The sequence below is a fragment of the Amblyomma mixtum genome, chromosome 2, assembly GCF_055824585.1.
Source record: "Amblyomma mixtum isolate Tamu chromosome 2, ASM5582458v1, whole genome shotgun sequence".
Classification (NCBI taxonomy): domain Eukaryota; kingdom Metazoa; phylum Arthropoda; class Arachnida; order Ixodida; family Ixodidae; genus Amblyomma; species Amblyomma mixtum.
The window spans coordinates 306,727,628-306,798,980 of NC_143013.1; the positions used below are offsets into that span (position 1 = coordinate 306,727,628).

Here is a 71,353-nt window from a genome sequence, read left to right on the forward strand (position 1 = left end):
AAAACTACTCAGCAATTATCAATAAGCAATTTTGTTAATGGCATCGATGCTGTTTACAACCTCAAGCGGGAGTTCATTCCATTGAGTTATTGTGTGAGGAAAAAAATGAGCATTTAAAAGCATTGATTCCAGCGCTGTACGGTGTTAGTGATTCCGTGTGACGATGTCGTGTTAGTCGCGTTGTGATCAGCTTAAGAAATAAATCAGGGCTCATGGAGAGTTTGTTATTTTTGAGTAGGAGAAGAAATTTCAATCGCTGAATTTTTCTTCGTGTTTGCAATGTCTGTATGTTGTTTCGTACCATAAGAGTGGATGGAGAGTCAGTAGAACGATATTTATTAAAGATGAATCTAACAGACTTTCGCTGGATCATTTCCAGTGCCTCAATGTTATGTTTTGTGTAAGGGTCCCAGACGGTGCATGCGTACTCAAGTTTCGGTCTGATGATGGATGTTTAGGCTAGAAGCTTTGCACTAGAAGGGGCACCTTTTAATTTATGCCTAAGAAAGCAAAGTTTCCGAGAGGATGACGTACATATGTTGGTTGTATGTTTATTCCGGCTAAGTTTATTGGTTATAGTAACACCTAAGTATTTGTATTCGTTAACTTCCTCAAGCGGATGATTTGGAAGGGCATACGGAAATGATAGGCTACTTTGTTTATTGGTCACTTTCATAAAGACTGTTTTGTCATTGTTAAGCTCCATCTCCCATCGACTGCACCGTGAGAAAATGTTGTGAAGGTTAGAATTAAGGATGACTTAATTAAGGAAGGTAAGAACGACCCCTCTGAAATGGGATGGTGGCAGTTGCCACCACACTCGGCTTTTTTTTTCTTTATGTTAATACGATAGCATTTAGATTGTAGCCTTGCAAAAACCGCCCAGTTTTTCCATAACGAAATTCCCAGATTGGTCGAGAAGGTCGTGACGGATTATTTTATCCTTACACACTTCAATCTTAATCCACCAAATATTCATCACTGATCCACATTAATGCACTAGTTAATCCACACACACAAAAAAAAACAAATGAATCCCCACGAATGCACTTTAATCTAGTAGCTAATCCTCTCTAATCCACCTTAATCGACTTCTGGGGTTGCCTACTTCCAAAATTTGAGGGGTCCTGTGGAATATTTAGGGGTGGGCAAACATCCAAATGCTATCACATTTTGTTTAAGAATGTGGTTAAAAAGCATGCAAACTTTTTGTTCTTTAGGAATCCGTCAAACTTGGTGCCCGCTAGCACCACCTATGTTTGCAACACGGTTTTGGTCTAGCGGCGCCGTCGTCTACTACTATGTGCGGTTAGTTTATGGCGCTGCTTCGAATGGCAGTATTTTCGAGGGAATGTAGCACACGCAGCGTCATGTCGGTCTCCACGAAAAGCTTGCGCGATATTCGGGGGAAGCACCTTGCGGAAGAGAGTCTTTTTGGCTCTCCAACATTCATTTATCGCTGTGTTTCAAAAAGATAGCTTCCAAACAACATATAGCATATTTTGGCACGCTCTTTTCAAAGTACTCACCGACTGTTCACGAACAGCCGCCTCCATGGGTGGTCTGTGAAACGAGAAAGATATTTGCGAAAGTTTTGTTTACAAGTGTTTCTTAGGTCGAACTTCCGCCCCTAATGGGGAACGACTCCCACGTGCACTTATCGGGGTGTTTTAAAAATACATCGCTTTTGATATTGTATTTCTTACTTTCACGTTCAGTTGTACGATGTGCACTCGGCTTTTCTTCACGAAGGGACGGCATCATATGTGATATCAGAAAGCTACTTTGAAAACTTTTTGTTACATGCATTCCTATGATCCGGAGCCCCAGTGTTCGTCTCCAGTCGGACCAGCCGGCGACAGCAGCGCCACCTTATCTTGATTGCGTCACAGATCTGTGTTGCTCTGTACCAGAGGTCTACAAAGTCTTTCTATGCCAGAAGTGCGTCTCCCCACCGCACGGCATCGGTGCTGGCATTGAGGCACCTCGCAACGGGAAACACGAGCCGCTGGCGGTGTAATCGCGCGATGCGCACTGAAAGCGCGAGGAAGGGAAAGTCACTCACCTTGCCGGCGCGAAATCAGCCCGCCGCTTGAAGGGGGAATGCCCATTCTAAATCCGTCCGCGCGTTGACCGACCACTAGGTGTGACCGACTCTTACGCCACAAGGTCGACCTTCGACGTTCTTTAGTTCGCTCGCGTGCTGCGGGGAAACCCTGGCGCTGTATACGGCGACCTCGAAAGCGTTCTTTCGGTAGGGTGGCACCACCCGTTTGTTTGTTTTGTTTTGTTTTTCAATCAGGAGACGCCATCTTTAATTTCAGGCATTGCACCGACCCCTACAGTGAAGATAAAGGTTCTAAAATTTGACTAAGACTTCAATGCTTGGAAACCGTATTGGATGCTCGCATGTGTCGAAGACGCGAAAATGACGACTTCCGCAAAAATATTTTGCGTCATTCAAATGTATCTCCGTCATCCAAAATGTCAGAGACGTTACCACCCTACCAAAGGAAGTGCACGCAGGCGTCATATGCTATGTGACGTCAAAGAGCTCGCGTGTCTGGCTCTCTTCCGCCCTTCCGCGTAGAAGCAGCAGCAGCAGCAGAAGCCTGTTCTGCTCGCTGGCAGCAAACGCACCGCACCCCCTGCACGACAGCCGTTTCATTAGTTTCGTTTTTTCCGCGACGTCGTTGGCACCATGTGCGTTACCGCGAGGAACTCTATAGCCCCATATCAGACTGCGAGCCGAGCAGCGTTTTGCCTTGTAGAGCTCTCGATGAACGGACTTTCCCTCGATCATGCAAGCGTGGCCATATTTAGATATTGAGCGACGGATCACCGCGGAGTGGTCACACCCGCTTGACTGTTTTCTCGAAGACGTCAATGATAGGTCGCCTACTTCCTCGATGGGCTTTTCGTCGTGCGTCATGGCCGAGGGATGGTCTGACAACTTTAATCGCGAGTGGTTACGAAGAAACATCGTCAAGTCAGACAAAATGACGTAAAAGACTGAAAGGCTGGAAGGCCTCCGCCGTGCTCGTTTAATTAGCGCGAGCCTGCGGGTTGTCGACAGCATGATTACACGATGGCACGAATCTTACCTTTATCCGTGGCCCTTTTTTAGTCTGTTGTTGTTGTTGTTGCGAGTAAAGGAAGAATGAAAAGGAAAGTGCACGGACCTGTCGACTAGGTTCAGCTGAGCTCACAATCATTGCCGTGCACAGACAGAGTAGATCGAGTTGAAAGAGATGCGAGAGGAAAGATTTGAGACTTTCGAGCGCACTCCTGACGTGAATCGTCACACTTATGGAAGGGTGTGACGTCAACCAACCAATGCCAACCGAGAGAGAGATTTACTTACAGAAAAGGGCAGAGAGGTCGGCCTGGGGGATCATTATACTATTGTGGCCCATACTAAAGTGTGCTAGAAAGGGCAGCGCAACGCGCGCGAAAGGTGCTTAGCGCAGGGGTATTCGTTTGAGCCACTGGAGAACGAAGCGGTGGCGCTGCGATCGTCCGCTCTTGAACGCATTCCCGAGTAAAGTCACTGGAACTCTGCAGGATTTCATTTTTGCGGAATAAGAAGGGCTATGCTACAGCTATATCGTAGAAACCAGCTAGTTCGGACCATTTTCATGGCACTCGACAAATTTCCAGTTTTAAACTCAGCGTTGAAAGTAATAGTTAGAAAGTTTATTAATTAATACTGACTTATTACCGAATGAGGCGGAATGAGAAAATACTAGCCGCTACTTTACTCAGCTCTTAAAAACATTCACTTGATTTCAGTTCGAAAGAACGCATTTTTTTTTTAATCTTGATTCATTTTAGCTGGGACACCCTGCATGCAAGCACTTTATGATCTCGTCTAATCACAGTCACAGTTGAGATCCGAATTCTGCACAAAACGATGGAGCACCCGCGTTTCCAAGTGCTCTGTCCCCCGACAGTGGCCTGTTCTCTAGCAGGCCAAGGAAGCAAGTTATCATGCATACTCGACCGACAACAAGAAAAAAATGCCGGCATTTTTCTTAAAGCATAAACAATACTCTATTAACCACAATCGGTGAACTTAAATACCATGGCTTGACACTAACGCATAACTTCAGATAGGACTCGCACGTAAACGACATCACAGCAGCACGAAATTTACTTTTCCTTTGAAGACGTCCCCGAGTTGCCCCACCCGAAACCAAAATGCTAGCTTCCTTATGAGATCAACAGAAGAATATGCAGATGTTGTGTGGTTCCCGGCAACTAAACAAAACGTAAACAAACCATAAGGGATACAAAGGAAGACGATCAGATACATTTTCAACAAATATAAAATGTCTGACTCGTCAACTCACCTGCTTAAGAAAGCTGATATGCTGAGCCTGGAAAAACGTGCCGTATTAGCACGCCTGACATTTTTGTACCAACTCGTGCATCATAATTTTAATATGCAGGGACATTTTTTTTACATTTGCAGATTTTTATCTTAAAAACTGTGAGAGATACGTGGGCGCGGTTTGTTTAGCTAGACTATACAGCAAGGCGGACATACGCATCTCATATGGCTCAATAATTAGACGATTAGTTAATTTAAATACGGTAATAAACTTTTGTATTTTTGATTTTAAGGGACAAGCGTATAGTGCGAAATTGATGGCCGTCAACATTGAAGGTGAGCCCTGTTTTTAAGTTTTCTTAATCGACGGTATGGTTCTAAATATCTAAAGTCAAAAATACGCATTTGAAAGGTTGTTGAGTTGGCTTTCCCGCATTACCTAATTATAAAATGGCGTTGCTGCGCCCGTCATCGTTGCCGAAATCAGGTTAACTTCTTCTACATCATGAGGTGCACCAACTGCGCCTGTATTTGAAACATAAAAAGTGTGAGAGACGCCATTTTAAAAATATGCAATGTGGGAATGCCAAGTCAGTGAGCCTTGAAATGCGTATTTTTGCATTCGATATTTCGAACCACACAGAGCAATAGCAATGTAAAAATCACAGCTCAACTTTAATGCTGACAGCCACCAATTTCGCAATATAACTTTGCACCTAAAGCAAAAGTAAAAGGTTTATCAGGTAATTTTACTTATTTAATCGTTTATTTATTGATCCAGATGAGGTACATAATGTACATCGTGATGTACAGCCCCCGTCAAAAGTACACAGCCCAAAGGGTTTGCTTCTAAGCTATTTAGCGGGGCCCACTAGCATGCGTAACAGTCCAAAGCTTGGGAAAATTAAGGACGCATAGCCATTCCTCTTTCGAGAGATCACGGTCGCTGAGGATGCATAACGAGGCTGGCCGCAGGCCTCACAAGCAAACCCCCTTGGACTGTATACTTTTGACGGGGGGTGTACATTCCAGCTGAACAGACTACACCAACGTGTCTCTCACAGTTTTCATAGTATAAAAATTAACGCTATAGAAACATCAGCGTACATCGCCATTACAGATGCAACGCCCACACGCCATACCTATTTTCATTTTTTTTTTGCTCTAAATGATTTTTCGTGTCGTTCTGTTGCCTTGGACACTAATTTTTTTCCACTTGCAATTACGGAGTGGAACAGCTTGGAAGCATCAATTAGTCAGTTCTACACTGGATGAGTTTGTTGAACTAGTGGAGGATTTCTTGCTTGAATTTTAAATCCGCGAGTTTTCGCCGAAATACATTAATGACTCTGAAACTGCACCAAATCCTTCCTTCATTTTTTTTTCACAATTTATATATTTTTTTACTCAGATGTCTTTCCATTCCAACCTTTTCACGATATGTATCAACAGTTTCATAAAGTCATTATTAATGTTCTATTTTCTTATCAAACAACGCTTCATTGTGGGCATTAATGTAAATTGGAACGCTATATTTTGTTTGTTTGTTTTTTTGCTTATGCCTTACTTCATTTTTCCTTCGCTTCTAAGTGTCGTGAATGTGTCTCCCGGGTGTCCTAACCCTTTCGCGCAGTTAACTCTTGTTGTGTCCCCTTATTGCTTTTGTGTGTGTGCGCCCCCTCCTAACGACCACTCGCATTCCCCTCCTAACGACAGTTCGCATCCTCCTCCTAACGACCACTCAATCCTCCTCCTAACGACCACTCGCATCCCCTCCTAACGACCGCTTGCCCCTCGTCGCACGCTGTCGCCGGATGCCCCCCCCCACGGTGCGCCCCCGCACCCTCCTCCTGTTCTGGGAAGCCACTCCCTGCCGTGGACGCTTCTCCACTCCCTCCTTTCTTCGGGCGGCCAGTTCGGCTCCTGCCTCGGTCGACGCTGGTCGCACCCTCATCGGCTTTAAATAAACGAAGTCTTAAAGTACCGTGTGCGTCTTTCGCTGCATTCAACACAGCGACCGGACACGACAACTCTTTAATTCAGAAATTAACCAACTAGCCCGGCAAATCCTTTTGCAACAAAATACCGTCCGTGATGTTAAACATTCCTCCCAATATTCCCTGCCTCTAAAAATCCCACAGGAGGATTCACACTATTTATAAATAAATAAACAAATAAATTTATTAATGGCCGCACTTTTTTTTCGTGGTTTTGGCAGTGTACAGCAGTTAGAGGAAAGCGCCTTCAATTTTCCAGCTACATTCCGAGGAAACCACTTTATTGTACGTCCAGTCTTACTCCAAATCTGGCGCAAAAGTTTATTCGCTATTGCGATCGCCGTCGATCGGGCTAGGCTCCTCGCCACCCTCGTGAATGGAGTCAGCTTTGGTTACTTCGGTTATTTTCAAGTTCCTGTAGCTTTAAAATTTTTAGCCATTTCCGGGCGCACCTCACGCCACTGATAAAAAATTCACGAGCAGACGATCTGCACTGATGCCCGTATTAGCCGTTCAGTCAGCTTTATGGTTCGTGGTCGGCTGTTGTCGCACACTACGAATAGAGGCATCTGATTTGTCCTTGAAATTACAGACAGCTGCACAACGGTGCACGCTTTCGTTAGAAGGAGGGCTTCCATTAGCTGGAGGACCTTCTTTGACTGGCATTCGCCGCTGCTTTCTTGAGTTGTACCCGACTGCATATTTTAGACGACACAGAGGAATTTTTAAATGCCGAAACTATGAAACAGCTCATTCTTCGGTGTCGGCTGCTACATATTCAGAATCGGATTTTTTTGGGGGGTCATTTAGCTGACGATTATAGATTGATATGCAGAAGGAGGTCCCATAGTCGGCATCCGAAAGGGGACCTCCTGTACAGAATAACCTTGAGACGACTAAAACAAGGCGCTGCTTTTTAGGAATGAAAACTTTTACGATGAGAACAGCGCCAACTCTTGCTGCACACACGGCGATGTTTACTCGCTTTTTCGTCCATTCTCAGCGTAAGTAACCATACTTCTCGCAGCTTCCCATCTTTCGGATCGAAGTCGGAGCTTACACCGAGCTTTGTCGCGTACGTCTGTCAGTGAGGCATTATCTAACCATCATGGTAGCAGGATAAACAGCTTGCAGCTGTCACAGCGATGGCACATGGTCGAAATGTGAACGCAGGAATACGCAGGAATTATTTTCACGACCCTCTGCTTCCTTAGCGAGAGGAGTCACATGATTTTTACCTGCGGCGCGAGATCGACACTAGCGCCGTTCACACCAGCGGTGGAACTCGCGTACAACGCAGTTGCCCTTTGTGAATTTTTTTCAGTTTTTAGTGCGAAAGCACTACTTCACAAGTGAAGCTGAAAAACCCGAGGTATGTGTGAAGCCTCAACCTTTGGCGGAGGCCTTGGGCAGCTGCTCTCTCAACGCCCCCCCCCCCCCCCCCCTTTTCCGCCCACGGCTGCCGAGAGCGACTGACGATAACATCTTGCATGCGGTTGACTTTGAGGTGGTGTTGCCTCTAGTGCTTTCGCACGTCTTACTCGGTTTAACTGCGTTAAAACCCAACCATTTTTTTTTTGCTCTCAAGTGATGGGGAACGGCCCTTTGAACGTATGCGGTTTGTGTATAGCATAATAGCAGTAGTACAACGCAGCTTATTACCTATGCGGCAGTAAAAGCCCGGGACGCTGTTTCCCGCTCCAATCAGGTTGTCACGGAAAACAGCACGTGATTCGTGTGTCACCAAGTGACGTGTGCTCCTGGCTGGGGCTGTGTGTGCTCTTGCGCCTCTCAGTTTCGGCTTAATGGACCGGGAGGGTTGGAATTTATGGCACGTTGGCGGCATGCAGAATCGCGCTTTTATTATGTTAAACTAACGGGCAGCTGTAGACGTCTAATCGCAATGGGGCGCCTAGACGTTGTAGTTGTGACGCTATAACTACTCACCGGATCTTAGTTACTGGCACAGTAAAGGTTTGCATAAACTATAGATGCTAAGCATAGCAGACCATGCTTGGTGCGCTCATCATTTTCCTACTACAGCGTTAATCTACCCGCAATAAAACTATGAAGTCACGTACTTGCATGGTTGATTTACTTTTGCTGCTGCAACCCGTGCAGTGCTGCCTTTTGTGGTATTCTATATACGGCACGAATAATCGACAAGCACAAGGCAGCCTTCAGCGTTCCAGAACACAAGCGCCAGTGGACGCTAGCGGCGACTTTAAACGGGCAACGAGCCCAGACGGTGCTAGAGTCGCTGCCAGTCCCTGTGCAGCACTTCCACACCTGTTGCCCGGCCACGGAGCAAAAAGGCTGCATTCAGCGGAAACCCGAAACAGTGAACGCAGATAGTACTCAGAGGCGGCACTGGCAACCTTGTCAGCGACAAGCCTGTCACCAAGGGGAAAAAAGCTCAGGAGGGAGCGTGACGTCACGTGGCTAGCCTACGCAAGCCAAGTGCTCACGAAGCCACTCCCTTCCCCGTTTTTCGCTCTCCGAGTCAATCGCTAATGTTTTCGTGTTGGTACTTTTTAGTGCACGCATCTGCGCGGTTCATGGCACGGGCGTGTGCAGCAAGGAGGTTAAGCTATAGCCAGTTTGCCGCGCTAGACAGCGCACCAGAGCACGCAGCGGTAATAGTCATCACAACACGGTATCACGTTGTTTGATCACGAGGAGGACCGACTTTCTCCTTTTTACTTTTCATGACTAGGCTTCAAGGTTATCGACGGACGCTCCATCCTTAGTTTTTTTTTTGTTTTTTTTTTCCCTCCACGCCTGTCACTTTATGCGCCTACGGGGATTCTAAGCGCAAGCAAATAACTAATGATTGCTCACCACTTACACACTCGCTGGTAAGACCGAGCTTCGACGCCTGCACAAACAACAGTGTAAGCGTGTTAGCGCACTTCCTTTGTACGTACGTACGCCGCAAACAGAACTAGAATAATAAAATGGCAGAACGACGAGCGCGTAGAAAATACGTAACAGTTCTTTATTTACATAATTTTGTTGACCAGTGTCTGCAATTTTGCGCATTTCGTGCCAGTTCGAGTTCCATGCCATTCATTGCCTCTGGGATTCACGTTTTCAATTTCGGGAATCTCGAAGGCCATGCACCGGCATGCTGACCTCCGGCTGGTGGTAGCGAGGGTCCCGAGATGATGGCGAATGTCACTCAGTTGTAGTGGCGTTCCGTTGGCACGAACTGCATGCCCAGCTCCTGGAAGGCCCATGCCTCGCAGCTGCTCTCGCTACGGCCGTACCTCCTCCTGCGTGGAATTAATAGGACCCCTCTCAGAAGCCGGCGAGTATTTCTTATTGTTCGGAAAGCATTCCAGATGTAGTAATCGCATTGCCAAACACCACGGGATCGGAAAAATTGCACCGCATTAAGTTTAATCTCACTTGAAACATGGAAAAAAATGTAATTCGGTAAGTGAAGACATGTCTTTCCGAGATACTATTCGCAGGAAGCAGTTGTTGCGTTATTCGCATATCGCATTAGTTAACTACCATCGATGAATGATTTGTTCATTTGGCTGCCCAGTGTGGGAGTAGTGTAGTTTTAGCATCGCAGTATAATTTCACTGCATTGCTTTGCGCCGCCGTCACGTCTCGTCCAGCCGTGTCCGGGTGTCACGGAAGACGGCATGTGACGCAGGCAGGTATCCAATTAAGCCCCCCCCCCCCTCAACCCCATCCCACCCCAACACGCCCCCACCTTTTCCCTCGCTTGAAACAGAAAGTCACCTTGGGCTCCTCCCGAAAAATATTTCTGGCTACGTGCCTGACGCGACGCGTACTGCGCCGAATGACTTGTGCTCGTGGGTGTGGCTGAAGTCGCTCTTCGGCCGGCCGCTCGATGTTGCCCTCACTCGCCAAGAAAGCCGAGCAGAATCACGTTCGCGAAAACCTAGTCTCATATGGTGTTACTAATAGCTAACCGTAAATATATCATTGCCCGCGCCCTACTGTAATAGTTAGGAAGTTAGCTATTAGATTTCATTTAATCAGCTCCTTGTGTCTGTTAAGACCACCGTGGTTAAGACCAAGTCGAGAAAACTCGGCCGCTGTCAGAAAAATACTTTTTTTTTTTCAGCGACTACTTTGAGAACGGAATATGGGTGTTCTATATATGACACCAAGGTGAGACTTGTAATAAGGCGCCTCGAGTGCTGCTAAAGATTGATGCTATCAAAACGGCCTTCTAGCTGTTCTGCTGTCGCCGCATGGTCGGTCTGAAAGCGGCTTTGCATTCATCCGACTTTGCGCTACCATGTTCGGGCTTCGCATCGAAAATGCGCGCTGGCCGGGAGACCAAGAGCGCCCCGTTGCAGAGGGTCGTCTGCTCACCCCCTGTCGGTGCAGACGGGCTTGCGCACTTTCCGGATGCAGGGCACCTTGATGACGTTGAAGTACACGTTGCCTATGGTGTCCGCAATGTGGCTCTTGGCTCGGCGCAGGCAGTTGTAGAAGTCGCGGTCGCACTCACAGTGGGACCTGCGCGGCACAGGGGTGCGCACTCTCTAAACACGAATACACCTATGTGGGAGTGAAAAGGGAGTAAAGCTGTCCTCTTGCGCACACCCTTTAAAGAAGGGTGTGCGCTAGAGGACAGCTTTACACCCTTTTACTCCTTTCTGCTTGCAGTGCATGAGAGCTGCAGGCGCGCAGCTGCCATGCAACTCAAACTTTTCCCTGCATGTCATTCAAACAGTACGAACGATGTGCACGTTGTAAACACCAGTTACCCGGGAAGAGAGTAAAAAGGGAGTATTAGCGCACTCTCTAATAGGGGCGGGGTATAGCTAGAAGAATAAGAATGAGGTGGAGCGCATTTAGGCAGGTTCTCTCAGATCATGAATGGTAGTTTACCAGTATCCCTCAAGAGAAAAGTTTATAACAGCTGTATCTTGCCGGTACTCACCTACGGGGCAGAAACGTGGAGGCTAACAAAGAGGGTTCAGCTTAAGTGAAGGACAACGCTGCGAGCTATGAAAAGAAAAGTGAGAGGTGTAACGTTAAGAGATCGGAAGCGGGCACAGTGGGTGAGGGAACAAACGCGGGTTAATGACATTCTGGTCGAAATCAAGAGGAAGAAATGGGCTTGGGCAGGGCATATGTAATGCGAAGGCAATACAACCGATGGCTCTTGAGAGTAATGGAACGGATTTTAAGAGAAGGCAACTGTAGCAGTGGGCGGCAGAAAGTTAGGTGGGTGGATGAGATGAAGAAGTTTGCTTGGATACGGTGGCCGCAGTTGGCACAGGGCAGGGTTAAATTGTAGATATATTGGAGCCGCCTTTACTCTGCAGTGGGCGCAGTCAGGCTGATGATGATGTTGCGCCAGCCCTGGTATAGATTTTTATCACTAAAAATACGAAATACTTATGGTTGGCGACAGAAACACCAGTGTTCTAAGTCTGACTCCATCAAAGGGCGGTCTGAAGTGAATCGAGCACAGGTGGAGAGGGAAATAAAGAGGGAGAAGAAGAAAGCGGCTGACAGCCTGTTTCACACATCGTTTTAGACAAAGTGGCGTAGTTACAGTGTACAAATAACTGCGCATATACAGAATGACAATCAGCAAACAATAGTGCGAACTAGAAACATCACTAATCTTCTCCGAGAGACGGGGAAGATAAAGAAAGAATGATTCGAAACAGCTGAGAGCAGTTTCGGATTTTGGGAGGCTGGAAGGTTTCTTCACTCGTGCAGGTTGCCGGGACGAGACTTTGCACTGTGTTTCCCATCGTTATTGGGTAGCCTTGCAGCTGAGCGGCCAACTGACTGACTCGTGGTGTAAGGTCACGGTTTTCGCTTTCTCTTCTACAACCATTGTGTAGGGCTGCCGACTGTCTCTCCGTCTCTCCGTTTTCTCCGCCTCAGGTTTTAGAGAACATATTAATAATTCTTGCTAAAAATAATGGTGACATTTTCGAAATGATAACGAGGAAATGTTTCGACCACCACTGAGAAGAAGAATAAAAAATGGTTGTCTGCTTCGGATTCGCGCCCGGCTACATTCTAGCGCGTGGGGCCTCAGATCCCTAGTAAATATTAGAAGAGGGAGGGGGGGGGGGGGGGGGGGGGGGCGTCCGGGACCTCCCGAGATCGCCTTGAATTTAAGCACTCAGAAAGACGTTCCTTCAACAAGGGGAAGGAAAAAACGTTATTTTTGGCCCAGCGAAGAAGAGTGGCTTGCTCCTTAGGCCCGCTGATCATCTGCCGAGCTCGAATGAAGCCAAGCACTTCGGGATGAGAGGGAGGGTAAAGGAAAAACCACCACTCACATTCTCAATCCCTTCCCAACCTCCCTTTTTCGAAACACCTCTGCAAAAAAGGCCGTGAGCTTGATAAATTTAAATAACAGTATTACAGAGCGGCTTTAAAAGCACTCGTGAGTGCGAGGAACGAGAATGATACTTTATTTATAACTTTAATACTATGCACGCTGGCATAAACGAATGCCGCGGCACTCTCTCCACTCTTCAGAGGTAAGAGACCTAAGGAAATTCCAACTCTAATACACAAAGCACCCCTGACTGCGTTGTCTGAGGTCATGGCCTGTTTGCATGCCACATTTGGGTAGCTATTTTCACCTTGCCGCACATGCTTGGTAACACTCCTTGCGAAGGCCCCATATCCCTTTTTCTTTTCTTTTTAACTTTTTTTGGCCCTTTCTCCCTTCTGGCTGCTCTAAACATCCCCCCCCTCCCCCGCGCCATTTATTTTTTTCCTAATCCAGCTCTAGCGGCTAATCCAGCGGCGGGTACAACGTCGCCCAATTCAAAGAAAAGAAGATCACTTCAGGCATTTTTTTCTCTGCTTCCTTTGTTGCTGGATTAGCATTCTTTTCCCCGCTGCCCTCGCGGCCAGGAGGAGCGACAAGCTCCCGCCTTCTTACACGTAGCTAGCTGCACGGCCACGCACGCTGTCGACCATCTCAACTCAGCTCGACACGCCTGTCAATAAGCAAGCATGCGATGCTGTTCCGCAGGCAATGTTGACTGGGAAGGAGAGACTGCGCTGCCTTGAAGCGGGCTGCCTGACCTTTGAGGAAATTGCGTATGCAACTGTACATGTTGGCGCCACATCCCGTGTCGTGAACGGGTTTAAGTATGTGATCGTGTGTAACGTTATCAAATGCCTTGTTTATGTCTATTATCATCCCCGGGGTAGATTTCGAACACTAAATATAAGGAATGCTTACGGCTGGCAACGAAGGCATATTGCCTCCTCAAAGCAAGGCAATTTGATGCAGCTAACAACGGAAGGAGACTTTAGACGCGGCACCAGAGGTCTTTAGGTTAGTAATTAGAAGAGATTGAAACCTCGGTTAAAATATTGACAACTACAAGAACTTCGCATGTTTTGTCGAAGGAGGATCGAGAATAATATTCTTGTGACGATATCCGTTCTCGGCTGAAACCAAAAATACGAACGCAAAAGTACGCGGGGGCGGCATATAGAGTCGGGTGGAGAGATGCGATGACGAAGCTTAATTGCGGGGATATGGTATAGAGTGCCCACGGCTAGCCCAGGATAAGGCTGGTTGAAATTAAATGTGAGAGGCGTTAGTCTTTTAGCGGGAGTAGCATGGCTGCTGCTTCTGATGATGATGATAACCACGAGAAGGAGCAAAATGACGACTGCTTGCAAGCTTTGATAGGGCAGTGCAAGAGATCATGAGTGTCGGTTGCTCCGCGTCTTCAGAAAACCTGACGAGAGGTTACTTTATTTATTTTATTTATTTATTTATGAATACTGCGATCTTGTACACAATATCATAGCAGGTGGGAAACAATGTATTAAGATACAAAAATACAGACACATACGAACAAAACAGAATTGCACATAGAAAAATCAGGAAGAAAATACCGCGGCAAGGTCATAAACAAACAATTATTTCAAGTTCTCTTCAAACAAATGCAATGATCTCTGCCTGACAACATCATCCGTAAGGTTATTCCAATCAGTGATGGTCCTTTAACAGTTAACTCGAGAATTTAATGGCGTCATGGAAAGAGAATGGCGATTTCTAGTTTGGTACCCCGAGGAATAAGCAAGATATTAGAGGTGTCAACTTTGAAATTATTATTAATTAATTGAAAGAGAAATTTTAAGCGACATATGCGATTTTCTACCAGACCTTCTACCAGAGAGGTTCTACCAGACCTTCACGCGCGTGCGACCTGTATATATTTATATTTATCATGTATATATGTAAATATATTTATTGTCAGTGTACTCCTCCCCCTGTCCTTTCTACTATCCCCTCCCCTCTTTCTTTTCACTCCTACACTCTGCCTGCTATTCTTTATTTCCGCTGCCCCAGCTCAGGTGCTTCCAGCAGCGGTAGCCGATGCCGGGGTAGAAAAAATTACTTTTACCTTCCATATTCAATGCAAAATAAAAAACCACTACAGGTCTTGAGGGGCCACCCTATTCAATGTTCAGCACTTTTCCTGAAGCATTATACGCAAGTGCGGCAATGGGAGTTGCTGCTTGTAAACTCGCCGCCTTCGAGTGTATCTCTCTGCGGCAGGTCCGTCTCGAAGATAGTGACCATCGCAGACACGACAGAGGGAGCGCAGACATTTACAGCGACGCCAATTACCTTATGCGTTGGCAATGTGATACCATTAGAAGCTGCTGATGCCTGTACCGGAAGTGAGGACACTTTCGGTCTGGTGACGTCACATCCCTCCAGCCAATGCGTGAGTTGTATGACCAACGACATTTTTTTTTTTTTTTTTCGATTTGAAGCTATCGCGTTAATAATGGGGAGCCTATACTGCGCCATCGCACTAGAGTGACCTGTCGTAGTATCGGATTTTCTATTTTTTCGTCACCGCACCGCCACCATAAGGGTGACAACAGGCAACCAGACACGCATGATCAAGAACCGATCTGAAGCGATTGGACGGGAAATCATGCACGCGTCTGTTTCCAGAGGCAGTGCGACATCCGGGGCGCTTCGCTAATCAACCAGGGCGCTGTGTGCTTGACCTGCCGAGTGGGGCGAACCAGCGCGAGCTGACTTGGCAAGCTGAACACACAACGAGGGTGGGAGTTAATTCATGGATGTGTGCCGTGCATACGAACTGCCGTGACACGACGATTAACGATTTGCACTCTGATGCCTCTGTACACGGTATAAGTGGGCCATATCGGGGAACTTGGTGGATACGTACCTCCGCTTCGAGGACCCAGAAATGCAATGATGAGGGGTGCAAGCGTGACCTAAAATAATAGCAAGCGCGACACGGCGGTGTCCTCGCGAAAGCACGCAATATGCATAGCAGCTGAGCTTTTCTGGGCTGGAAAAACGACATGCGTCTGTTCTATTCATGCACTGAAAATAGTTTTACAGCTCATGTTTCTGTCTTTCCCGTGGAAAGTTTTATTGTATAGCGAACCCCGAGTTTTCCTGTCTCCAACCTTGTGATTCCAAGTCTAAATAAAGTATACGAAGGCTTCGCACGTACGTGTTTACCACTGACCAGTCCGGAATTATTACTGATGTTTGTTTACACCTTTCTGTCACAAGCGCACGTATATAGAGAGGCGGCAGCGGGGTCTCCACTTTGCTCGGCAGCGCCATAAATTGGTAAGCACTTCGTCCTTGAGTCCAGCGCTATTTCACGAGGTGAAATGTCGAGCCGACTAGTTCCAATCGTTCACGTTGGTAGGGTAAGCACTCCACGCAAGGTTCTGCCTTCTGTTTTCAGGAAGACGCATCCATTTCTAATGTGTAAGGATCAGCCGCTAAGAATGAACTCGCCACCACGCTATATACAGGTCCTGCCCAGGTAGCACACGGCAGCGGGCCAATATTGGAAATCCACTGGCAAAGCGTGGCCCTAACTAGGCCCAGAGTTGCCAGTGAGCATCCGATATTGGTTGTGCCACTCCTTAGCACATCCAACAATGGCCCTGGTTGTCCGTCGCTTTACCAGTATTGGCTGAGCCGTAATTAGATCCTGGCTATCATGGGCCAGGTTAGCCAGGATTGCCCCACTGTTTGCCATTGCTGGCTGTGCCATCATCGAATCCTGGCTATCATGGGCCATGTTAGCCAGTGTTGTTCCACTCTTTGCCAGAATTGGCTATGCCATTTCCGGGAGCTGGCTATATTGGCCTAGGATTGCCACCGCTTATCCAGTGTTCAAAGTATACTGGCAAACGTTGGTAAACATTGTGTCATCCATTAAAATGGGTTTTCAAAATTATTTTTATTGTCGAGTACCAGATCGGCAGTTCATAATTTTCGAACGCGCTAAAACATGCGAGTTCAAAGATTTGGTTTTATTTATTATTATATTTTAACCGAACACTTGCAGTTTGTGAGCAAAGCTACCCATGATTCCGTTGGAAGAGCTGCACTCTGGTTGAGCAGTGAGCAGCAATAATACGTTTAGGAGAATTGCGATCGAAGTCCTGTTGATCAGAATTAACATTCTGATTACACCCGAGACGCCTTCAACAAAAATTGTCAACAGGCGCCTTCAACAAAAATCAAATAAGTTTGATTTGATTAAATTTTTGGAATAAAAAAAAACTTTTTTTTATTCGCTCTAGGAATTCACTGCCGCAGTGCGCAGCTGGTGTCTGCTTCTTGGAGATCGCGATACAAACGTAATAGATTAGCGCAAGTGCATTCGCTAAACCGAAATTGTGCTCAGTTTTGGCAACGTCCAGAAACGAAGCAGTCGCCTCGTAATTTCGAATTATGCGTTGCGCTCGTGAAATATTAGGCGGGTGCTTCATAAACGCACGCGGACACGTGCTAAGCGATTCCTACGCTTCCCTACCTAGTGCCCTGTGATCGCGCCTTTCCCGTGTTTTCTGATTTGCTATTTCCCTCCTTTTCTGCAAATCGTAGTGTTGGAAATTGTTGTTTTTGACCATTTTATTCTTCTGTTGCGTAATTTGCATTGGGGGCAATATAGCTCTTGCTCACGTCCTGGCATATTTACTCGCAAGTTTTTTTTTTTCTTTCGAACATGACCTTTATTGATGAAAACCATCGAAAGTAGTTGCGAACCACAATTCAACATGCCTTTGTTTATTTTTGCTTTTTTGCGCGAAACTTCCACACCAACAAACAATTTGAGGATTCCTCGACGACCACTGAATAAATGGACTGACAACTGGCGTTAGACGCATGTTAACCTAGCTTGTTTGGCGTATGTACGGTACATGAAACTATGAAAGAGCACGCATTCTGCTTGGATATTTTTTTTGCTTTATATTTTTGTTATTATGTGGTAACATTTTAAGCTATCTTGAACTAACAGAAGCCACATCATACGGCCCCACAAAATACGCGAGTGTCTGAACTCGTTTTGGCGAAATTCATCTTGAAGCTCCAAGTTTTTCACTTCAAAATTTTCGGGCTTTTGCTGCAGCTTTGTAGCAATACTTTGACGCTTCCGTGTTTCCCATCCACTTGTTTCTTGTAGGTATTGCTTTCCGTACTGCCTGTGGCCATGTGACTCATTCTCCAAAAATTCCAAACCCTTTTCACGTGTTTTGGCCCCTTTCCCTCTCTCTTTCAAGTCTTCCCATATCTCCCTACCTGTTCTCCCGGCCGCGCCCTTTTTTTAGGTAGCGGGCTAACCCCCCCACCCCGCGAAGCGCTTTTTTTTCTTTTTGATTGTCACTTCCTCAAAGCTATTTTCCCTCGCGCGCAGCTACCCGCTTCGCTGTTTGTGCACCCTTCCACGATCTCCCTGTCTCCACCTTTCAGCTCGAGAACTTTTCTCGGAACCACAAAACCTGTGTAAAGGAAAACGACTCTCTCCCCTCCAGCCAACCCCCCCCCCCTCCCCCCACCATCGTCTCCACTGCTCGTCTTGGAACCGCGCGACGCATCACAAAACATTCTTGACTCCACGGCGGAGCCCAACCACGTGCACAACCAAAACGACGAAAATGCATGCACACTCGATCTAGCACCGTTCATAGTCTGTGCACGCGAAAAGCCACGCTCATATATTAGGAGAGCTCCGACGCTGTTCGTACCGCCTGCAAGATCTTATTTGTAAGTACTAAAACTCTTTTATCTTGATATACGTCTGGAAGTTAAAGTGGTTTTTGTAGTAAACGTTGCTTTGATTACATGTGCCTTTATTTTTTCGGCAGGAAAAGAGAGCGAGCCAATAAGCACGAGGACGACTTCTGTGTACCCACTCTCATTGCGAAATGGCTTGCTTGACGTTGTGCGCAGTGGAATTGTGGCCGAATGGTGAGAATTTAATTTTTCGTCTTTGGTGAGATGAACTCACTAAAGATTCACTACTTTGGCTAACAGCGGGTTTGAACTCATATGACCTGATATGGGATGCATTCGGGAATATGTCCTTTACCGCTTATGCACGACGGAAATCAGAACCGTTTAATTAATTTTTCACTGCAGACCAGTTGGTAAGAATATGTGTAATACTTCCGTACTGTTTTTTTTTTTTGCCTTCTACACTTGCAGACAAAATAGAAAATCCGCAATTTCTGGTTAAAGCTTTTGCCCAAGTTCTCTCGCAATGAAAAAAGGGTATTACTCTGGACTATCAGACTAGTATTTTTGTGTGGTTTGCAAGTCGCAGTTTCGAATCCAATTATAGCATGCATGCGAAGCGACTAAGGTAAAACAAAGGTGCCCTGAGTTCCTTGCGTTCAGCGTATTTCGCAAAAAATCGCAAGCCGTATTTTTAACCCTATTAAAAAAAACTAATCAAAAATGTTGTTTTCACGTCCATGTGGAAGAGACGCTACAACCTGTGCATATTTACTTGAATAAAAAATTAGCTCGCAATTTAGATACGAGTTATGATATTAAAACAAAATAATACATTAATCTGTTTTCAATATCACATTAATTTGCTTATCTCGCATTGAATATATTTACTGGGAGTGCGACACGACGCATTGGACTAAATTAAACCATTTGGTATAACGGAAGTTTAGTAAATTAAATTCCACTTTGTGCAACTAATGTGGTGCTGGTTCTTAAGAATAAATTTAAAATTATCCTGTAAAATATGTTGCTAGTGTCTTCACGATGACTGTGTTTCACAAAATTCGGTGTTATTTAATCATTTTTGTTTTTTTTCTGTGATGGCCATAATTCAGCTTACCATGACATCATGCATCTCGATCGTTACAGGCTTGGCGCATCGTGAGGCCATCGTGCAAGAGCTGGACGAGGAATTTGTTTGAATGCAGTCCAGCAGCCCTCTTGCAAGCGGAGTGCAACGATTACTTCGGATATGACTGATCAGTTCACTGGAGGACAGCTCCATTGAGCATTTTATGGATGCCTTAGCCGTGCTGCAGCAGCTTGCCCAGATGCTTTGCCCAACCTGATCGGCACGCACCAAACTTGAAAATAAATTGTTTTCCCACAGCCTCTACCACCATGCTCTTGCACCCCCTTTCTTTGCTCCCCAGGGTGGCTGGTGGTAGCGCAAACCATCCTGTGCGGGCTAAAAGCGTGATTCTTGTAACTCAAAGCAATAAACGGGTCTTTTTTCTGGAATTCTTTCGCACCCTCTACTATGAATATTTGCTAGGTAGAATGGTATGTACATCCATCCACAGTGCCGGTCATTGGCTAGTGGGTTAATTGCATGTGCCAGCGTTCGAAAGCTGGATGCCATTATTCGAAAGCTGGAAACCATTATTCGAAAGCTGGATGCCATTATTCGAAAGCTGGAAACCATTATTCGAAAGCTGGCTACCAATGTTTAAAAGTTGGCTACCAATGTTTGAAAGCTGGCTACCAATGTTTGAAAGTTGGATACCAGTATGAGACCCTTGCTGGCCCATGCTGCAGAACGAACATTGGTACTGCGTTGGCCGCTTGATCGTCCGAACATTGGCCCAAAACTGGCATGAAAGTAGGTCCAATGTGTGATGTGGTAGCGCTCGGCCCAAATGCCAGTGTAGGACCGATGTTCGTGCCAATTTTTGCCAACAGTTGACCGACCTTCGGCCAATGTTGTTGTGCTGCCTGGGTGAAGGTCGCAGCGAACGGTTGAGTACTGCCGCCGTCAGCATAATGTCCCCATAATGTAGATTTCACATTATATGTCTTACGTTAAACAGAGGAGGATACGAAACAAAATTTCCACCCTGGTATGCCTGTTATTGGGGGCCTATAGCGCATATTAAATTATACTCAGCGTCCATGCACATGCAAGCACCACACCGCACACGCCGACACTTCGTCAAGAACACGCGCCTGGAGGGGCCCGTTCTGGAACGAGTGAGCCAAGACACACGTGTTTGGGGGCGTGGCTATTCACTCACTTGGTGTACAGGGAAAAGTTGACCAGGTCGTAGCCGGTGCGGAAGGCCTTGAGCTTCACGGGGCAGTGGTCGTGAGCGCGGCAGCACACGTCGACGGTCACGTGAGTGCCCAGGTCCTCGTAGGAAGACGCGATGTCTCCCAGGCCGCACCATTTGGTGCCTGCGAGCATAAGCGCGCAGTGGGCACGCTTAGAACCCGCACGCGGCGTGGCAGTAAACGGAAACGGAGATGCTCAGCGTCACCCTGCACGAAACTTTTATTAGCTGCATTGTCTTTTATCAAGGCTGAGCGCAAAATTATTATTATTACTTTTTTTTTTTTTTAAGCGAGAGCTGTTAAGGGAACGTTTCCCGGTTCTGTGACATGGGCATAACACCGTGGCACGCTGATTGGTCATCATGTGGTGACGTCACTGCAACGCGCTATGACGACGCACCGCCACGCTGCGTGGTCCGAACAAAATGAGCGTGCGCACTGTGCTAGAAAAGTAGACAAATAACAATGAATGAACAGTATTACCGTACCACAGCACACAGCTGTCTCCGAATCTCGTGTCACAAAGTGGTAACCTTTTCTGAGAGGCGTTGTAGGCCCCACTAAACAGACATCTCGAGTCTGTTACATGCGCACTGAACTTCATGAAGACAGATGCGTCGTATAGCCAGCCTATCGCTCCTCGCCGCCGTTGGTATGTATGCAGCTTGGCGCGAAAGGTAATTTATTTACAGGCCATAGCCTGACTGCTGGCTTCCTCGTTCGTGTGTCCCTATTAATTTTGCCCTGACATGTTTTTATAAAGTCAGAATAACCTGAAGGTCACGTCCGCAGTTCTCTTCCTCCAAAAGGCGTTGTCGACAACGTATGATCTTCTTGACGGCAGAAAACACACAAGGAAAACAGTGAACGGGGCTGTGGAAATCCAGAGACTGGGGCTCCACCTTATTGCGAATCGGATGGAAGTCGGCGGCTGTGATATATCGACGCTGCCCCAGTCATCATGTATCGGCCTGGGTTTATTTAGCAAGGTCATGGCGTCACTCGTGTCTTCCAACCTCCTTGTTACTGCTGACTATTTCACAACGCAGAAACTCGCTTTAAAGGTAGGAGGTTTCAGATGCAGAAAGACGTGGCATGACAGCAGACGGTGCATTCATCGAAACCAGACGAATCGGTCAGCATGGGCGAGGGCAGCGAAGAGGAAGCGCATGCCGTGGCTCGGGGCCTGGGGCAATAAAGTGGTGGTTCCGACAGAAATCTCTTTTCGCTTTGAAGAGGGCTGAGGCAGCTGGAGAAACCAGTTAACCAGACATGGGTGCTCTGCTGCGAGAATCTGGCTCCCCTGGGAGAGAGACAGGCGACGGCTTCACGCTCCCCACATGAAAGGCTGCGTTTGGTGAGGCCTCCTGATGTGCAAACTTTGTGTGGTGCACAAAGATGAGGCTAGTTGACCACCTGATTGGGCACTGACAGTATAGTAGGAGTAACTAAACAATATATGTTGAACCCACATGGCAACCATTGTGCTTATTTTTCTGTATAATCCACCCCTTATGTAATACCCCTGCGGGGGTCTTTAAGGTAATAAACTGAACTGAATTGAATTGACAGAGGGAGAGTCCTCTCCCACTCTCGCAGCGTCCATGGTGACTACGCTCCCTCTGTCCGGGTGTTTTATGTGCGCTGGGAAGATTAGTCAAAGTCAGAAACTCTGGAGGAGCGCAATTTTTTCAGAGGGAAGTTGTTTACGAACGCACATTTTTCGCATATCGTTTGATTGCACCTTGACAACCGATATATCCGCAGGTCCATCCTCAGGACGCCGGTATGTTACGGCTGTCTATTGTCAAAAACATACCCCATTAGATTTATATATGGCAGTCTTAAACATACTCGGTGTGAGCGCGGGACAAGACTTTAAACGCAAGATTTTTCTACGCATCGGAAGATTATACCGTTTCCATCAATATGTTCACATTAGTATCGTACGATATTCCACAGTGTCCTCACAGTTAAAAGTGACGTCGAAGAAAGCTAGACTTGGATCCTACCCGGACCACGCTACTCGAGTCCCAACAGCTCCCAGAAGAAATACTTTGAAGCGGAGTGAGGTGTCATAGCTGGAAGGAAGCTTCCACCTTCTTATCGAGCAAAGTGACTACAACTACCCAACATAAGGTCGGATGCCTACCGGACCTCGCTCTTTGCACTGAGCGCTGGTGGTGAACGCGTAGTTAGCATCGCTCAGAGGAGCTAAAAGGATGTGGAAATGAAAAAAAAAACATTAAATGAAATAGGGTAAATGAAAGTTTAGATGGAAATGATATATGAAGCAGGCCAAGAAGAAGAAGAAGAAGAAGCGTATACGTACCGGGAATGATGCCGCTCCACAGGGTGGATGCGCTCCAGTGCGGCGTGCTGTTGGTGCTGGCCGACCAGTCGCGCAGGTCCCGGCACTGCGAGATGAGGCTGAGCATGGCGGCGAAGTCCACCTGCTGCACCGGCAGCCCCTGCGCCTTGATGATGGGCTCTGCCTCACGCTCGTCGCTGCACGGGAGACAACGGAGAGAATTAAGGCGGCAACCCTTGCATCTCCGCTTGTCATTCCTGACTACCTATTTCCACTCCTCTTGTCGCTGTGTCTGCTGTTCCAAGCACAGCGAGCAGTCACAGGCGTCCCTCAAATTGTCCAGACGTTGCATAGAATTCAGCTCACAGTGAGTGCTCGGGTGAGATTATTAAATGAATTGAGGCATTTCATGTCGAGTTGCACACTAAACTATGAGACCAACGTTCTAATAATAGAAACTATATTTCCGCGGAAGCTAAAATTACGGAGGTAATTTTAGACGGGGAGAAGTAAAAGCTACAGGTGGAGATCAGGTGAAAATGCGCTGAAGCTTGCGAGCCTGTACACACAATGCCAAGCGTACTAGCAGCAGGAGCGGGTTTAAAAGATGTGGGCGACAGCATCCCCCCCCCCCCCCCCTCCCGATAAACAATAAATTTGGAATTGGTGTTGGATCAAAGACATCTTCGTGATCCACAGCCATCAACAGTAATCGCCGCCTGCACCCATCGACCTGCTATGTCGTCTTCGCTTTCTCTGTGCCCACGAAGAGTACGCAAATCGAGACCCCTGCGTTTGCTTTTGCTGTTTTACAGCGAAGGTATTAGTGGCTCCCCAGTTGAAAAATCCACCAGAATGTTTTGGTGTGTTCTGGTGTTAACACCAGGATTTCCTGGTGTGGCTGGTGTGGGCACCAGACTTGCGGGGCGGGAGGAGTCGCGAGCGCAATATATCTCATGACCATATCGTGGTCATGTGACATAATGTGACAATTTGAAGGGTGACGTCAGCAGCAGTGAGGAGTTGCGCGAGTGCTCTATTCATCGCCGAGGTATTTTTCTACGACGCGCACTGGTGTAGCTCATTTCAGGCGTCAAACCAACTTACTTGTACGTCAGCAAGCGTTTTGGGCAAATCGCTCGGGTGTGTTGAAGACCATATAGCCTTTCTTACATACGACTTTTGCAATATTGCCCCCCCCCCCCCTCCCCCCCTCCTCTCCGCACCTAAAGGAGATCCTTGCCTCTGGACCTAAGGGAGGTTGGCTTACCTGTTAGGGCGACACTAGCTTTCTTATTTTTTCCTGCCTCCTCTCTTTTTTTTGGTGATCTGCATGTTTTTTTTCCCGGTGTCACACCGCGTTCTCTATAAGATGATCGCATTGTCAGCTCGGAAATTCATTCGGTTGCTAGTGTACGCGCATGTGTTGTTTCCCTTTCACCGTCCTGCTTTTTCGCGCCATTCCTTGGTCATGCAGATCACTTGAAGCGCAGGGAAGAGTCGTATAAAGTTGTGACAGCGATAACACCGTTATTCAGGGAGAGTACAGATAGGCGACGTTCAACAAGCGCAGCAAACGGAGCTCCTTCCTGCTCGAAATGTAGCCCCGATCCAACCTAATCACGCTGCAGTTTGCAAATGAAAAGAAATACAAGGAAAAAGGAACCAAGGAAGAAGGCTGACCGCCACGAAATCTCTCGGCGAAGGAATCAACGAGCGCTGGAGCACGGTTCAGTGCGGGAGTGACAAGAGTGGAAAAGGAGAGTGCGGCGGCCGGGGCGGGGCCGAAGACCGGTCTGCGCGATCGAAAAGGAAGGCGCGTGCTTTCGAGGTCAAGCGCCGCGCAGCTTCTGGGCGCGCACAACACGCATCCTCGCCGAGGAGTAGTCACCCAAGAAAACCGCTGCGGTCAAGGACGGCAGTCGTTCGAGACCTCCAACGAGGCCGACGAACCTGTGGGCATATACCGGCCGAGAACTCTCGCACCTTCGGACACCAAGGGAAAGTCCACTCCCGGTGCTTCCCAGAGTAGCCAAAGGGTGGCGCTGTAGAGAGGAGCCAGTTAAAGGAGCCAGTTAGGGTGCCTCGATGCGCGCATCGAGGCGCCCTAGAGCCAGTACTTCTGCGCTTTTTTCTTCTTAGTTTTCTTTGCAGTTTTTTTTTTCACTGCTGTTTTTCATCTCTGCGTCTATCCGGCCAGAGTACTTTTTTTGGCGCCCACCCGTTTCATAGGAAAGGGCACATCATCATCATTACCATAACCCCCCCCCCCCCCCTCCCGCCTTTTTTTTCCTCAGTTTCAGTCTATTCTTTTTCACCTTTATTGTTCTTAATTTCTCTCGACTCGGGCGTAGTCCTGCACCCCCCCCCCCCCCCCCCCCGTTACCAAAGGGGATAGCCACAAATCATCATCATCATTAACCAGCAAGTAAACATAGTGTATGGGTCTGTTTATATACACTCTTGCCTGGCGAAAGAAAGACGATGATCAGTGAAACGCGAAGCGCCATCGCGTCGCCTTGATCTGCTGCAATGTGGCGAAGAAACAGGGGTTTCGACTGTTTGACTCGAACCTTCTATTCGAACAATGAAACCTCAAAACAATCAGAAAACATCGAGGCCTTGTCAACGCGTTCTGGTGACAGCTTTTACTGCTGCTGCGCCGTGTATTGAATGCTCTTCATGATATTCATAAAAGTGTTCTTCTTCTTCTTCTTCTTCTTCTTCTTCTTCTTCTTATTATTATTATTATTATTATTATTATTATTATTATTATTATTATTATTATTATTATTATTATTATTATTATTATTATTATTATTATTATTATTATTGTTGTTGTTGTTGGCAGCTGATAGGATTTCGATTGGCCCTAAATGCAAATCAGTTCAGGAGAGAATAGAAGGCGTCCTGGTGAGCGTCTCTCCTTTCTTCTGCCCCGCGTCTAGTGTTAGTACTAATTTCTTCACAACTTTTAAGGCTAAGAACGCAGTGGCGTAATCCTTTATCACGTCGTGTGTCAATGAGCCTATCATTTGCCTTCACGTGTAAGGACACCTGCTGGAAACGTCAATAACGAAACAACAATTAATTACGTCTGCAGCGAATTTCTGAACGCATTCGCGACGTAGTTTGTCGTTTCTTCGCAGTCAGTGAGCGGAAGTTCTGAGGGTTCCGTCGCTCAGTTGCAGTTAACGTGCAAGCAGTAGGACAGTCGTTAAAAACACGACATCGATGTGCTGTAGCCTTCGCGAACTGTACTGGTCCAGATCTATATCTACGACGAGCCCCCATAAGCACTTTCAAGGCATATTGTCAGAACTGCTGGCTTTGGCATTAGGTAACGCTGAGCGCTTTCTGGGCGCAATTTTCAGTTCCTCCTCTCTTCGTAACGGACCGAGTACACAACTCTAAGCCAGACATGTGTTTAGCATAAAAAAAAAGAGCCTGTAAAAGCCAACCCTTCCTTTTTTTTTTCTTTTGCCGTCGCGTGAACGCCGGCTAGGGAAGGCATTGTTGGATGGACGACAACGAGGATACTTACCAGTGAGGAGAAACCCGCTTAGTGACGTCATTCGTAAGTGCAGTTAGCCGGCCGCCTCCTCATCAAACAGTTGTTTTCTTTTCATGCATAGCGTAACCCGTAATTGATGTTTGTACACAGCGGAGGTGTTTTGAGAAAGCTGTATTTTTTTTTCTCTCGGCATATGCTTTTAGCGAGAAACTGGGAGGTGGAATCTCGGGACACTTGTGCATCGGCTGGGGGAAAGTTCAGTACCCCCACAAGGTACAGGACTCTCCCCCAGCCCATGCACAAGTGAACAATAGGTACAAGCCCTCCCCTTGCCTGGTGCTCGGCTCCTCTGGGGTGAAATGCGTGCAGAATGGGACTTCGACCCCACACTCTGCAAATAAACATTCCTTGTTCCATGGCGTTCTTTGGCTGAAGCTGCCGTTGTGCCACTGAAATTTTACATCGCTGAGTTCAGTACTTTTAGACTGGTTGTGTTACAAGAACTTTGGCGCCCGTTAATCGATAGATCTCAATGGAAGGGTGGATACTGCTCTCTCCAAACGCATGCACTCCCATTAAAGGAGCTCATCCTTGTCTTCACCGCGATCCACGAATTGTCTGAAGGAGCATCAGCAACACTGTATGAATTCGACGTCCAATTAAGCATGCGCTAAAGGCACCGGTATAATGCGTTTCTACTCCTTTCGTCATTTCTGCGCAGGCCCATGGTAAATGGAAAGTGAACGTGGAGATAACGTGCGCAGAACGCAGTCAGCTTCTGAAGGAAGCGAGCAACGTCTCTGTGCTAATTTAAGCACTTGTGTCTTTAAAAAACTGCTTTCAAAAAGAAAAAAAAAACATAAATGTGTGCTTGAATGCCTGTCTGGAGTCTGAGCACTATTGAATAATAATAAAAAGCCCAGTTTAGTGAGTAACAGAAAAACTTCTCAGATTTTGCAATGAATCAGTGCTTTTTTTTTGCTTTTGCTTCTACAGCAGTTTTTTTATACTATGCTATTTCCACCTCATGGTCTTGGAAAAAGCTGATTTAAGATATACGGACATCGACTTCTCATTACTAGTCAGCGAGCCAAGGTTGACTTATTCACCTAAACCTTGTCCACAGGTTCGAAGAAGAAATGAGCAATTTCTGACTAATCCTTAGCCTCTGCCAAGTAACTGCCTCGGCGGCATCGCTCTTTACCTTTCCTTCGCAAATCTGTAGCGCACGAGGAGGAGCTAGAATGATTCGAATACAAATTTTCACGGTGCAGATAAAATTAGAACAGGCCGGCACAGCAGTCAGACCACTTGAGATTCTGAGGCGACGCTCAGCGGGATCTGTAAATGCTTGTACTGCGTCACCAATGTAAGAGCGTCTAGGTTGTCGGGGATCGAACATATGACCTCGAAAATAACCTCCTGTAAGGCCGTGCAGCACAGCACGTCTATAGAAAGCCAGTTACCAACATGATTTTAACCACAAATCCATTGCACACGCTGGGTGTACCAGCAGCGAGCCAGTTTCAGTTCTTTTAGTCCTTTTCATATTTTCCCGCTTCAAGAGCATAACAGCCTCAACAGATTGCACGCGTGGCGCTCTTGGTACCATCGCGGCATCGCCTGCCGCCAGCCCTTATACCAATGTGTTCTCATTTCTGAGCCAAGCTTGCCTGACATCCGCATTGCCGCCCTCCAACACGCGCTCGCCAAGGCGAATCGAACGCGTGTACGCATTCATCCCGGAGCAATGTCCCGCTGATAAGAACCTTCCGCGTCCTCTCGCCGAAATGCATGCGTGCCTCGTACCTGAGCACGTGACCCAGTGAAGTCACGTGCTGTCAGTTTTGCCGTCTCAGCCAACCGGTTAAAGCGGCGGATTTGAAAAAAGTGGCCTGCGCAGATGCGCGCGCAGTGCACACTTCAAAGTATATAGTCGATTTGGTTCTCTGAACGGAGCTGAGCCGCGCGCACATGACGAACTGTGATTATGAGTTTGTGTGTGTTTTCGTCCCTTTTTTCACTCGTTCAATAGTTTCTCGCAAACGTTATAAGTGAACAAATAAGGAAACAAAGACGTTTTAACAAAAACAACCCCCTCTGACTCTCCGCTCGTGCGCTGGCTACAGCAACACGGCGCCTGAGTCATCGACGTGCCGAGCACGTTGCACTCAACGGGCCTTTGTTATCATCGCGAATGTAACACGCTTACGTGCCGTGGCTCGTGAAAGTGAGGTAGTAAATGCACAGCACAGACGTTTTTCGCTTTCAACTCCAACATAGTTGTTGAAAGGCGTCCCAAACCGCCCGATAAGTGTGGAAAGACACGCCTGCACAGCGAAAACGAGCCGGACACTGCGAAGCGAAACTTGATTCTCGTCTGCGACCGAACTGGCTTGGACGGCGCCAGCACCCGACTGCACCAGCACGCGGCCAGTGGAAGAAGAAAAAGAAGAAGGAGCGCTCACTCTAGTTCGAACAGCCGGCAGGTCTGCAGGGTGACCCCGTCGGCGCCGTACTCGACCCTGGCGATGGTCTTGCCGTCGTAGTACATCACCGTCTTGGCGCGCGGCGCCTCGGCCGGCGGCGTGCCGCCCGCCGCGGAGCACGGCAGCACCAGCGGCAGCAGCAGCAGCGGCAGCCACCGGGCGGCGTCGGCGGCGCTCCTCATGGCGACACTGCGCGGATGCGGGTCAGCGCGTTGCTGCTCGCGCGCCCGAAGTGGGCCGCCGCACCGGCTCGGCTGCTGCTGGGCGCCCCCTGCTCGACCCTTCCGCGTCGTCTCGATGACAAAGGGTCTCCCTTTCCGACCCCTCCTCCGACGACGACGCCGCTAATTACCGGTGGCGTGAACCCGCCCCGAGGGTTCCCAGAAATGACCGCAGACAGTGAACCACCTACCCCCGTACTTGGTTGGTTGGGGGGCCTTTTTGCCTTTACACCACCGTCGCACAGAACGGGTGCATCACGGTGCGAGTGTTACGTGCTAGGGCTCTTCGCTTCGAAGCCGGATGCACACTGTCGATGCTAGGCACGTTCGCAGCAGTCAATCGCCATCGCGCACCTCATCGGAATGCTTGCGCCCGACGTAGATCGTAGGAGCACGGTTCGGTGTCGGCAAGTTCCAGGAGCTGCACCACGCGTTAGACCCGAAGTTCGACCTCGGGCTGTGCCGCTATCCCTGTCTTCTTGTGGTACACTCGTCGGTAAAAAGGGACTGAAGGGCCTCAGGCGCGGACGACAGTGGAGACGCCGGAGGACGATCATACGAGACCTCGTCAGCCGCAAGAGCAGAGAGGATGGTGCAAGGACTGCATGGCCGCTGAAGACTGCTGCTCTAAATATGCATATTTGTGTAGCAGCAATTGCTTGTTCCTTTGTTTATAGGGATCGCGGCGGCTCGTTTCGATGGAGGCGAAACTCAAAAGGAGCCCGTGTTATGTGCGATGTCAGTGAACGTTAAAGATCCCCTGGTGGTCGAAATTACGTAATTCCGGAGACTTCAGCTACGGTACCTCTTTTCCTCTTTCTTCTTTCACTCCCACCTTCCTCCCTTCCCTTCCCTTACGGCGCGGTTCGGGTGTCCACCGAGATATGTGAGACAATTACTTCGCTATTTCCTTTCTTCCATGCCAATTTTCAATAGCATGTTTTTGTCCCTTCGCCCCATGCATGCCGGCCATTTTCGACGAGATCAAAAGATACTTGATCCTCACCTGCTGCTTTCCTTCTTCTTTTTTTTTTTTTTGCTTTTGAGGCCTTATTTGCTTCCTTAGTTACAATCGGAGCTTCCATACCCTTGGTTATTATTCTCAGATACAACTCCCATACGTATGCTCTGCTTGCCGCTAAAATTTTCTAACGAACTTGTTTGGTTTGGTTTATGGGGTTTAACGTCCCAAAGCGACTAAGGCTATGAGAGACGCCGTAGTGAAGGGCTCCGGAAATTTCGACCACCTGGGGTTCTTTAACGTGCACTGACATCGCACAGTACATGGGCCTCTAGAATTTCTCCAAAGAAATTCTAGCCGCCGCGGCCGGGATCGAACCCGTGTCTTTCGGGCCAGCAGCCGAGCACCATAACCGCTGAGCCACCGCGGCGGCTAACGAACTTGTAGTCAAAAAATTATGGAGAGCACTTAGACTAGTTATGTGCTTTGAATGCGAACGCATTGCTGGTTATTTCTTTTTTATTATTTATTTTTTCTTTTCTATCGACACACCTACTCATTAGCATACAGTCGTAAGGAAACGCATATACTATAGCTTCACCTTTGTTCGCCAAGAGGCAACGCGGTTTCGTGGGTTGTGTGCTCGCCTCGCCGTCTGGCAGTTCTGGGTTCAATTCCCTCGAACTTTGGGAAGAAATTTTCCATTTTTTTGATACCACGGTGACTAGTAGAATGAATCTTGGGTCACTGACGGAGTCAAACACGTTAGCTGACGTTTCGGAACAAGCACGGGTTCCTTGTTCACATTGAAGAACCAGCCGAGCAAGATGTAGATTAAGATAGCTTTCGACGTAACGGTTTTGCATAAGCTGGGTGAAGATTCCCCTTCGTTTTGTTGATTGCGGTCGGCGTCGTCTGTATTATCAGGGATTCCAGATGAAGCCGTACTGACAGACTTCTTTCGGTAGCAGGGATTTCCGCGTCATCCCAAGCGATTTCATGCCCTTCTTTTTGCGCGTGTTCTGCCACCGTGCTTGAGGCCGTCGGATTCTTGCGACATCATTGCGGTGCTCTTCTAGCCGCCTTGGCAGATTTCCAGTCTCCCCGATAAAGACGGAGTCACGATCATTAAATGGTATCTTATAGATGATGGCCGGGAACTTCGAACGTGGGCAGAGTATCTCGGCCATTCAAAAGATCGCGCAATTTGCTATTCGGCCCGTGGTCAGTATGCGAATTGTGCTTCTTGAAGACCTGTGTCAAGGCTTCGCTTACGCCTGGGATGTAAGGAATCGCCGCGCGTTTTGGTCGATATTGAAGCCGTTGCATTTTGTGTGTGCTGCGGCTGGGAATGTTTGTCGTCCCGACTTCTGGACACACTCAAGGGCGTCCGCAGAATTTTTTGCAGGGGGGGGGGGGGGCCCATTGGCTGTTGGCGCCGGAGGGGGGGGGGGGGGGGGGGTTATGTTCGTAGCAAAAAGGCACTATTTGCGGAGTAAATTTATTTATTTATAAATAAATAAAATAAATAAGTAAAATACACACATGAAAGAAAAATTACAAACAGCAAATTAAAGCGTGGCTAGGAGAGATACATTGGAGTTTATCAACGAAGAAACAATTAAAATTAATAAAAATGCAAAAAGATACTATCACTTCGTGGAGAAGAGTGCTCAGTCTTGCTGCATACGGGTTCTCAACACACCCGGATTGATGACCAGCACACAGCACAATATGTTCACAAACACGCAACGACAGTCAGTCAGTAAACAGCAACTGTAGACGCCTCGGATTTTTCTGGGCGAATTGCGTGATGACACGGGTGATAAATTGTAAGGAGCAGCTTTTCAATTTCTCAAGTTGGCGCAGTGCCACTGAGCTCACGTTAGAGCGAACTCGTTTAAACTTCATCGAACTCTCCAAACTCCGTTGAACCTGTAAAGTCTGAACTGAATCACGAACCACCTTTGCAGGCTGATGGTGTTCGAAACTGGTTTTGCCCCCGAAAGGACACAGCGGGGTTTGCGGAGCCTCTTCCAAGCGCACACCCCTGAAGAAGCCGGGCGCCGGGCCGGGGGTGGCTTGTACCCATTTTTACCGGTGGGTGTCCGGCGGTGGGTTTCGAACCAACCACGCTCTCGGTGCACACTCATCATACAAAGGCCGTCCAGTCTGTCGTTTGTCATCGTTGAGCGTAGCCACGTTTTCACTCTCCTCATTGTACTGAAGGAGCGTTCGACCGTACAGGTAGTAACTGGCAAAGCCAGAGCCACCTCAATGGCTTTTGCAACACCAGGGAAGAATGTCTTGGCCTGATGTAGAAGCTCGCAGTAAGTTATTTCTGATGGGTCCCCAGTTTTGTTGCACCACATCTCGTACCAAGAGATGGCCTCTTCCTTGAAGTTGTCGATGCCGTAAAAGCACTGGAGTTCTTCGGCGAGAACAGCGAACTCAACACGGCTCAAGTGCTTCATTTTTGATGGATGCAGCTGGAGAAGTTTGAAGCTCCTCTCATTGCTTTCAGAAAAGCGCCGAGCTAAAGAAGCAGTGAGGGAGTCCAAGTACGGCACATATATTGCCACACGGTAGTATTCCTCCGGCGACTGAATCCCGTAGTTGTCTCGGTGGGCCTGACGAGAGACTTGTCTTGGCACAGATATCACCACATTTAAGTGATTGGCTGCCTCCCTTGCTGCATTCATGATGTTAGAGAACTCCTCTACAGCGTTCGTCCGGTGGCCGCGAAAAATACGTTGCAGCTCAGTGATGTGGTCATGCACAGAATGGAAGTCCATGGATACACCTTGCAGAATGTTCGTAACTGGTTCGAGCCGAGCGCTGTACTTCGCTACAATATGCAAGCAGACGATGAAAGATGAGCTTGTTGTTGCGCAGTAGAGGATGTGAGCTCGTTGTCTAGTTGCAGCGTTCGAGCATGATTCCGTGGACGCGAGCTCCTCGAGTGCTTCGACTATGGCCACGTAATGCTGAGAGAAGATCCTAATAGACTTATATTTTGCAGACCATCTTGTCTCACACAGCATCGGAATGTTCGGCACCAATTTTCTCCGGAGTACGCTCTCGCGGAAGAAGTTTATGGTTTGTTTGATTATGCCAATTGTGTTTCGAATTTCAGAGACGTCGTTCAGATCGTTGATGACGAGATTTAGTTTGTGACTTGCACAGTGGAAAAATAGTGCCTTCGGGAACTGTTTTTGTATAATTTTGTTCACTCCAGTTCTTTTCCAGCCATTGTAGAGCATCCATCGTACCCCTGTCCAACGAGGTTCGAAAGAATCAGCCCGACATTCGTCAAAAACTTCAAGATTGCCGCGGCGATGCAAGCGGAGTTTAATTGCTCCAGCTCTACAAATCCCAAAAACTGCTCTCGAACGCACACTTCGGCTCCCGCCTTGTCAATAAAGCGAACGCCTATAGACATCTGCTCTTTTCCTGAAATATCTGCAGTTTCGTCAGCAAGAACGGAAAAAGCAAACGCTTTGTTAGCTTCGGTAACTATCTGCTCTTTCAGGATGTCGCCACAGATTGTGATGATCTCGTTCTGGACGCGGACAGAAGTGTACTTGGCATTGCCAGCAGAAGAAGCGAAGTGCTCCTGAAGTAGAGTATCTCCAGCTTCTACACGAAAGTCAAGCAGATCATTGAAGACTCCACTATCGGACTGCTTGCCGCGAATTGGCAAGTCATGCGTCGCGCAAAAGACAATGGTGGAAACTATTGGAAATAGTTTCTCACGGTTCCTTTCAACTTGCGCGTGGAGTGCTCTGTTCAGCTGCTCTACAACGGGTAGCTGCTTGCCTTTCATCACATCCATAAAGTTCTGTGAGGCCGTCATTGCCTCCTGGTGCCATTGGGATTTTACGTGATCCCTGCACGCCTCGTGCATTTTTCTGTAGTTACTGAAAGCGCGCACGATAAAACTTCCTTGAGTACCCCGGTGAACACGTGGAGGAAAAATGACGCAAAAACGACAAATAGCGCCTTTCGCTGTCGCTGAGTACGCAAGCCAGGGGGCGTAATCTCCCAGCCATTGATGTCGAAAAGGCCTCTTCCCAGGTGTTACATCCTTCTTAAAATCGTATGTAACATTTGGTGACCATGGCTTAGTAAGAAGACGTAACTTCAAAAAGTCCGGTATGCCAGTGAGTTTAGCTTTGCCTAGAAACTCTCCTAAGTCATATTCTTGAGGCAAGTTATTTGTTTTCTTGATGTTGTCTCCGGACTTCGATCCCAAGCAAGGATAAAGGGAATCGTCTCGGCTTACTGCGTGACCGGAGCTCGCTGGTGAAGTTCCTTCCATGGAGACGACGACGTCGGCTACTGTCCGGTGATGAAATGTTGCATCGCTCGGGTCAAATCCGGACTTAAATCCCAAGAAAGGAGAAATGGAATCATCTCGGCCTGCTGCATTACCTGAACTCACTGTTGACAGAGTCCCTTCCATGGAGTCGACGACATCAGCTACTGTCCGGTGATAAAAGCTTGCATCACTCTGTTCAAATGCTACACCGTTGTCACATATCACACCAGAATCTGCAGGGGCGCATTTGGATAACGCTTCGTCAGACAACCGCTGACGCTTGAAGAAGCGCCGAATGTCCATCATTCGGAACCGCGCGAGACAAAGCTGGCTATGGAGTTCTTCGGGGTTGGTAGTGTTAAAAATATATACACATTGATTGAAAAAACGGTTGTATGCGTACGTTGAAAACAAAAAATGACTATATATACAACGAAAACTTATTTACAAGATAAATGCACGCTCGCAGCTTCATACACCTCGCTCCATCTTGCTCGCGCAACCGCACAGTCGAGTATTTGCACACACACTACTCGCCGCTCGTCGTTTTCTCGTCCGCTGTCTTGATTGTTCTCAGCTTCGTTGACAACCGGCCACTAAAAATACCGAAGCACAAACACAGAGGCGCGCACACATGCAAGGGCCTACTTGCCGCAGTATCCCCGAATACGCACTGTTGGAGTTGAGGGTTCAGGACAGGAGTGCCGCTGAGCGAAGAGGTAGATGGCGAAAGGAGAATAGGTTTATTTACATTTTACATTGGTGGTTAGAAGTGAGACGATTCTGCCGCATCCGTTGTCGAGTTTTATATCCTTCTTGTTCCCTAAAGTCCCTAGGTTGAGGACGCCCTTGCCGGAGTGGGAGGGGCCTAGAGCTTTCACCTGTGCGCACACACACGACACTGCACTCATGGTCACGCCCCCTTCACATGTGGAGTCTGAGGGAAAGAAGGTTGTCGTCGAGGTAGCGTTGACGGCGGTAGGTGATGGCCTCCGGCCAGCCGAAGGTTTCTGCGGGTCACCGACATCTGTTGATCATCAAATGCCACCCGCCGCTCGAGGCCAGACGCGAGGTCACGAAAACGCCGAAAGTGGTTCCTCGTGCTTGGGTCGGAGATGAGGCCCGCCAGCTTGTCGCGGTGCTTGGGCACGCCAAAGAGCAACCTGAGACGAGGCCCTTTGTTCCCTGGCACGGTCACGGCAAATGGGGAAGATAACGTTCGTCTCCCCGAGGCGGCGGCGGCGTTCTACACGTGCAGGCACTTTGTGAAGGGGGTCTGGTTTTGTTCCTGCACTCCAACCGGGCAAACTCCGTAATTGAAGTCAGCTGGCACCTGGGTCCTCTCGGTGCTTGTGGTCCATGGCGGCAGGCCCGAAAGCAATCACCCTCAAGTCGCTAGCAGCCATACACAGTAGAAACAGGCGTGCTGGCGGCCACCCGGCGAGACTTGTTGTCGTCGTTCCTAATAGCACTGGTGAAAGGAACGCCTCGCGACTTCCGAGGGGAAGGGACACTCGCCACTCCGGTCGGAAAATTTGTTTTGTGTGTTTTTATGGGGTTCAGAGCCCCAAAACGACTCAGGCTATGAGGGACGGAGTAGTACAGAGTTCCGGATAATGTCGACCACCTGGGTCTCTTTACCATGCACTGACATCGCACAGTACATGGGCGCTGTTGGGATTTGAGGCCCAGCCAGAGGTGACAGGCGAGCCAGGCGAGCCAGGCAGGCGCCATCGGGCTGCCTTGACCAAAGGCGCTGGCTTCCGGAGAAGATGCAAGGAACGCTGGTGTGGGGGCGCCTCTGGAGACTGCGTCGCCGTGAACAAAAGCAACTGCTAATCCCCTTTGCCGAAGATTCTGAAAGCGGCGCTTCTACCGAACTGCGCTCTCCCGTGGATCGGAGGAGACAGCGAGCGGCGGCGGCGCCAACTCATCGCCTGCTTGCCCTTGAGCAGCCCGACAAAGCGGGGGTGGACACGGCTGATTTGTCCCTCCCTCCTGAAGAATTCATCGGTGGCCGGATTGTGCACTGTCTGCCTCCGTGTGGCTATCTCTCTAGAGATCAAAGAAACAGGCACCCATCTCAAGACGCCTCGAAACACATGCTCGCCGGTGCCGCTGTATGTCTGCAACGACGCGTCCCCGGACGCGGCACTTCGCAGATGTGACCCAAAGCTGGAAGCGGGGCCGCTTTTACTCTTTTTGCTGAGCGCACCGCCGCCCCTGGTGTGCGGCCATCACTCACGGTTAGAGTGAGTGATTTTCCAGGGGGGTGCAGCCGCCCCCCCTTGCCCCCCCCCTCCGGACGCCCATGGACACACTGGGTACGGCCGGTCAGCAGAGGAGGTGGCGGCGAGACGCGCTTGCGTGAGCGAGGCGGCAGCGGCATTCGGAGAAGGGCCATGGCCCGGACGGTACGGCACGAGGAGAGTCACCTGCCTCGAAAGAAGTGACAATCTATCTACACGTGGTGGCAACAAGTATGCAGTGTCAAGCCATCACCGGAGTCTAAAGGGATTAGCGCTGGTGTCGCCCATTTCGGCGTGTCATGCGGGTTGGCACCCGAAAGTGCCGCTCCCCAGGGTCACAAATAACCCATCAACTCATCATCATGCAGCCGACATCTCCGGCAAGGCCCCCTCCCCCGTCCATAAATGGGGGGGGACGATACGCGAAGGTTCGGGCCCGACCGTGGTGGAGACGGCAGCGGCGGGAAGACGAACTCTTCCAAGTATTGGAGAACGCCTAGGTGACAACCAGCTGTACTCTGGTGTCACCTGAGTGGCGAGGGTGGGTGATTCGTGAGGGGAGTGAGGATGGTGATTCGCGGCCATCTCCGATGGAAAGAAGGACGTTCAGCCTCAAGGCTGAACGTCGGACCCTATTGGTCGATATTGCGTGTGAATGGTATTTCACCATGTAAGAATAAGGTATCGGAATTCTTGGTTCGGACGCTGATGTGAAGAAATAGATTTCAACCTGCAACCCATGCTTGTCTGGGAAGCTTCTTCCACGCAGCGCAATTGCGCGATTTGAGGTATGGCTCCGCTAGGTTACAGGCCTATGCAGACCGGGAAGCATCACCTTCTTGGCGTCGTCTAGCTCTGGGCTCTGCTTATTCACTGTCATTAACTTCTTAGAGCAGTTAGTCGGTTAATGAGGTTAATCGAATGCAATCGAATGCATGAGTAGTCATGGAATGTAGGACATTGACACTGAACCGCGAAGGGGCGTCACGAAAAAGTATGTTTTGGCTACCACGACGATTGCGCGACAGTTCCATATTGCTGTCGTAAGCACACATACCATGTGATGTCCCGCCCTCGCGCTCAACGCAGCGTGACAACCCAACGATGACATGTAAATCTAGTTCTTAGAAGTTAACTTCCATTTTAGTTTTGTCTTCATTTAACTTATGGCAGCATTTTTTTCTACAAGCACAGCTCCAGGTATACTGCCTTTTACACGTCAATAACTGGTAAATAAGTTGTTCAGAATGACAAAAATACCGAGACAGGCTTTAAATGACTTTTGACCACATAATATCGTCGTCGCTGTTGTCGCCCGCCTCACTACGCCCACTGCAGAACGAAGGCTTCCCGCATACCTCTCCAACTCATGCTCAACATTACCTAGAGGGAAGGCAGCCAGCACTGCATTTCATTCACCTTGGAGAGCCGCATGAATGCAGGGACGATGAGGTTTCGTGTTTGGCTTGGCTACTGCTGAACATGAGACCTGAATTCATACAAAATACGACAGTTTTCGCGGCAGACCTCGAAATAATGCTATGAAAGTTTTCATAGCAGCCTAACATGCGTTAAATTTATCGAAGAAGTGAAAAACGCAGAATTAAAGTAACTTATCTGCTCGCAGAGAGAGCATCGCGGCGCAGCTAATCCAGCTCCCGATTCATAGGCAGAATCCACGCTTTCGGCCTAACACTGGCTAAGCCATATTGTCTTCCCGGCATACGCGGGGTGAATGAACTGCTTTTTAAGAAATTCGCACAGACTATAGCACTGCCTTTACCTCCAGATAATACTGAAGAACTCTATCCAATTAATACTGCTGCGTTCCACTTGAATCCACCTTATGCCAGCGTAAACTGCTTAATCTCATATCCGCCCACCAAACTTTCCGCTACCTCCCTGCTACGCTTGCCTTCTCTAATCCAGTCGGTTACCCTCAACAACCACCGGTTATCTTGCCTTCGCATTACATGCCCTGCCCGAGCCCACTCCTTCCTCCTGATTTCGACTAGGATGTCATTAACTCGGGTTTGTTCACTGACTCATTCTGCTCTCTTCCTGGTTCTTACCATTACACCTACCATTTTCCTTTCCATAGCTCGATTTGTAGTCCTCAACACCCCCTTTGTTAAGCCTTTTTAACATACAAGCGAAAACTAGCGATTCCTGCCGCCGCGGCGCAAAAAACCTGTTTAGAGTCACCGCGGCAGCTCGAGAGGCCCGAGCGACGCTATTTCGCCGTATCGACGGGCAATTGCCGTCAAAATACGAGGAAATCAGCGCGGCGAGCACAGACGACAATTAATACAGCGGAAAACAGACGACGGAGAGAAAGGTTAGCCGCAAACACGAGCGCCGAAGCCTTCACCTCGCATTCTGTGCACTCAGTCTGCGTGTATCCGTTGTACGCAACAAGTTAGGAACCACAAGTTCTCAACGGTACTCACGCTGTTTGTGTTCGCTATGCATCAAGCGAAGCCATTTTAGGCTCACTTCGGCCATCGAATCGGCTAACTTACCCAGGCTGCAGGCGTTACGAAATTGCAGCGTGTTTTTTCTTTATTTTTAGCACGCACTCATGCAGACACGAGCATGCTTGCACGCTGTCAACCTCTGAAGCTCTATGCGAGCGCCTGGTCTTCCTTATTTTCTGCGCAGTGGAAAGGCGAATATGCTTTTAGATGCGCTGAAAAATATCTGAGAAGTACCACATGTATGGCCTATCATGTCTCATTTGGCTCATTAAAGAAAAAGTTTCCCAGCGCGGGTCATTATGCACTCAATACGTGAGGCACGCGAGGCAGGGTTTTCCGCGGAAAAAACGTTAGATCAGCTGATGCGTGTTTGTCAAGGTTGTGCGTGCATCCCCTGCCGACAGCTATAGCCGGTAGACGGCAGACTACAGCTGGGCGGAACGCGCCCTGATTCGTTTCCGCTTACAACACACAGGAAACAATTCACGTACGTATAAATGGCAGCGATAATCGACAGCACAGTGCGTCGTCTGGTGGAAAATGTGTGTACAATTTTTCACTCAGATGTCGTGTTGAATGGATACGTTAGAGAGAGAGAGAGCTAATCACATGCTTTTGAGGATCCCTCGAAGCTTACGCGTGTACACTTCCCTATAGCACATAGCGCACCGAAGACCACATGCTTGCGTTATATCGTCGCCGATGTATGTGTGCGTGAGCGCGATCAGCAGTTTGTTCTTTAGTCTGCGGCTTCCCTCGAAAACTTCGCGTTATTTCGCACCCACGGAGCTAGCAACTAGACGTAGACGCACGCGATGCAGTGAAGAGTTCCTATCTAAACATTCGAGGGAAGGGGGGGATGGAGTGGCCTGCATTTGCACCTTGCCACCCTGCATGTGGCCACTGATTTGATGACTTTCGGTTCTCGGCCGCGTTTCTGTTTTTGGAAGTGGCGCCTCTGATTGGTGGGATTGCAAAGACGTCATAGAAATGACGTCGTGGCAGTTCATTTTACGCAGGCGCTTTAAATCCAGAACGGTGCTTCTGGGCTTTCATTTGCGGTTTTGTCAGCAACACAGACACCATTCGTAGAAAGAACGTCGGCAGAGCTACCGTGGAATAATCTATCCATCTTGCCTATCCTATAAATGCCTAATTGCAATCAGGCGCCTATCGGTAATAGTTAAATAGTGAAGTAATATAATTTAGTTAATCACTTTAGTTAGTTAGCATGATTGTCCTGTTTTGTGACGCTCGCTAACACTGGTATTACTATGCCGCAAAAGCCTCTCTTTATCTGCAAATCCTGTGCAGCTCTATGCAAAATCCTATGCAGGACCTTAAAATCCTAAGCAGGTAGGCCACTTAGGTCACGTGAACTTGGGGCGTCACCGCGACCTGTCCACCGTGGCAGGTGGCAATTAAATTAATGATTGATTGATTGTGAAGAGCAACCTAGGTCCCACAAGGCCTACCGCTGGGAGCACCTTCCATCGCAAGGCAGTGGCGCATGCATCGCTTAACCGCTGCATCACTGCGCCAGGAACAGTACGAGGACTTCCAGGGACCTATGAATGTAAAGCATACAATGACCTTCTGAATGTATGGAAATCAACCCACTACGCTATCGCGTCATACCCTTAAGGCGGAGCTTAAGCGTCCCCTCCAATTTTCAGTTAACACACACACTCTTTCCCTCTCTCCGAAAGAGAGGACTCACGCCCGGCTAGGCGTTTCTGGCGCAAATGCTGTGGTCCCCTAAATTGTTGTACAAGCCCGGGACTGGTCGCGTTCGAATCTGCATGTAATGTAGCCGTCTGTCGGGAGTCCAACCGTCAACCAACACATGCATGGGAGTCTAGGGGAGCCGACCGTCCCTGCGAGTCACTGCCCCTTTCGCTGGCATATAAGGGCTCACAACGAGGCACTATGTTATTGCGCTGGCACACGTAATTACTGATTAAGATCCCCATTAAATTTTTGCTACCCGATCCCACGCATTTGAAGCTGATGAGGTGCGAGTCTCGCATCGGCATGCCTTAAAGGGACACTGAGGAGAAATTGAAGTTGGCTTGTATCGACAGAATACCAGCTCCTGATTACAAAAACGCCACTCATACTGACAGCAAAGCTCTTGTAACGTAGAAAAGAGCAAGAACCAAAATACAGGTATCGCCGCCACAGGCCAAACTCGCAAGTACAAGCGTGATGAGATCATAGGCCAAAACAGTGTTGCTAGAACGAATGGTTCTAGCAACACCAGGAACCGAGAAACCATGCATCACTGAGGCGCAGCCAATGCATGCGCAAATCTCCTTGACGTCGCCAGATGGCGCCACGTGCCCGGCTGCTACGCGCGCTCCTGAAGCATCGGGACAAATCAGCGCCTGTTTTCCGGCGGTAGGCGGGCTCCCGGTATTCCGCTAGCGGTAACAAGGTACACGGTATGCTAAAGGTGTCTATTTGCGAGAACTTCGTTGACGACTTCAAGAACGAGATCCATCGTAACGCTGGCAAAACGCCAGTGTAAACGTAATCGAAGCGACTGTAGCGACGGCCGCAATAGCCGATAGATGCCTTCAACGTGCGGCCGGCGGTAGCTTTCTTTTCGGCTGCTGCTAGGCCGCACTGCTGGCAGCCAGAAATCACGGAGTCTGCGTTACGTCATGTTCACGTCATGTTTCACGTCTCTTAGTCCTGTGTCGTCATAGACGAATCCCAAGTTTGAATCAGAGCGGCGGGAAAAACTTTTCCAACTTCGAATCCAAATTTCTTAGAAATAAATGCATCTTTCGCTGCCGGCCAAGTGGCAACAAAGCCATGACATGCCGAACTATCGGATTTTACTATAAAAAAAAATATTAATAGTGCTCTCCTCAGTGTCCCTTTAAGCGTCAGCCGCGCACATAAATCTTGCAGAACCGTGAAAGAATGGCACGCAAGGAAGGCAAGCTATCGCCAGACAGCAATAAGAGCAAAATGTCAAATTACGTCGAAAGTGCATCTAATTTCTAATCAGTAATGAGGAAGTGACCATGACAAGTTGTGGAGGCGGTGTTTCCGGCCCCGAAGAAATTTTCTTCATTCTGCGCCCGAATATCAGGAAACGACCGAAAAAAATGTCCCTTAGAGCACGTCACATCGTTACATTGATTATAGGATTTGCGAACATCGCTCCACGCTGACGCCTGGCCGGGACGCGTATTGCCAAAACATATCCTGTACACGCATTCGAGCAGACGACGCCCCGGAGTGCTATCACGTGACCTCACGCAACTTCCGCCGTCATAAAAAAATGGCGCCCTGCTTATGCGTGCGGGTTGCAGTTTCACGCGAGCGGTTTTACACAAGTTTTATGCAAGCCGCCTCGTTGGATCGTGGATACTTGGCTCCGAAAGCCTAATGTGCGTAGATTCCAAGGAGCTATGCAAGCCGCGCCGTGCCGCTGTTCTACGCTGGAAAACGCATCGTCGGTCTCGCAGCCTGCCCATCGGGCCCTTGCAGCCTGCCCCTCTGCCCGTGTGTAATTTTCTATCGATGCTCGCCGTTCGTGACAGCGTTGGTTCGCGATATATAGCTCTTGCGGAAGCTGGCCTTAACGCAGAAGTGGTTTCGCCAGTCGGTTGTGTGAAGTCGCGTCTGCAGAAGTTTTGCTCACTAAACTAACTCACTTTTCACCAGCGCACTTGCGCTCGCGGTGCTCTTTCGAGCAACAACGGTGTGCGCGTTTTGTCCCCAAGGCTAGACTTCTCAGAACTTGCGTCAAACTTGTTTTGACGAGTGTGGCCCAATGAAAGTGCACTTACTGTAGCCGTTTTTCCGGACTGGTGGTAACGGTGTTCTTGGTGCGATAACATAAATTTGGATTGCCAAACCGCTATTTCTCAAAGTGAGGGGTAATAGGAACACTGTGCCGAGTGGGCAGTCGGGGATGCCGGCCCGACGCTAGGCACAACCTTTAAGCAGAGAAGATGCTAGTTTATCTTTTATTTCGTAAATCCATAGGCATGTGATCGGTGTGCTGGTCAGGCGCCATGATAAATTATCCATGCTTTCAGAAAGGCAGTTTTTCATGTATGCTTTCAGTTGTTCTAATGATTGCCTGCATATCCATCACAGACTATTGTAGTTCACTTCTCATCTAGCAGGTAGACCTTCATTAGTGCCAAATCATTATGGTGTACAGCCTGCCTCACCCTTGTGTAGAGCGCTCAGCCGGCACACTTCTCTGCAAATAAAAAGTGACACCTCGTCGTACCTGCTAGATTATAGAGGAAATGATTCCATGTCAGTAGAGCCTCGCAGACCCACAAGCAATGTGGGCACTACAGCTTTGGCCAGGTATCATGGGTTGCTGTCTAGTATGAATTTTTATTGCCTGCTGGCCACTGGTTTAGTGCTCGACATGAGGGTGATGCAGACTGTACATTACTTACTTTACGAGTTATCTCTGTTGACATGAGAGGAAAATTTAGCACGTTTCAGAGTAAGTCATATTTAAAAAGTTACTATTTTTTTAAAGCTGATGACGTGCTAATGACAGTAACCTGGGATGCGTAATATTTGAAAATACCAAAATAAATTTTTTCCCATCAAAAACATTTTTCCTTCAAGTGTGGTATCATACCTTAAGAAGGAACAAAGATGCATACTTTATTGTGCAGGCATATATTTTTAGTATGTTTACATGGGATGGTGCATTTCAGATTAAGCAAAAAATGTGCTGGCTTCCAACAATGAGGTGCTTTCATAATAAGCTGATAACTTCTTTACTTGTGCTTCTTTGAATGGCCATGGCCAAACTCAGGTCCAAACTATTTTGCAGCAGTTTCAAAAGATCGTTTCTTCGTTGGTTCCTTAAATTTCACTATGTGTGGAATAAATGCTCAGTTGTTGAAGTCTTGTGTTCCTTGTATCACCTCTCTTGTGTCAAGCTTCTAAGCGCAAGTGAAAAGGAGATGTCCATCCGTTCTCTGCACCGCCCCAAGCCCCTCCTTCCTGCTGGTCGGCATGGCTGGCCTTGGCGGCCAAGTTGCCCAGTTGGCTCTTAGAGCACGTATAAGGCCTTGATTTAACCTGTTTAAGTATTTCTCTCTCTCTCTTATCTCCTGCACACAATACAGCATTGGTGTAGGAGAGGCCACCTTTTTGTACTTGATCTCAGTCTACCCATTCTTGCTTTAGAAAACTAAAATACTAATCACGCAGGGAGACACGTACCTCTTAAATCTTAATCACTGCAGCATTTCAGTACGTGTTAAGAGCAATACAATGAAAAGAATGAGGTACACAAATCTGTGGGGTACTGAGTGTTAATGTAATGTTCGAACTTCTGCTTTCTTCTCCCCTGGTGTTAGTTTCATTATTTGTGTGCTCATAACCTTGCCAGTTGTTAGTGTAATTAACTGATTTTGTTTATGTTATCAGCTTTTGAAAGCCTATATGCAATAATATATGATAAAAAGATGTCTGTAGCACAGCTCTTCACATCAAAACGTGCATTTTCTTCCATTAGCTCAGTTGTACATTGTCAGCAACAGCCCTTTCTTTTAGAGACACAGTTTAGATTTACAGCATCACGCTAGAGCACCAGATTAATTGCACCTTTTTCAATCTTCTATCCATTTGCTGCACTGAGTCCGTTGAATATGGCCAGAACCGTAAATATTTCTGAATTTTCATTGCAGTTACAGCACTATGTCTTCACAAATTGCTTTCTTTGAAGTACACAGCTGAAGTCTCAAAGGAGCATTGCGTACTACCTTGGCCTTCCTATCCATAAAATTGATGCATGCGAGAAAATGTCCTTAGTGTATAAGCAAGCCACAGGTCAGTGCTGTTGACATCAACCGCAAAACCTCGTTGATACGTTCATGGTTTATACAGTTTCCGGGTTCGTACACAGGTTACCTGTGTATGTTATGTTTTGCGTGTTGTGCTTCTCTGCGCTGCCACGTGTAAAGGGGGTCGAGGGCCTCTCAAGCTGCACTGTCGCAGCTTTTACCTTGGCCTCCTCCATTTTGTAAAAATGGACACTATTTTTCTTAAACACATTATTATTATTATTTACAAATGTATACATTCCAGGAAAACTCGATTTCCTGGCTACTACATTTAGAATTTCGACAATTTGTGGTCGTATAATTCGTATATTGACCAACCGCACATGTGCAAACATTTTTTTTTTGCGGAGTGGTGACGTCTTTGCAGTGCCTACTTGCCATGAGGCGAAGCACCACCATCAAAAACAAAAAAAAAATAAAAACGATGCATTAGCATTCGCGATGGCCTTTCCTGCGAGTACGTGATGTGAAGAGCAGAAACGCTGAAGTTTCATCGCGGTGCATAAGGGCAAGGAGAAGTTTTTTCCGGGTCTGGGAAACGCAGCTTAAAAAGCAAAAACACTTCGACAATCACCCGCCGCGGTGGCTTCCCCACGGTACTTAGGTGCAAACGGGAGAAGCATCCAACAATGACACGGAACAGATTTTGGTTACTTTCGTCATTGCCGACGACGGAGCTGATGTGTTGAGAATTTCCTTCTGTGTTAAAGACAGCACGAACGCGGGCTGAACTCAGCGAGCACTGGAATAGGGTCTGTTCAGCTCTTGTGCCAAGAAATGGCAATCGACATTTTTATAAAGTGAAATTGTCAGTACATGTTTTTTACCTTATTCAACAGGTATATATCTCAGAATTAGGCGGTTTGGATCATGTGTTTTCCCGGATAATAGAGTTTTCCCCGTAATTAGAAAATAAAAACGCATCAACGAAAGTTTTACTACATTGCTCTTAGGTTATCTGAAATGATAAGGGGCACTGGGCTGCTCATGACTGTGCTTGGCCTGTAATGGATGTGTGATCATCTCCAGCTGGATTAAACCCACTCTCCCAGTGTTCTCCAGTTACCCCTGTCTTGTGTGAATTTCCTTATATCATGGCTGTAGCTAACCTCTGCTGGCTGTTACTATATTCGCCCTTTCTTGATATACATTCTGTGGCTCAAACTGGAAGCTGGTTATCTGTAGTACACATTGCATGATGTGCCCTACTCCACTTCTTTTCCTTAAGTTTAATATATGACCACTGATCTAGGTTTCTCTTTCCCTACCTGTTAAAATTACATTTATTGATCTTTTTTCCACCACTTGTTCCAGTATTCACAGTTTCAATTCCAGATACTTTGTTTATTTTAAAGTCTGCACTTAATTGAGCTCTGACAGAATGGTATTTTCTGATATTAACAAGCTACTGTTCATCATGTCGGAATATCTACCAGATATGCTTTAGCTTATTCTTATTTATTATCTAATCCTTCATTATTCGTGTCCCCAATGAATACTTGACACAAGGGCTGCTTCGAGTGTTTTCCCACTTTTGAGGAAATTATTTACCAGCCACTACCTTAACTTTAGTACAGTTACTTTATACATGTTGTAATTTTCAAACCTATCTGTCTGCAGTGCCTCATGAGCTCCTGAAATATTTGCCGCAAGTCTCCAAAGTTACTCAACAAGGTAATGTCGTTAGCAAACTAGAGGTTGCCGAGGTACTCCCCACTAATTTGTATACCTCATTCTTTTCAGTTTATTGCCCTGAGCACATATTGGAATTCGGGAGTGAATAAGGTTTGGGAAGTGCACCTCCATGCGTGATACGTATCAATTTTCTGAAGAATTGTGGCAGTGTGGTTATGCGTGCATATGATTGCAAGCATTTTCAATCAGCCAAGAGCTCTTTTATAACTTATGAAGTTCATATACAAGGGTTATACTAGTGCAACATTTCTTCTATCCCTGAATGTCGTGAACATGATGTATGGGTGACACTAATACGCAAAGATACATGCTGCACTCCGCAACCTCAAGAGGAACTCAAGCAGGTTAACAAATTTGTTCAAGAAAAGTCCATGCACAGCTATACTTAATATGTCAAAACCAGTAAATAAGATGGCAGCTAGTGCATTAATTTACTGATTCTTGGTAACGTTTCCTGGTTATAATGTGAAATAGTCATCGTCTTGTCTATCCAGCGTGCCCATTTTCCTCACGACACTGCTATCATGTGGTAAATCACCCTAAAAGAGGAAGGAAGGAGTAAACTTTATCCATAAAAAGGAATAACAATAAAATATTTCTTGCACCCTAGGAGGGCCCCTGAAAGTTGAGGAGCCCTTTGGAAGAGCGAGATGGGTTCAGGAAGGGCCCAAATGACCATCCTGACATTGCTGTTATGTGGTGATGTCCATTTGGCAGGCGTGTATACATAGTCGCAAATTTTCCTGCAGAAGGCTGTGCAAGACTGCAAAATGTTCCACTACCTACATGGTTCTGCTGGCGACATATCATTTGAGCGACATATGCACACTGAACGAAATTTAATGCTCTCATTATCTGCTATTCGTGTGCTCAGTCATTTCGTTTCTCATGCCTGACAGGCTTCCTGGTCTTTGAATATGGATGGGTCCTGTGCAGCTTGCTTTCTCAACTCTTACTTTCCACACTCAACATATACTAATCATAAGTACAGAGTTACACGTTCTTTTCCAGTGCATGAAAGCACCACAGAGTTCAGGCAAAGCAGTAGCAGTACGTGCTGCACAACGGGCGCGAGAAGCGAACATTTCAGCTGTGTGATGCCTAGAAAAAGAAAGTAATTTAAAATACGTTGTACAGTGTTTCAAATCATCAGAGAGAGTTGACAACATCACTTCATTAACTATCTTCACCGACCTCATGCCCCATGGAAAGCCCTGGAAAACACATCTAAGTACGACATATGTTATTGCAGGCAGGTCTGCACAGCACAGGCACCCGCAGGTGTAGTTTCCCTTGATTTTGAGCTCGCTCAAAACAGCGCGTCGTTGTCCACATCGGATTTATATTGTTGCTTATGCGACCAGCAAGAGGTGGAAATTTTGGTATCTTTCCACCGCCGGAGCTCGTGCTGCCAAGACATGCACTTTGCCGATGAGGTAGCTAACAATGCGCAGAGCTGCTTGAGAAAAAAAAAAGTTGAACGTCGACAATCGACACAGAGGTTGTAAAAGAAAGCTGCGACTTGTCTTCGTCCTTCGTTTTATCACGTGATCACGCACGCACGCGCACATACACACACACACACGACCAGACACGACATACCTCCTAGTCCCGCGCGAAGCGAAACCAAAACTTCCACGACAGTTCACGAACGCTAGGCAGCGCTACAGTCGCCGGAAGTGACGTCACTATGTTTATTTGTTTGCAAAGATGGCGTTTTTTGAGCTCGGTGGTGAAAAGTGGACCAGAGTTTTTTCTGCGCTGCGAGCGTATGTCCTCCTTACCTTATTCGGTCCTCGTTGTTTTGCACAGTTTAAAAATGAACAAAGTGCACCAGCCAGCCTGCCAGAAGACATTGGTTTGCAAACAAATGCCGTTCTAAATATGTGATGCCAAGGATCTATGCAAGCAGTGCCGTTGGATGCTGGGTACGCCTTTTCTTGCAGTTTGTCAATTAGCTAGTAGTGTGTAATATTGGAATATTTGCTCGGTTGCTTGCCGTTCGAGGTGATACTAGGGTTGCAAGTATTTTTAGGGACCACAGTGGCACTGTTGCGAAAGCCGGGGCGTAATGTTGGCTGAGTTACAGCAAGCAGTTATGTGAAGTCACGGCTGCGAAAGTTTACTGCATAAACATTTCACAGAGCACTTGCGATCGCGAAACACCCTCCAGCCTTGGGGACTAGCGTTGTCAAATGGTGTACATGGAACTTGTTTACAAACTTGTTTTGTGAAGGCTGGCCAAGTGGAAGCGCATTTATTACATGCAGTTTAACGAAGTAGCTGTAACGGACCTTATAGTGTGAAAACATGCTTTCGTTTTGCGACCGCACCCTTTATTGTGACGCGCTGTTCATAACAGCAACCGCTCTGAACTATCGGTTTGTGTGTTCACTAAGCGAGAGGCTCGGGATTGTGAAACTTGATTCCGAGATCAGTGGGCTGTTTTGTGCAATCTGTAACAAGTAGCCACGCCGGCCGTTTGAGAGCACTGTGGTGAATTTGCGGTCGTCATGTCGGCCCTACGTTAGGCACTCCTTTTAAGCGGAGGCGGTGTCACGTTTTTTTTTTTTTGTATTTGATGATTTCATAGGTATGTGATTCATGTGTTGCGCAGGTGTCATCATAAGATGAGACGAGAGTGTTTAAATTAAGTCCGGGACACTTTTTAATATGCTCACATAGAATGGTGGAATTGAAGACAACAGTGAACAAAATAAATAAGTGCTGGCTTCCCACAGTGAGATGCTTTCATGATAACTTTTTATGTTTCTCGGAATGACCTTGACTAACTCCGATCACAAATTATTTCACAGCTACTTCAAAAGCATCTGAATTAGGTGAAACATTGTAGAACGCCCAGAAATTCGCCAGAACGCCCAGAACGCATTGTAGAAATTCCAGAATAGTCCGGACAGATAGTGATCGAACATTTCAAAACAGCTTTTTAAAGTCATCAGCAAATGCCACACACAGTTGACTAACATCATTGCTCATAAGATACAAAACTACTCTGAGTGAGACCCCTCGATGAAACCATATGGAGGAATTAGCAGTTTTGGAGAGTTGTTTATGCACACTGCTCCTACACTTAGTGAGGCAGCACCTCTGCCATTTAGCAAGTGCACAAGAAACACCAAGTAAACATTTTACGCAAAAGCAATCTTAGTTACACAGCCAAATCCTCTCAACCTGTCAACAACAGGAAAATGTAACAGTGGCTTCGATTGTACATATGATATAGGGCAGCTGTGCAGCTGTCATAGATCCCACTTGAAGGGCAAATAGCCGTGTTTGTGTTTCCGAGCAGGCTTAAAGCTGAGGCAATGCACAAAATGTAGAAGAAAGCCTCAAAGCAAAGTTCACCTTACAGTGTTCAACAAAACTTGGCCATGCGATGGGCAGTAAAACTTTACAGTATGAAGGAGGGGAAAGGTGAAAAGTTTAGACTGGCAGCTGCAAGGTTCCAAGTTAACCAGTGCAACTTCAGCACTGTAACGGAAGACCTGCTGCTTCATTGTGTCATGGCCAGCGGGGAAGTGGTTAAATCAGAGAGGTGGTCGCTGAAGGCTCTCTTAAGGATCTTGAAAACACCGTGTGTCTTTAAAAAGGAACTGGCAAAGCAGTGCAAAAAACCAAAGATATGTTGCAGTGTACAAAAGCCTGTGGTGCATTGGAGTGCACCATAGAGTCAGGAAAAATGTCAAGGAAAGACAAACATGCACAAGAACACCCAGCAGAATAGCAGACTCAGAGCTGTGGTCACCTTTGGAGTGTTAGAGAGCTATGCTACTCTTTTCAAGCAGAAAAGAGCATAGCTATGACCAAACAGTGCAGTTTGCAGCAGTCTGCCGGACTGTTAAAAGACGATAAAAAAATCAAGGCCCCACCGCGGTGGCTCAGTGGTTATGGTGCTCGGTTGCTGACCCAAAAGACGCGGGTGTGATCCCGGCCGCGGTGGCCGAATTTTGGATGGAGATAAAATTCTACAGGCCCGAGATGCGATGTCAGTGCACGTTAAAGAACCCCCAGGTGGTCGGAATTTCACTACGCCGTCCCTCATAGCCTGAGTCGCTTTGGGACTTTAAACCCTAATAAACCATACCAAACCAAAAAATCAAGAATTATGAGAACAGCACACATGAGAACTCACATCAGATTTTGGAAAAGGAAGACTTCAGGATAAGGCCATTGTCAGGGGCACTATGCACCGTACTTTTACTGAATTATTCATGAGTATCAATCGTGTGGTGCAAAATTCCTTCTTAAAATGCATGCGTTTCCAGCTCGCAGCACAAACCTGACATCACAAGCAAGTGCACAGTGTTACGTGCGGTACATGACACACCCCTCAAAATCAAGTGTGTTATCACGAATAGACATGTTGCATTTGATCTTCCCGAGAAATGTCCTCAGTGCAATTTTGCACTTTGGACATTTTCTAGCACATTACTCCGAAGGGAGTGGGGCCTTTTTTTTGGCCTCTTGGAACAGGGTTGACCTGGTGGGCGTCCAGCTGGCACCCCTTTGGAGCCCCTTGTCAACCCCGGCCGGCGTCTCGCAATACTTGTAGGCTGCACCCGGATTTGACGTCCCCGGTGCCTCCGTGCTGCTGCAGTTGCCTTGAAGGCAAGCATAAGCCCAGCTGCGTCATTTCCATTGGGCATGCGGTCCAGCTCATGCCCAAGACACCGCAGGATTTCTAGATATGCAGGGTTGTGCTCATTCACGGCATGTAGGCGGCGCAGCTGGGACTCCAAGCTCTGGTACACATCTTCTCTTTCCTGCATGAAAGGTTGTGGAACTGAATGACTAGATTCTGTCCACTTTGAGCGTTTCGAATGTCCAAAGCTCTGTAGCTATCATCTACTCTGTGATAGAAGTTCTAGTTGCAGGCTGGGCTACAGCAGCTGAGGATTGCCATGTTGGTTTTCTTTCTTTTTATATATTAGCATTCTCATTATTTGCATGCACACTTCTTTGAAATTAGCCGCCGCGGTGGCTCAATGGTTATGGTGTTTGGCTGCTGACCCGAAAGACGTTGGTTCAATTCCAGCTGCGGCAGTCAAATTTCGAGGGAGGCGAAATTCTAAGAAGCCCGTGTGCTGTGCGATGTCAGTGCACATTAAAGAACCCCAGGTGGTGGAAATTTCCGGAGCCCTTCACTACGGCGTCCCTCATAGCCTGAGTTGATTCGGGACATTAAATCCTCATAAACTAAACTAAACTTGTCTGAAATTGTTACAAGTAGCCAATTATGACCATGGCACCCTATTGCTATGTTTGCAGTAAGCTCTGAGCTGAATCAGAATATTCATTTGCTGGACATGAAACTTCACTGTAGCAAGGCATACCTCTTCATGCATATGCGGTATAGACCTGGTCAGTGGAACAATCTGAGTTTAGCATTCTTGATATATAGGTCCGTTGCAAATGTTCCCAACATTTACAGACAAAACTGTGGCTCATTTATTCATTCTTGTCTGGTATAGCCTTTCATCTGAATGGAAAGCTGCAGACTTGAATGTGCAACTAACATCGGCAAGGTAATATGTATCGCATAGAATTCTAGAATTTGTATTTCTACACTAGTGTTACTTTCAGCATGAACTCTAAAAAGTGTCTTTTCTACAAGTTTGCAAAGATCAACCAGAAAAAATGTTCGTTGTCTTTACCTGCACTGGCATTGCTGAGGAAAGAAGGATTTAGGATGAGAAGGAAATTTACAGGGAATATGCACCTGGGCAAGCTGGGGTTGATCACCGTCTTGCGCAGTAGGTGACAGCTGTCTTGATGTGGAGGGCTGGCAGTCGTGGCTTGCTTCACAAGCCTGTGGGTTTTCGTAACTGCAGCTTGCCTGGTCGGGCTCTTCTTGAGGCTGCTCTCCTCCCAGGAAGGGCATAAAGAAATCCGAGGGGGGCACTTGTTGCCTAAGGCCAGCTTGCCCAATTGATGCCTGTCTCCTGTGTTCAGGGGCGGAGCATTGGGAAACAATCCCCCAAAAGTTTCATGGACAAGCGCCTGGTGCTTGCAAAAAGCACCTTGTTTCCCTGCTGCGCAGCTGCACATTCCAAAATCTGCTGACACTTCATATATTGTGTCTTGGCGTGTGGCACTGGGCACTGCATAGAGGTTGTGGCCTGTTAGTCGTATGGTGTCAGCAGCTCCTGATGGCATCCGGGAAAGGAGCCGTTTGTAAGCCAGGTGATGACTGGCAACACGGCTGTTAGCATGGCGGAGGATGCGGCTCTCGAAGTATCTCTCCCACACCACGGCCACTGCATCCACTAGTGCAACGGCGTTGAAGGCCTCTGCTCTGCTGAGCACGATGTCTTTGAGGATACGGATGGTGGCCTCAGAGAAATTGTTTGTGTTGTGCCCCCGTGTGGTGATGTTTGCACGAAAAAGGAGCACCCACTCCTCTTCCCTTTTGAGGAATGCCTTCACCCGTTCTACGTAGCCCTGGTGGGATTCAGACCCAAGCCTGGCTTTCGCAGCTTCCAGCTTCTCTTCTGTGTCATCATACATGACCTGTAGTTGGAGTTTGGAATCCTTTAGTGAGAAATGTGCCAGTGCCTTTCACATACACATATGCACATTTACGCTGTGCCTGTAATTTCGCACAGTCCCCCTCTTTAAAAAAGAACTACATTTGGACAAAACTTGCTCCTGGAATGTTGACATTAGTTGCCGTCTCTGGTCCTTGCCAACATGGTTGTGGGCAGCTGTCAGCCAGCGCCACTGTGCCTGGGCCACATGAAAATGGCACAGAAGCTGCCTGGCTGTAGGCCATGTTTCCTGCAGTGCAGCCTTCTCTGCACTGGAGTTGTCTGTCATAAATACGTGTGGTGCCTGCAGCGAGAACAATAGCCGATTTCAGCACGCCTATCAAGCCAAGAACAATTGATAGCTTTTAGTGTTTGTTCTTCACGTGACCTGCAAGGATTCATCCTTGGATCTTTGTTTTTTGATTAACAATATTGTGGCTAGCTTTCTTCTAGAAATCTGACTTTACATCATCTGTTGCCAAACATTTGCACATAGTGTGAATCCTGGCGGATATCCGCTGCTTTCAGAGGACTTGTAATGAGGATCACAGACAAGAAAATTCTGCCGTAGTTTAAAGCATTTCAAATAATATCACTATGCAGAAGTGACAGCGTATGCATACTCTGGACCCTGGCTTACTAGTAGGGGTTGGACTTGAAACCGGTTGAAACCAAAAAAAAAAATAAAGAAAAAGGTCAGTATCCATGGCATGGATGCCATGGCTAGCTTGCTGTTAAGTAGAAATAACCCAATCTGCTTGTCGATGGAACTGCATAACCAGGCCTGGGGTTAGGTCCGATATCGGTGACCAGAACCGACAGTGCACTTCCTCACCAGAGCAGGATTTGGCCGCCCTGGTGTAGTACTTGGTCAAAACCTCCTGTATTAATACACTAGTTAACCCTGTCTCCAGCGGCAGCTCAGCAACTGACCAAGGCAGCGGCCAGGCCTGTGACACAACAGAGGGTGCCAAGAATCTCTTGCTCTGGACAGACCGCCGCTGGAAACTGAACCTGGTGACTGTTAACTCTAGCCTTATCCAGTGAGGCTAGTCTTGCAAAGCTTTTTGAGGAACTAGCAGGCATTAAATGAGATGTCGTGGGGCATAGCGAGGTTAGGACAGATAAGGCATATACAGTCCTAAAAGAGGGCACATACTATGCTATCGTGGATTAGTGGAGATAGCAGAACTAGGTGTGGAGTTCCTTATCAGTCAGAATATAGCTGGCAACATAGGGGAATTTATATTATTAACAAGAGGGTGGCAGCTATCGTAAATAACCTGAAGTGCTAACTGAAGGTGGTACAAACGTATGCACCCGCATTTAGCCATGATGACCAGATCGCTGAAAGCTGCTATGAAGACGAGGAATCTGCAGAGAACAAAATAAAAACACACTGCAGTGTACTGATAGCTGACTTCAATGCCAAGGTAGGAAAGGAGACCAGGCAGTAGGCGACTATGGTATAGGCTCTAGGAACAGCAGGGGGGGAGTTATGAGTAGAGTTTGCAGAGAGGAATAATTTATGGATCATATTCCTTCTGAAATGAAATAGACTTCATACTGTGCGCTCATCCTGGTATCGTGCAGGATGTGGAAGTTCTCAGAAAGGTGCGTTGTAGCGGCCACAGGATGGTAAGGTCTCGATTTAGCCTATGCTTGAAGGGATGGGAAAAAACAGTGAGACGGAAGCCCATTAACGCGTTAGCGGTAAGAGGGAAAGTAAAGGTCTCACTGCAGAACAGATATTCGGCTGTAACCAAGGGCGACGACCTTAATGTTCAGGCATTGGACGATAGTCTCACATCTATCATTACGTAGTGTTCAGTAGAAGTAGAAGGTAGGATGGTAGACTGCTTACTGCCAAGCTCTCTGAGGAGACGGAATATTTGATTCAGAAACGCTGAAGCATGAAAGCCTCTAACCACAGGTACGGAATAGCTAATCAATAAGTGCAAGGTAACCGTCATAAGGAATTTTAATATGGAGAGAATTGAGTGTGCTCTGAAGAACGCAAGTAGCCAGTAATGTGAACATTTCAGCATTTTTGCTTTTATACTGTAGGCCCAAAAAGTTACGTATGCTTTCTTTCTAGTCTGTACAACAGTTTTTTTACCTTTAGAGAAATGGCTGTTCGCATGTTTGTATGACCATTGCAATTTTACAGGAACTGATATCATTCCCTTTCGTGCTGCAGACATGTTAGTAAACTGCAACATTCTGTTCCCCTCTATTCTTCACTCAAACTTGAGCCGTAACTGCAGCCTCACTGAGTGCATATGGCGAAGTTATGGGTTTTGTCTAGCACAGTGTTGAAATATCGCTCTTACATTTTTCATTATGGGGTGCTTTCGTGAACAATATGGCAGCCTAGAATTGCATCTCTAACACTGACCTACAACCTCTTGCAATGCTTGGCAGACAACCACATTTTATGGTGATGAAGTAATGGGGAAGGAAACATGAAGGCATATTTTCTTGAAGTTAGCTTCTGCAATGCACAAATTAAAAGCAGTGTTATTGTTTTTCCTACTTACGGCCTGACCTCCGAAGCAGAAAGGATGAGTGTCTTTTAGAAGTTGAAATGCAGCCATGTAGCCTTCTGTGCTCTGCTCATTGTGAAGTAGCACCGCTATTGGCACAGCACCAGCCATTGTTGCCACCAGCACCACCGTGGTTACTTTTGACAAAGACTGTACCTAGAAAACGGCCACGAAAGTACAGTGCGCGGGTGGAGGGCAGTGCGAAATGCGTAGGAGGAGGAGGTAGAAGAGGAAAGGCAGGGAGGTTAACCAGAGGATAGTCGGTTTGCTACCCTACACGGGGGGAAGGGGGTGAGGGAATAAAAAGAAAGAGAAAGGAGGGTAACAGAAAATTGAAGTCACAGGGAAAGTCAGCGTTTGTTGAAGTCACAGCCTGTCATGCAGGCCAGAAGTTCGCAAGAAGCCGAGCAGTGCCCCTTCCCCCTTTTGTCGGGGCAATCATGAAATAAGATACCACGTAGTACACTGATTTGCTTAACATTTCCTGGTGATAAAATGAGTCATGGTCTTGTCATTCTGACGTGCCCACTTTCCTCACGACACTGCTGCCATGCGGTGAATCTACCCTACAAGGGTGCATGCATTATGTGGTGAAGTCCACCTGGTAGGCGTGTAGTTGCGAATTTCTCTGGAAAACAGTGCGCAAGACTGCAGAACATTCTACTGCTTGCATAATCCTACTGGCGACATATCATTTGATCGACATATGCGTACTAAACTTAACGCTTTCCAGTTTTCAGCTCATTCGTGCGTTCAGTCGTTTCTTTTCGCACTGCATGTCAGGCATTCTTCGAAAATGAAGTCTTGTGCAGCTAGCTTCTCAACTATTATTACCTTAGTGATACTTGTTGGGTATGTAAAGATCGGCGAACACAGGCCTGGGAGGAATTCCAGTAAGACGTGAGTCATGCAACAAAGGTGCGGCGGGGAACAGCGGCGACGGCGGCGGCGTCAGGTGGCCAAGTCTGCCCACGGGTCGCCGGACGGAGTGACGCCGTGAAAGGTCACGCTGTTGATTTTACTTGAAAGGCGACTGCTACATTGACTGAGGTCCTGCGTTTCGGACATCAGGCGGGGGCGTACAAGGCCCCTCATTCACCTGCTGGGAAACGCAGCGCACTTACTTTCCCAGGGGGCACCGATCTCAACACAGTGCTGAATCGACACGACAGCCTTCGATGACGTGTCTTTCCCCCTGTCCACCGGCTGGGAAACGGCGTGGCCTTCCTTTCCCACGGAGGGGCTGCACCTGCCAATTCGACACGACAGTGTTCGAGGTCTGCTGGCTTTCCCCTTTCCCATCGACCGAGCTGCGGGAGAGTTCAGCACCGCCCCTTGACGTGGGTGGTACCGCCAGCGCCCACAACTGTCCACCTGACTGGAGAACGTTTTCCGAACTTTATTCCCTAGTCAGAGATCTCGGGAATACGAAGGGCATTTAATGGGGTGTTGTTTTGTAACCACCACACTCCCATCTCGTCTGTAAATATGTAAAATAAACCTTATGTACAGTTTCCTCCATATCGGAGTTCGACATCGTTCTTCGGAGCTGGGACCTGCGGGGCTGAACGAGTCAGTCAACTCCAGGACCCCTCCGTCTCCAACAGGTGGCTAGTTGGTGCATGTTTCCAGAAAAAGGGTTCAACATGTGCATGTTATAAAAACAGGGTTACACGTTCATTTTCATTGTGCTAAAGCACTACAGAGTTCAGGCGCTGACTGAAGGCAGCAAAAAACTAAATAGTAGCACATGCTGCACAACGGGCGCTATAGGAGCAAATATCCGACGCGTGATGCCCGGAAAAAACAAGCTAACTACTTTAACAGCGTTTATATTCATCAAAGAGAGTTGACAACATCTCGCTTGACTATCGGCGCCGACCTCATGCCCCCTAGAAAGCCTGCGGAAAAGAAAAGGTATGTACAGTCGCCGTTAAAAGTAAATGGAAGGCGACTTTGTCAAAAAAATTAATTTCTTTAAATCTAAAGCATAATGGTCCATGTTTGTTGGTGGACAGTGCAATTCGCGCAACCACAATTAGTCTGCACATATGTATTCAAGGATGCATGAATTAAGGGGGGGGGGGGGGCGCGTAATTATTAAATTTTTCGTTAATATTGCCTTCCATTTACTTTTGACGGCACCTGTACGTATCACTGCATCCACTGGTATACGTTGCACGGACACCAGCGGATGTGGTTTTCCTCTGTGCTGAGCCTGAGCTCGCTCGAGCTGCACGCAAAAAGAGAAAAAAGCTGTGCAATGACGTCGCGCCCACGCCTGCGTAAAGAGAACAACAAAAAAAAAACGCGACGAGAACCCAGGCAGTGCGTTTGAATCGAGTACAAAGCGCCGCGTTGCACGCAGAGGAAAAAAAAAAGCTGGGCGCACCCTCGCGCAACGACAAAAACAAAAAATGCGACGAGGGCCGAGGCAGTGCGCGTGAATCGAGTCCCTGCATGAAACCAAAACCGAAACTTCTCTAGAGTCGCTTTGCAAACGCTAGGCGCCGCCAGCGCTGCTTCAGCCGACGGAAGTGGCGTGATGTCACGTGATCGCACTCCTGGGCGTCGTCTGCTCGAGTGCGTCTACGGGATATGGTTTGGCAATACGCGGCCGGGACGTCACATGGCGTTTTCCCGCTTCGGCGCGTGGAACAAGCAGGAAAAAGACGTGGATAAATGTCCTTTTAATTATAGCTATAACACACGCATTTCCAGCGCTTGCACCGTACTTGGTGACCTCGCTATATATGTCTTCAATTGTGAGCGTGTTCATGGTCGTGGCTTTTGGACATCGGCCACTGTGCCGCATTACTGCATAAATACGACTCACCAGCTTTTGAGGAAAAAAGAAAGACCGTTCAGGAAGGCCAATGCGCACTCTGTTATAGGTGGATGTCGATAGGGATTGATTTTTCATCCAAGAGTCTGTAACAGCCAGTGCAGTGCGAATCAACGCGTTAATCATGTCCCCGAAACATTGATCGTGCCAATTAATTACTCCGCCGATATTCCTACAACGTGCTGCTTTTGCGCAGTGTAGTGGGGGCGAAGCCCCGAGGAACGGAGATGATCGAGGAGCACTGGTAGAGTGGAACGATGAATCCTTTATTTGACGAGGACACACTGTTTGAACTAACTGGTCGCATGAAACTTTGTAGCCATTTACAAAGTACACACCTACGAAGACAAAACACGACGCAATCCACTAAACTGAAACCAGAACCAAAGCCACTATACAGCACAACAAACAAGCCTTCCGACTCTCTGCTGACCTCGTTATAACGAAGTTGTAGGGGCCCGGCGATAATTTCGTTATAGTCCCGTGTTGACCGAGCTTCCAAGGGGAATTGTCATTCCTTCGTTATGTCCAATGTTTCGTTATAAACCGTTTCTTATTAAGAGGTTCGACTATACATGGTCTGGGAATGTGCGAATACCTCCCAACCACACATTACTGCACAAATGCGAAATGGCGCGAAGGCACGAGGACGAACACACAAGAGACAGGACTGGTACCGACTACCAACTTCGCGCATCGTGTCTTCGCACCAGTTCGCACTTGTGCAATTATGTCTCGTTACAGCAAACTAGCTCGAACTAAAGTATTACTCTTCACCATCCAGCCGCCACCCCAAAGAGCCTCGTGGGAACACTGGCTTCCCCTCTTCTTGCTCGGCCACCAGTCTCTGCTGGTGCGCAGTATGCGGGAGATCGTAGCCGGCGCTCTGTTGTCAGTGCTGTCGTCACACCAAAACCCATCTGCCTGATCTTAGGAAATTACCCGATTCAGAAATAAGACCCAAGTTGGTCCACCATCAGAATTTAGAACTCAAAATTTGAGGTGGTGGGAAAATCCGGACACCACCATATTTGGGCGGGATGAGTTGTATACAAGGTGTTTCGCTTAATAAATTACACACTATTTAAAAATAGGGTTTTTGAGTTAGAGGAGCGCTTTTTTTGGGCATAGCGTTCTCAACGGTACATCAGAAACAGCTGAGACGTTTTAACTAGAAGGCTGGTTAACTAATCTTGAATTCTTAGCTTTCTACGCTCCTTAATTATTGAGAGGCGTGTAGCCCACCGTAAGTAATATCCATATCAGTTTTTAGAATTTCGAAAATGCGGTTACCCTCGGCGCTGTGGCCAACAAATTGTAGCTATCTCGACGAGTTAGGAGCACTGGAGAGGTTGGTTTGCCTGCAAGCTTCGGGAAAGCGCATTCGTTTTAGTGCGATGTAGGCAAAATTTGTTGGGCCACGGCGCCGAGGGTAACCTCATTTTCGAAATTATAAAAACGTATATGGATATTACTTACGGTGGGCTACAAGTCTCTCAATAATTATTAGTTATAGTTAAAAAGTTATCTATTCAATAGTAGTTAACCAGCCTACTAGTTAGCATGTCTTAGCTGTGTTCTGATGTACTTAGTACACCGCTGACATTGCGACGTTGAAAAAAGCGCTCTTACTAGAAAATCGTATTTAAAAAAAATTGTAAAGTCTTAGGTGGAACACCCTGTATAACGGCAGCACGGTGCGGCAGTCGCAACCTGCTCTAGGTAGGAGAGGATGTGTCGCAGAGTGCTCAAACCAAAGACGACCCTGTAATGTTATCGCACTTCCGCTTAAAGGGCAACTGAAGATGTTTTAGAAGTCGACGAATTTAAAGGGGTTGAACGTGTGAAACTTGCAGGTAAAGCATGCGAAACATTTTTGTACTAGTATTTGAAATGGGGACGTAATCGCCTAATAACGCCGCGTCGGAGTTCAGGTTTCTCTGCAGTGCACAACGACGGGCGGAGGCTGCAATGACGACGTCACGTACTGCGGCGCTACGTTTCCAGCGAAAAAAAAAAAACGGTTTCTTCAAGAAAAGAAAACCAACGCCACCGAAGGTGAAACCCATTAAGCATTGTTTGGCGGAATCGGACGACGCACAGCAACATTTGGGCGTAGGCAGCGGACTTCTGGAAGTTCGGCGTCAATGTCGTCATAAGTTTTCCCGCACTTCTCTAACGCAGTGAGGAGAAGCCTGAACATTGTCGCGTTTTTAATCTGTGAGTAGATCGCCATTTTAAACGGTAGCGCAAAACTACTTGGCACACTTTACCTAGAAGCTTCGTACATTCGAATTCCTGAATCACCTCGAATTCTCCCAAAAAAAGAATTGCGGCTTGGATTGCTAAAGTGGCCGCAGAGTTTTTGAAGCTTTTGACTTTTTTTTTTTTTTTAGCTGTAGTACGGATTCTTCGCGAGGTATTTCCCGAGGGTTTGAGAAGACAACAAGGATTTATTTCAGGGCTGATTTGTTCACATGAGTCTTCATGGGACAAGGCGATGAGGCTGTTGGGAATGCAACAGTTTGTCTTCTTCTGTGGATCAGACGTCAAGATCGATCTCGGGTGACCAGCTTATTGGTGGCGCATGCCGTTTTATTATCAAACAGCCTGGTGAGCCGTTACCCTATTTTTTTTTATCGCTCTCTTACCTCAAACGGCCCTGTAATAGATTACAAAATGGCTGATTTCACTCGTGTAGTACGGTGAGCCCATTAGTCGGCCGGGGCTTCTCTGACGATAACATTTAGCTGTTATTAAGTTGCACATCCTGTGAAGTTTTCCTTTTTTGCCTGGCTTGCCTTTATTTGTGTGTGTGTTCTCCTATTCAATATGTCACTCGTTCGAGGTCAAATGGTGATTAAATATGTCACGAAAAACGGGGAGAGTCTTCGACGACAAGCAGCAACTTCCTTGTCTTTGCACAACACCGAGTACACTAGGTGGCATATTTCCCCATCCCGAAGACGGAAAACGGAAACGCACCGGTAGGCTTAGCACTAATTGGTAAGGGGGAGGGGGAGGAGTATAAGCAACAAAAGGAAAATTACGAGCAAAAGAGGGAGACAAAAATTCAGGGGGTACCTAGTGCTACTTAAGTGCGGTGAGGTGGAAGCCTTTACCGCCGCTCTTTCTGTCTCTTCTTGGACGAGCGTTGCTGAAAGTAAAGGAGCATTACAGACGAGTCACAGTGCCATCCCTGGCTGGCACTGTGTCAACTAGCCTGTAATGCAAAGACCAGACCAACTACTGCAACTTTCCGCTGTTGTTTATTCAGTCATTTTCCAGTCATTTCTTCGGTTAGTTCAATTACTGGATCTTCAGGGAAGAAGTCTGCCTGGCGAACATTAATTAACTAATTAACTTTCAGCTAATTAACCATTGTCTTATTAACTCCTGACTAATTAACACGTCTAATGAATTCTTAACTAATTCGCTCTAATCGAATTACTCTTAACTAAACTAATTTTAACTGCGGATGATTGGCAAGTTGGGTTGACACTTCTTGCGAACATTTCCTGCGAACACGCTGGTGAGTCATGAGGCTATTAAGGATTTCGCCCTAAAAGTGACAGAAGGCATGTACTTCCTGCGGAAAAAAATTAAGCGAATACGCTGCCCGTTACCGCATGGGATAACGAAGAGCTGAAAAACCTTGTGGAGCGTTCCAACCCTAAAACCGCGTGTGTCCTTCCGCCTTCCTCGTGTACATACGACACCAAAGGACACCAGGCGACAACATGTTTCCTTGCTTTCTCAAATTTCTGTCACAGCAGCAATATAGAAGAAACCTTACGCAGGCCTGGACGAAGTTTCTGTAAATGTTCTGTTATTTCACATACCCTTTATAACGCGAGGCACACGCTCGAAATATATATCTTGCAACTCTCATCTGTAAACACATGACCGCGCAATAGAGATACAGCTAAGTATGCTGCACAGATATCACGGCTGCTGCATACCTCGCTATACTATCGCGGTCAATGTCACTTGCTACGTTAGCGATGGCCGGAGTGACGACGCTGAGAACGGTAGCCCGATCGGAGACCGCGAGAAGGGTTGAGCCTTACAAAAATGCACGCCCTGAGCCTTCCCACTAGCTTCGTTCACCCAAATGCGCCATGAGTCTGCTTCAAATCAAATCAAATCAAACCAAATCTGTTTTCATTCGAAAACTCGAACCCCTGGTCACAAGGGGTCGGGGGCCAGCACAAAATAGTTTGAGGGTAAGGTGGGTGTTAAATTGTTCAGGAAGTGACGCACATTTAAAGAATTACTGCCTTTCGTTCTCAAACTGGTCGCAAGTCGGCGCTGCGAAATCACCCGACATCGGCAGGGTGGAGCACCTCACTGCCTAACTGCAAAGAGACTAGCCTCTAACGTTCATCCATCCAGCTGAATGCCCTGCAGAACGATTGGACCCTGTACTTACGTGTCGCAACTTATACTATGCGTACACAACAGTGCATGATAAGAACTGGCAATACTGCAACCAAATTGTTTTTCACTTCAGGGCATAAATATAGCTTTGTTTGATATTCGCGTTATCTGCTCTGTCTGGGACCTGCTCGGGCTCTTATCTAAGACGAGTCGACGTTCGAACACGAGCTAGGGCTAGAAAGAAGAAGAAGATCAGGCTACTGCCACCTCTTGGAAGGCAGCTTTCTCGTGTGCGATTGCACGAAGACTAGCTTTACGACTTGCAGGGCACAGTTCTGGCCAAAAGCCGATATCCCGACAAACCAACAGGCGCCCTCCTCGTCGTGGATGTGAACTGACGGTGTACACCACCTGAACGTCTGCGGCCTTTGGAGACGCGTCGCTCCTCAAGACATGGAGGCTACCGAAGTCAACGAGCAGAATCCCCCAACCTCCGGGGACACAGATGCCAGCCCCGACGGTGAGAAGGCTCAAGAAGAGCGGCCCCTTGAGTCGGATATCAAGGACGAAGCGGTGGACGTTAAGGAACAACAGGGAGCGGCCTCTCTGCTGAGCGTAGAGCAGGAGAGACTCATAAGCTTCGCCGAAGACTTGGCGCACGTAGCGGGACAAAGCGGCTACATTCCAGCCAGCCTCGTAGAACGCGCGGAAAACGCCATCGCAGCCATTGTCCAGGGCCTGAGGTCTTTCGCTAACCTATTCACCGGCGACAGCGCTGAGCAGGGAGCGATCAGCGTCCAGGGAGACGAGGAGCACGGCGCGATCCAGAGTCGCACTGAGCTCTTGGAGGACGACCACCGCACAAACGACGCTTCAAAAGATGCACGCGAACAAGCGGCGCTCTCCGCTCCGATGTCGCCAGGGGGCGATTTTTCTGCTCAGTTCTCACCCGATGGCAAAGACATCAGGGCCGAAGGAGACAGAAGCGGAGAGAAAGGCGAAGGGGCGGCTCGCTCGACAGCCACCGAAGGGGCGTCTGGGTTTGGTCCAGACTCCTCTGGAGTGAAAGCAACGTCAGCTACCCGAGCCGAAGATGATTCGTCTTTCCACTCGGTCAACGACAAGCTGCAAGACCGTGAGTCTTCCAACAGAGAGCGGTTCGGTGAATCGACGATTTCGTCTATGCCCAACCGTTCTTCCGCTACGGGGAAGAGCAGTGTGAAGGAAGAAGACTCGGAAGAGTCTGACCGCGGAACGCAGCCCAATGTTGAGGAACGCCTTACGTCGCCAGAAGTGCCCGAGGACAAGGCACTTCAGCGTGGTAACAAAGCCGGAGAAGGCAAGGACGCCGTCATCGCCGTGCCCCACGACGATAAAGCCGCCAAGGCGCCAGGCGCTGAACCGCCGCGCCAGCAGGGGGCGGCGGATGCGAACAGCGACGCCGACACGGAACTGCGGTCCAAGTGCGTGGGATTCGTCCGCGTCGTTCTTTGCACAGCTGCAGCGCTGGTGTGCGTGGGGGTGATAGCCGGCGTGTACATGTCCACTATGACCACCACGACGAAAGAAGACACGACGCTGCCCTTCACTCTCCCCGAGGAGAACAACGCAACTTCATACACGCTTGACGAGAAGGAGTTCGAACGAGATGATGACGCCGGCGTCCTCACCCTGGATGTTGCCGAGCGTTAGCGGCTTGCACATGCTATAGAACCTGAGTTTTTTCGCGACTTGTTTGATGATTGCAGGATAGAAGCAGTGAACGCTTGTATACTATGGTCACTGATATAGATGAATTTCGAGAACGCGCGTCTAGATGTTCCTGGAACACAATCGTATCCTGTTTCTTGATTCCTGTTCTGATTTTAACCGAATGATACTTCTTGAAAAGTCCTTTTTAGATGATTTATAACGATAAATAAAGCGGCACCTGTTAACGTGATAAAGCGACGAAATTCGCAAACACGCCGACGGCAGAGGCGCTGCAATACGCGTGCGCCATTTAGATGGCCGACAGTAAGCTGCAAAATCAAGTTTATACGTTTTCCTTTCCTCTTTGCTGTCGCGGGTGAGGAGGAAAGCGGTCGCTGGCTTGTGCAGCGGACGAGTGGCGGGCTCTTCATGCACTGCGTTTAGTGCCATTTCATCTGGGGCATCGCCATTTTGGGAAGGTGGCGCCGTTTATGTTCTTGTCCTACACCCACTGCAGGGCTAAGGCCTCTTCCCTGTCTCTCCAATTAACCCTAGTCCTGTGCCAACTTAGTTGAAATCAAGAGGAAGAAATGGGCTTGGGCAGGGCATGTAATGCGAAGGCAAGATAACCGCTGGTCCTTAACGGTAACGGAGTGGATTCCAAGAGAAAGCAAACGTAGCAGGGGACGGCAGAAAGTTAGGTGGGCGGATGAGATTAAGAAGTTTGCGGGGATACAGTGGCGGCAACTGACAAAGGACAGGGTTAATTGGAGAGACATGGGAGAGGCCTTTGCCCTGCAGTGGGTGTAGTCAGGCTGATGATGATGATGATGATGTGCCAACTGCGGCCATCCTATTCCTTCAAACTTCTTAATCTGATCGGCCCGTGTAACTTTCTGCTGCCCTCTGCTGTGCTGGCCTTCTCTTGGAATCCAGCCCGTTAGCCTTAAGGACCAGCGGTTATCTTGGTGCCCTGCTACAGTCCATTTATTCCTCTTGATATCGACTCGGATGTCATTAACCCGCGTTTGTTCCCTCATCCACTCTGCCTTCTTCCTGTCTCTTAACGTTGCACTTATCATTTTCCTTTTCACAGCTTGCTGCGTTCTCCTTAACAGAACGCAGGCCGCACAAGGCAGCCTCTACATCTCAACAGCCCAGACCACACAGTGCTTGGCATCCACCCTCAAAGTGGGCACCCATACCCGTGCTACCTTTGAATCACTCAGTCTAACCTTTTTCCATCCGCCGCCGCGGTGGCTCAGTGGCTATGGTATTCGGCTGCTGACCCAAAAGACGTGGGTTCGATCCCGGCCGCGGCGGCTGGAATTTCTTTGGAGGAGAAATTCTAGAGGCCCGTGTACTGTGCGATGTCAGTGCACGTTAAAGAACCCCAGGTGGTCGAAATTTCCGGAGCCCTCCACTACGGCGTCTCTCATAGCCTTAGTCGCTTTGGGACGTTAAACCCCATAAACCAAACCAAACCTTTTTCCATCCCAGTCCCCTACATCTGGGGTAGCTGAACCGGGCCAAAAAAATAAGGCCGCTTTGGTGGCGCATGTCACTATTTTCCGAGGCAGCATTCACGCCTCCATGCACCAATACAATTAATTTATGTCCGTTCTCTCCGTAAAACGCCATTGACAATATGAAGTGCACGGCTTGCCTAATAAACTGGCGATTTTCACGAATTATAGGCGGCGCCGCAGTCGAGCAAAGATGGCAATCGTGAAGAGGACTCCGTCTGTGATCAGCTGGGGGCATTAACAGGTTTCCTTGGTTGCACCATTGTGTCACGTTCTTCATTGAAAGGGAGCTCCTAGTTTTTGCTAAACGCTTTGTATCGGAGTAAGACAGAGTCGATGGCAAACTGTATAGATCGTCGACCTATGTCTGCAAACGTCTTCCAAGCAAACGGAACCGCACACAATCGTCGCCCGCCTTCAGGATGTTTTTAGAGCTAGACATGACCAACGCAGAGTCCCTACAGGGCGGGAAAGTCAGAAAAATGCAAGCTCGTGTTTACTGTTGCATTGTTAAGGTATAGCTGTGCAAAATCATTGCATAAAGCTGGACGCTAAAACTATTCGTGATAGTTTCGCTTTCGACCGTTGTGTGCTTTGATTTCAGTTCAGCAAGCTCAACGCCAGTAGCATCTACTTGTGGCCGCCACTTCAGTCGAGCAACCTATGTCCTTGTAAGTACTTAAATTCGTGAGGAGACGTTTAGGGCGCCGGAGCGGCGCGCTGCAGAAAAAAACGATCGTGCACGATTGCTGTGTTAAGGGCAGTGTGCTCGATGCCTACTTTTATTTAGTGTAGGGTAGCCAACTGGGCATCGCCTGGTTAACCTCCCTGCCTTTCCGTCCATTTCTCTATTTCTATTCAGTTTCACATCAGCGCGAGCACCGGCCGTGAAACGCAGTACCTGCTGTGAAACGCTTCATTTGCTCTGCAGAGGACCTCTCGAGCGTTCCGATACAACCTATTTGTATTGCCTACAAACCGTTCTGTAGGGTTCTGTCGAGATAGATTCTATAGACTTTATAGACAGAAGTATGTGGACAGTCCATAGACTGTGTAAAGAATTTTTTGTAAAGGGCTAGTAGTGAGGATCTCTTCGCTTTGAGGTTAGACCGTGAAACTCAAATGTTTAGAACGACCAGACACCAATGCGACAATAACTCGGACAGGGAAGAATAAAATGGCGGCTCCTTAATTCCAGCTTGGGTTACGATGAGGTGCAATTTTGCGAAACATCAAGTTTGCAGCCACGATTATCGCCCTAGTTGTTCAATTAAAAGCAAAAGCTATAATGGCGCCGGGTCCTTACCTGGAAGAGAGGAGGTCTCTCTGAAAATGCTGCGAACAAAAGACCATAGCCGATGTGACTGGCTTGCCAGTGCGCATTTTCTGCACCCAAAGCTGCTTCGGGCTGCTATCTGCGGTTAAACAATGCAATTGCACCTGCCGGCTTTTCCATCTCGTTGACGTACGAAAAGGCACACAGCAGTGCTTCCGTCCTTTTTTGCCACTATGTTCGGAGGGCGATCCTCCTTGGACTATAGTTCACAGCACCGCCACAGCGTGGCGTCGATTCGTGAAAATCGCAAATACATTTATTGCTCCTAGAAGCGAGTGAGCACAAAAAGCTATGTGGGCACTTTGAAAACTGTTCCTACGACAGGCTTTTGAAAAGTAAAGCTCACGTTCCGTTTTTGAGAAGGTTTAACCTTTTCAGGACGTACAGTCCCAGTTTCATGCAAATCCCAGTTTCGCGCAATTCACGGAAAGGCAGCAGTCACATCTTATGCAGCGCTTGGCTGTCTAGACAGCCTACATCGAGCATTGGTTCATCGGATAAACTTTTAAGAACCGCCGGTCGCCGCGAACGTCTTGGGGCGATTGGGACCTGTTGCGTTGGTGCCGCGTTTAGAAATGATTTTATGGCCTTCCTTATAAATCGTTCGGAGACGCGTCGAAAACGTGCTCATCTCATGAGCGGTCATCGCGGTGAAATAAAAAAAAAACGTGAACAACTGGGGAGCTCAGAAGCGTCAAAATTGGCCACTTTCACTGTTTGTATAAACTCGAAAGCGAAACAAATTCCGAACACGCGACTCGCAATTTTACAGAAACACAAAAACACTGTAGCAGTTTCGGAGGCAATCTATAGTACGTACGTCCTAATCAGTCTCTACAAAACAAGACCGCGTGCACGTGGAATCTGGGGATACGTATCGGTGCGGATCCCGCGGTCGAACTCCGAATAAAAATTCACATCGCATCAGCGGTGTGCGCTCTGTCGTCCAGCTGGGCCGGAGCGGACGCCTAGCTGGGCGGGGAGAGCGTTTCCCGGATCCTCGGCCTCCTCTTCCTTCTGCGCCTGCCGCTGGAGTCCCTGTGTCGCGCCGTTTCGCTGACGCGGCCCTCGGTCGCCGAAGCGACGCTGTGGTCAGCGTGAGCGGGCGAGCGCGCCTTGCGGTGACTCTCGCGCTGCGGAGATGTATCCGTGAACTCCGGTGACAGGGCGGAAAGCGCGCCATCGCTGGCAAGCTCGGCCGGGGACATTTCTCCGCTCGGGACCTCCTGCAGCTGTGTGCAGTAGCCAGACAGAGCCGGACTCTCCTGCTTCGGAGTCCGTTGGCGGCGCGGGCGTCGTGCCTTCCTATTGGGAGAGGCCGTGGTCGAGGCGTGACCCGGGGAACGGTCGCTGCGAGGCGCGGGGGCTTGTACAGTAGGACCTGGTGAAGGCTGTGTCCCGGGCCCGACTTCACGCAGACGCTCATCGGAGGCGTCTTTGTGCCCGCAGTCTTCGGTGACATGGCTGCGAGCCGATGGGGAGGGAGCGGGGCTCGCCGAGTGCTCTGCGTCGGGTCTAATTTCGCGCAGAGGCTCGACTGCAGCCTCTTTGTTCCCGCTGTCTTTGGTGAAGAGGCTGCCAGGCGTGGGTGGGGCAACGAGGCTCGCCGAGTGCTGTGCCTCGGGACCAGCTTCCCCGTCCGCCTTTGTGCGCCCGCCGGAGGCGATGGCAACCGCCGAGAGGTCGTCCACGCCGCGGTTTGTTGAGTCGGCCTGCTCCGCAATCACGTCAGGCTCGGGCAGCCCTCCTTCCACGCCGCTTCCTGTGTGAACTAGAGAGAGAGAGAAAAATTCCCAGGGACACCTAATTACATCATGTGTTGTGAATGCTACAACATTAGAAGCTGTTGGCGCCTTCATCGGAAGTGACTTCACTTCACTCAAGCCAGTGGGAATTACTGGTCTGATGACGTCATTTCCCTCTAGCCAATCAGTGATTTTTATGATCGGCCAACCGCGATCGCCTGCTTGGAAAAACAGCGCACTGTCGGTGTAGGGCACACAAGCGACACAACCGACTCGGCCGGCGCCATGTTGGAAAATGGCGACGCATCACTACCTCGAAACAGCCTCCACAGAGCTGTGTTCGTACGGGCTTTGTCTGTTATTTATGTATTTATTTATTTGTCTGATACCCACAGCGCCTTTCGGCATTGCAGTGTGTGTGTGTGTGTGCGGGGGGGGGGGGTACAAATGCAAAAGTATATAGCACAATGCAAAACGGGTTAATTTCACCAGTGATTGAAGCACTCTGTACCATCTAAATCTATCAGTCCAAATTACGTTTTCAATTGCTGTGCTTATTCTTTGATTAACAGTCCTACACTGCTCAAATATTCGAGGGACCATGTTTTGTGTTCCTGCAGCTCTGATTGGACGAGAGAGCTCCGCCTTCTGCAGTGCTGCAAACATCTTGCGAGACGAAGTATAGGCTATCACATTAATAACGGAAAGGCAGGGAGGACGCGTGAGTAATGACACCGATTATTTATTTTGGTGATGGTTGGTTGGTTTATGGGGTTTAACGTCCCAAAGCGACTGAGGCTATGAGAGACGCCGTAGTGGAGGGCTCCGGAAATTTCGACCACCTGGGGTTCTTTAACGTGGACTGACATCGCACAGTACACGGGCCTCGAATTTCTCCTCCAAAGAAATTCAGCCGCCGCGGCCGGGATCGAGAATGGGTGAGTGCAATAACAGCTTCCTCTGAGTGCAGAATACAAGTGAGTTTTATTATTGAATTCGTCACGTGTTCTATACCAAGGTAAGTTGAGCACAATGCATCGCTGTCGGCCCGCGAACTGGTCAAGCAAGGAAGCTCAGGTGCCTCTCCCTTGCGGGAACTAGCGGCGGCCCGCGAAGATGCGTGCAGTAGTAGTTCTGGCAACCGGGCTAGCAAGAAGGCCCAGGCCATTGAAGAATTGGATCCAAGAAAAACTTTACTGAGCTGCAGGGGAAGTCCTGCTAAGTGGGTGCGACCCTTTGTCGGCCGCACCCGCTCAACAGTAATCACAAATTCAACAAGTAATCAGCAAATTCAGCACCTTTCGATGATATGCTTGCACAGATATTTGAGCGTCTGACATGCATACAATCCTATCTTTTTTTATTTTTTTTCAACATCAATAAATCTTCGGACGAACAGTTGTTGAGAAGAGCAGCAATATAAGATGAGATTACTTGCCTTGGTGGGCCTGTTAGAACTGAAACAACGACCGAGCGCGGCACAAGCAAAAAGGTTGAAAGCGGTTTTCGCCAGAAAACCGCTTCCTTTGCGCCGAAATGATGCATTCTGACCCAGGAGCAGTGCTTTCGTACTTTCCAAGTGTTGGAAGTATACCCGAGTATTGAGATTCCTTCAATTGAAGCTCATTCGTCTCGGATGAAATAACGTGTCGGAGCAGAATTGTTTCCAAAATGTCCGCTGAACTGAAAACTGCAGTGGGCTGAAGTTCCTTCAGATGAAAATCCGGGGGGGGGGGGGGGATAATGAAATAATTCGTTTAACTATAAAAAGGATGCAAGATTCAGCTCGGTTGGTCCAAATGCGAATTAGCTGCGCTCTCACTTCTGTTTTCACTTCGGTTTCGGTTCGAGACTCGGTTTAAGAGGGCACTGCGATAGCAGTGTATTCTGGATCAATTGCGCACGATTGGAGGTTGACGAAGACGACGACATACAAAGCACAGCCCGAGAGACTGGCAGTTAAACCCG

General features: G+C 48.0%; 2 protein-coding genes, 2 long non-coding RNA genes and 1 pseudogene across 7 annotated transcripts in view; 2 read left to right on the forward strand and 3 right to left on the reverse strand.

The window, feature by feature from the left end:
• Positions 1-9,309: 9,309 nt before the first annotated feature.
• Positions 9,310-29,259, reverse strand: LOC149364830 (phospholipase A2 LaPLA2-1-like). Its single transcript, XM_089570207.1, has 5 exons — positions 28,980-29,259; positions 23,019-23,194; positions 20,650-20,809; positions 10,690-10,836; positions 9,310-9,605 (listed from the first exon to the last, which is right to left on the reverse strand). The coding sequence occupies exons 1-5, from the start codon at positions 29,180-29,182 to the stop codon at positions 9,512-9,514; spliced, it is 780 nt and encodes a 259-aa protein (XP_089426333.1). The 5' UTR covers positions 29,183-29,259; the 3' UTR covers positions 9,310-9,511.
• Positions 18,355-19,751, forward strand: LOC149364831 (uncharacterized). Its single transcript, XR_016288631.1, has 3 exons — positions 18,355-18,385; positions 18,487-18,589; positions 19,505-19,751. It is a non-coding gene; the product is annotated as an uncharacterized LOC149364831 (long non-coding RNA).
• Positions 29,260-42,546: 13,287 nt separating the features above from the next.
• Positions 42,547-57,382, forward strand: LOC149364832 (uncharacterized). Of its 4 annotated transcripts, XR_016289227.1 has the most exons (4): positions 42,547-42,748; positions 46,693-46,746; positions 46,816-48,695; positions 51,262-57,382. It is a non-coding gene; the product is annotated as an uncharacterized LOC149364832 (long non-coding RNA). The 4 variants fall into 4 exon arrangements; XR_016289225.1 differs by having other exon boundaries at positions 46,693-48,695; XR_016289226.1 differs by having other exon boundaries at positions 46,693-48,695; positions 51,341-57,382.
• On the reverse strand, positions 51,180-53,613 carry LOC149364833 (uncharacterized; annotated as a pseudogene).
• Positions 57,383-68,608: 11,226 nt separating the features above from the next.
• LOC149364834 (solute carrier family 22 member 7-like) overlaps positions 68,609-71,353 on the reverse strand; it is a 22,292-nt gene continuing 19,547 nt past the window's right edge. Inside the window, exon 11 of the mRNA XM_089568762.1 lies at positions 68,609-69,411. Within this exon, the coding sequence (XP_089424888.1) occupies positions 68,609-69,411 (803 nt within the window). The remainder of the gene's footprint in view (positions 69,412-71,353) is intronic.

Bases quoted from the DNA above. Each gene is read 5' to 3' on its own strand.
- LOC149364830 (XM_089570207.1), bottom strand. From the start codon at position 29,182: ATGAGGAGCGCCGCCGACGCCGCCCGGTGGCTGCCGCTGCTGCTGCTG. The intron at 23,195-28,979 runs GTGAGCGCTCCT...TCTCCCGTGCAG, and splicing joins TGCCGGCTGTTCGAACTAGA to CGACGAGCGTGAGGCAGAGC. The intron at 9,606-10,689 runs GTGAGCAGACGA...AATTCCACGCAG, and splicing joins CCCGTCTGCACCGACAGGGG to GAGGAGGTACGGCCGTAGCG.